Here is a 72,089-nt window from a genome sequence, read left to right as displayed (position 1 = left end):
TGACTCAAGAAACTCGAATCAATCAGAAACATTGTTCTGTCTAGAATATTGTCATATTGATAACATGGAAATAGTAGTACCATAGGGACACACTACATTAGAGCAATACTCACTATATCAGCCATAATTGTTCCTATCACGCTGTGCTGTCACTTACTCACACATTAACTTTACCGAAGTGTCTTGAGAGAGAATAGACATCACCTCCAGCCAGGATGCGATGTCTATTCACACTCCCGACACTTCGGCAAAGTTTCTGTGGGACTTAACTCACAGCTCAGTGTGATCTCGCTGTGAATGACAGCACAGAGTGATCTTGCAAGATCACGCTGTGTGTGCACTGAAAGAAGCTGGGCTGGAACGATGAGAAGTGTATGACTCTGTTGTTATCTACATTACAGCGCCGATCAGATTATGTAGGATATAGGGCACTTATAATCTGGTGACAGAGCCTCTTTAATGTACAGAAGTGTCAATAAAATAAAGCAGTCAGGAAGAAATGAAGTACAGCCACTCCCTCCGAGACCAGTAAGTGGCAGGGGAGATACAGAACATTATCTGTATGTATAGTTTATAGTTAATATTCTGCTAATTTGGGCCCCCAGCAGTACAAAAGAGATGCAGTAAATTCACCGCCATCTAATGACAATGAGATGACTCTGCTAACAATGTGCAAGTCTACACAGCAAACTTCAAAAGTGAGCTGCAAAAAGCAGTATATGTAAGCTTATTGTGTTTGCTCCATTAGCCAGTGTAAAACATGGAATATTGCAGAATTTTACTTATGGATTAACACAACTACAAAGAAAAAAGGTTTACAATACAATATTTAGTTTTCATTCTGTCAGGTTGCTTACAGCCATTTCTGTTATACCTGTTTGTTTTTCTTTTTTAACAAATGATTTCCAAGAAGGCTTCCATTATATTGCTACTGCACTCCCGGCCCCTGTATTACTGTGTAAATAGACAGATTTTCCTAAAAAATAGTGATAACCAGGAGACAGATATAACTAACAAACATCTACATAGAACTATTAACAGACCACTCAAGGACTTATATCTATTGGACCGACGTGCCCATATGTTAGGAAACGTCCGTCCCTTTAAGATTGCCATGACTAATAGTCTAGATTCTGGGCGGTTCTGGTTTTGGTTGCAGAGCCTATCTCACTTCTCTGTCTTTCTTCCTATCAGATTGACGGGTGTAGTATTTAAATATGGGTTAGTTCTGTCTTTTTGCTTGTGATTCTCCTTGTTTGCATGTGTTTGATCAAGCTTCTGATTATACCCTGTACCTTTGACTATTTGCACTTTTGGAACTGGACCTCGGCATGTCTCTGGATTTACCCTTTACTTACTGATTTGGACATTCTGCTCCCGGCTGGTTTTGACCTTGGCAATTCCTGATATCCTCTAGCTTTGTGATTTGGGCTTTCTGTTTTCCCTCTGGCTGTATTGTTATCTGTTATGGTATTGCCTGCATTGCACCTCTTGTCCAACACCCAACTCTGTTAAAGCAACCTGGATTCTATGCAGCCAATTCCAACCTGCCTTGTGGTGGGCTCTGGCGAAGACCAAAGTGTAGCTTTAAACTCTGCTGATTGGACTTTTGACAGATTTGAGGTAGCAGATTTACTTGCATGCTTGTTCCAGACAGTATCCAGCTGCCTTTGGGGAATCACTCACATAACAATTCCATCAACTTTCACTCTGGGAATTGCTCAACTAGTGATTCCATAACACCATATGTGACAAAAATCACACCATCTAATTGCTAAAGAGGGGTGTATCTGCCAAAGAGCAAGACTATACCATAGTAATGGAGTCTATGTAGGCGGAGGCACCTATGCTACCAAGTGAAGAATGGTTTATTGAAGGTCCCCCATCCTGTATTTGTCCCAGGATTTCAGCACTGCAGGTTAAAGCATCACTACGGGGAACTTTATTATGGTGGCACCCATTAGGACCGAACAAACCACTAAAAGGTAGGGCAGGTCATCCTCTTACCAGGCACTTTGTTGCCGAACTATCTCCTTCGATCCCGGCCATCGTTATGTCACGGGACCGCCCAATTTTTACAGCGTCTGCTGCATGGACTGGAAGTCCCTTTCACTATTCATTCCTATGAAATTCTCAATGTGAGAATCATAAGAATTCGTAGTGAAAGTGACTTTTGGTCCACACAGCAAACGCTGTAGGAATCAAGCAGTCATATTGCGGTTACGTGACATAACAGCGGCTGGGATCAGAGGAGATTGGCAACAAAGCGTCCGGTAAGAGTTTGACCTGCCCTACCTTTTACTGGGTGTACTTTCCAAATCGGGGCCACGATAAAAAAATCACCGGAGTGTTTCTTTAACATTGCATGACCCCTACAACATTGATAAGTTCAGGGGACAGGGCCAAGTTGTGAACCAGAACCGATAAGAAAACCCGTTTCTAATTTCACTACAAGGCACCTTTCATGTATGTATACCTCCGAAAGGCACTATCTGTCTGTGTTCCCCACCTGACTGTATACCACACGCTACACTTCTTTTATGTATTGTGTACTTACTTATTGAAAAGCTGCCTTTTCTGTGTGTTAGAAAAAGTCTCCATCTTGATTCTTAGATTTCCCCAGCTTTCTCTTCCTCTCTGCTTTGCCATCAATCCCATAATGCTTCAAACCAGCATCACATTACCAGCTAAAGACCATACCGTTTCTGCATGCTGAGGGACACTGTGATTATCTTTCTCTCTATATTCTCCTAAATATGCTGAGAAACAGTAAGTATACAGTCAGGGAGGCTGTACTATATTCTTCTATATTATACCCATGTGACAGGAACCGGTCTAAATATCAGTGGTAGCAGATGATAGTAGTTTCAGTCCTCCCTGTGGAAAACTAGCGTGGTACAGTAACTGCTGAAGCCTGTGATGGGTGACACATAGATCTCCATAGAATCAAGTAGAGAAAGCGCGTCACCGAGCCTAATTCACACTGATGCTAAGCAACCATCCCAGTCTGATATATGGAGATAGAAGTAGCAAGAAAAATAAGTTTAGTTTAGTTTTGGCCGGAGTGTCCCTTTAATAAACCCAGAATTATTATGATTTTATTCAGCATTTTGGAACTGATCCATAAAAGAAGAATCTCACAAACTTTTATACAATCTTCTCCCACACAAAATCTAACCAATAAAAATGCATAACTGGATATATTCTCAAAATATTATTTAGCAATTTTGGATGTGACCCTTAACTCTGTCACAGTCAGATATCTTCCCTCCTTTTTCTCTTATCATTGTAGTAGGTAGTAAAAAAAAAACAAAAAAACATAAAGGAATTTACACTTGGACATGCACCAACCTTCCCTTCAGCCCTTCCCAATTTATGAGTCTAGGGATATCTTTAGGATAAGGACACAGAGGCAAATAAATCCAGCACCATATCTGTGTGAGACATGAGGATTCAGGAGGAATTTGAGGCTGAAAGACAGAACTCCAGAGAATGCGAAAAGCCAGACAGCAAGGCGAGGAGGCAAAAATATTAACCTCTTATCTGACACAAGTTATGGCTCAGCAAAGCTTTACAACCCTCTCTGAAAGGGGTATATTTTCTCCTGCACAAACGTTCCTAAAGACGTTCCTAAAGAGTGCCATTTATCATACAACATCTGGACCAGCCATATAAATTACTCAAATAAACACTAAATGAGATTTAAATAACTGCACTAGTAAATGACTTAACTAATATTTTAGTTGTTTTTGAAAAACTTAAAATGATATATGATGGGCAATTTTACTGGGAATGGCAAATCATACAGCACTGTCTGCCCAATGAGCTTCTCGCCTACGATGTAGGTCAACAACTTAACCTGGGTGACAGTGCTATAGACTAGAAGGTGGCAACTCTTGTCTCCACTTTTAGCTGCACAGATAGGTTGTCACTTTCCTTCCCCCTAACAGAAGCGAAAGCCACCCGCATGTACATGTTTGACCTTGGCATTTTGCTAGATTCCTAAATTTCCACATCTTCCTGCATCTGAGCCTATTTTTTTAAACCTGGTAATAAGTCTTAAATTTCCCTGCAGCGCCACCACAGGGAAAATTAATTATGACACAGTACCTATTCAAATTAATTGTTTGTCTGTATAATATAGGACAAGACAGGTCCTCCAGAGTGAGTGACGCTCTTTGTAACCACTCTCCACTTTGGCCAAGAGATGAGATCCTGAACATAGGACCCCCTCTATTAACTCAGAATTCTCTAATAGGGTATATGAAAAAGGGTTAGAATGTTCTTATTGTGTCAAAACCCCCTCATCATTATGTAAAGGATAGTGCTCCTTGCACCTAAAAATGGAACCAACAAAATAGCTGAATTGTACAAATGTGTTGTGTACCATTGTATTTGGTCTTCATTATAAGCCATTCTTATTGTGAGACAGTAGAAAGCTAAAATTGAGGTTTTTAAGAATTGTGCCTCTTCCCACATGCAAAATCTCTAAATAAACTCTGAAGCCCAAATCAGTCAAGCGGTGCGACCGTCAAGAGTTAAGCAGACATTTTAGGAGTCTGATGCAAAGTTAATTATTTCAATTAGCAATATTAATGTAAGAGTCTGGGTCTAAAGACAACACAGGCTGAAGAGTAGGGGGTACGTATATGAGTGAACATCGAAAATTTTGAAAATCCGCAGCATTCTCTGCTTTCAGTGCACATTTTTAAAAACCCATCCACTTGTATTGTACTGTAGATTGCTGCAGATGTGCAATGCGGAATCGGCACTGCAAATTCGCAGTAAATTCGTCACGTCTGGAAACACCCTAAGGCCTTATTGACACAAACGTGTCTGTTTTGCGCGTGTAAAAAACGCTGCGTTTTTCCTGCATTGCAGTTCCGTGTGACATCAGTATATGGTGCGTGTCTGCGTTCAGTATGTCACACGTTTCACGTCAGCAAAATAAACTGAAGGAGGTGTTTTTCTTTTTCAAAATCATTCCTTTAGCAACTGTTGCGTGAATCACGCACAGCACACGGATGTACGTCCGTGTGCTCTCCATGATTTTCACACACCCATTGACTTCAATGGGTGCGTGATGCGCAAAAAACGCAGAAGTATAGGACATGTCGTAAGTTTCACGCAGCGGACACACGCTGCGTGAGAAAAACGGAATGTCTGAATGGCCCCATTGACTTGCACAGGCCAGTGTGACGTGCGTTATTTTCATGCGCGTAACACGGACGTGAAATACGCTCATGTGAATTAGGCCTTAGGGTATGTTCACACGCCGAGTCAAAAACGTCTGAAAATACGGAGCTGTTTTCAAGGGAATACAGCTCCTGATTTTCAGACGTTTTTTAAGCCACTTGTGATTTTCAGTGCGTTTTTTGCTGCGTTTTTTACGGCCGTTTTTGGAGCTATTTTCAAGAGTCTATGAAAAACAGCTCCAAAAAACGGCCCATCGGAACAGAATGCTGTCTTTTCCATTGCAATCAATGGGCAGATGTTTGGAGGCGTTCTGCTTCCGATTTTTCGGCCATTTTTGGGGCGTTTACAGCCTGAAAAATGGGCCGTGTGAACATACCCTTATTGTTCCAGTATAAGCAACTGCAGCTGCCTTGCATATTGAGCTAAGATAGTCGTGCCCCACTAGGACTAACAGTAATGCAGCCGTGTTACTAAATTAACTTGCAGTATTTCACTATTCATTGTAAGTCCTATTTTTGAGCACTAGTAATGCCGGCTTCAAAAGTTTCATACATCACACACTATTTCCAGCAGACATTTTAATGGTTTTGGTTGTGGCTTGGAGGTGGTTAAAGTTCAACCCCTCTAGACAGTGTAAAGAAAGAGATGGGGGAGGTGGAGAATTATTTATGGAATTCAATGCTTAATGAATCACGTTGTTGGGATCACATGTCTCCAATCTCGCTCACTGGTATTTTTTTGTGCTCTGATTTTAACTATCTAGTAGTAAAAGTTAGCTGTGCCAGTTTAGGACCAAACAGGGCATTTGTAAATACTGGACCAGCCTTATCTTGTGGCAATTCAAATTTATTGAGGAAAACATTGTACAGAATATAATAGACATGTTTATCATGTACAAAGCCTGTTTCCCTACTACAGACATTGATGGCATATTGATTAAATGTCTAATCAGTTGGGGGTCCGACCAGTGCTACCCAAGCATGCTCACTCAGCAGTCTTCATATCTCCCATTTACTGTAATAGAGAGAGACTGTGCATGCATTCCCACCACTCTGTCAAAATGGGTGAGTGGAGGGCTTGGAGTGGCAGCAGAGCCAATTCTAGCTTTTCTGCTGCCTGAGGCGAAAATGTAAATGGCGGTGCAGTGATGAGGTCTGGCAGAGTACACCTCGCTGCACGGTGCGTGCCCAAGGAGTACAAGGCAATGGCGCATCCGAGAAGATTGGAGGAGACTGGTAGTGATGTATAACAACCAGGGGCATGTCAATCTAGCATGGAAAGATGGGTTTGAAGGAAGGACTATGTGACTCTTCAGGATAGCGGCACCACCCCATGACCCTTTAATGAGTAATTAGAATATAGTGTGCGCCGTTTTAAAAGTTGATTTTATAGATTTTGCTGCATCTGAAAAAAACATAAAGGGGAATGTTTGGAAATATTGTCAGGTGATGTATTACCGCATGGTGGCGGTTCATGGGGTTAAAATTACCTGACAGGTTCTCATTAAATATACAATGAATTGAAAACAATTCCATCTGCCCTGAAATTTTATTATAAATATATCCTATATAATTACAGCTCCAGAGCTCATACATACTGTATATACAGCACCGGAACAAAGCTCAATACATAAATTCAGCACCAGAACAAAGCTCAGTACTAAAATACAACACCAGAATCAAGCTCTGACATATATAAAGCACCAAAACCAAGCTAAGCACATATATACAGCACCAGAACAAAGCTCAGTACATAAATACACCACCAGAATAAAGCTCAGTACATAAATACAGCACCAGAACCAAGCTCAGTACATAAATACAGTACTAGAAAAATTGTGCAAATTTAGTGCAACTCCTGCCGTATAGGTTTGTACGGCGTAAAACTATAGCTCTCAGCATGGCCCGAACAATGGTAAGGTTATGCTGGGAGTTGCTGTTTCACAAAAAAAAATCATACCACCCATCATCTCATTGCAGATCATACAGTAACTACAGTACTGATTAGAGGCAGAATAAACATTTCCTTTGGGTCACTCACAGGGGATGTCATTTTCTCTTTTCTTCTCCATCCTGTCCAGAACTCATGACACCTTCTTCTGGCCATGTTCGATTTCTGCAGAGTTTGCCGCTCAGATGACTTCAGCTTCTCAATTTTCAAACATTTCTGCACCTATAAACGAAGATAAAATTCTCATGGTGCCACACACTATGCCCCTAAATATAATAGCACCATATACTGCACCTCTAATTTTAATAGCACCATACACTGAGTCCCTGATTATAATAGCACCATACACTTTGTGCCTAATTATAATAGCACCATACAATGTGTCTTCCCCCACACACACACAGTGCCCCCTGTAGATAGTGCCCTCCATAGAGCCCCTGTAGATAGTGCCCTCCCATAGAGCCCCCTGTAGACAGTGCCCCTCATAGAACCCCCTGTAGACAGTGTCCCACATACATAGTGCCCTCTATGGAGCCTCCTGTAGATAGTGCCTCCCACAGCACCCCCTGTAGATACTGCCCCCATTGAGCCCCCTCCAGATAGTGCCCCTGTAGATAGTTCCCCCATAGAAACCCATGTAGATAGTGCCCTACATAAATCCCCCTTTAGATAGTGGCCCCAATAGATCCCCCTATAGATAGTGCCCCACATACAGCCCACTGTATATAGTGCCCACATATAGCCTCGCTGTATATAGTGCCCCACTTATAGCCCCCACTGAAGATAATTCCCCACATATAGCCCCCTGTAGATAGTGGCCCACATACAGCCACCTATAGATAGTGCCCCGCGTATAGCCCCTTGTAGAAAGTGCCCCTCATAGAACCCCCTGTAGACAGTGCCCCACATAGAGCCCCCTGTAGACAGTGTCCCACATACATAGTGCCCTCTATGGAGCCTCCTGTAGATTGTGCCTCCCACAGAGCCCCCTGTAGATAGTGCCCCCCATAAAGCCCCCTGTAGATAGTACCCCCATAGAGCCCCTGTAGATAGTGCCCCCCATAGAGCCCCATGTAGATAGTGCCCTACATAGATCCTCCTGTAGATAGTGGCCCCACGTATAGCCCCCTGTAGATAGTGCCCCACATAGAGCCCCCTGTAGATAGGGCCCCACCTATAGCACCCCCTGTAGATAGAGCCCTACATATAACACCCCCTGTAGATAGAGCCACTCACACTTATAACAGAAAAAAAACCTTTACATACTTACCCGATCCCGTTCCCACGCCATCCTCTTGTAATGCATGGCTGCCATCTTCTGAGCAGGTCTGCTGGGGCTGAATGACGCAAGCGGTGCGATGAAATCATCGCGCCGCTTGCATTATGAAAAGGCGCTGAATGGTAAGGAAAGGCATTCTACCCTGCCTTTCAATTATGCAAGCAGTGCCCTGCCAGCGCTTATACATGTAATTGTATCTCCGTCCTACAGACGAGGGTAAAATTGTAGTGCAGGAGAGGGTGGCGGGGACTGGTTTCAGTGGCGCCGCCCCCCTTCAGAGAGGCAGCAGGCTGCTGCTTGAGGGGAGAAGCTCATCTAAAGGACGGTACTGCCCTGGGTGGCAGGCAACCCTTTTCTCGAGTTCATTAGTGGCACTTTGGTGGGGGTCACAGAAGTTGGACAATTACCGATAAGTCATACATGGCATATTCAATCCATAGGCTGAAAATTTCTACAAAGGAAACAAAAAGTTTAGTATAAATGTGACAATGTTTATCTAGTACCCAGCAGGGGCATTGCTAGGGTCTTAAATGATTAGGGATACAAGCTCCAAGACATATGTTTACCCCCCGAAAAAATTAATATATATATACAGTGAAGGAAATAAGTATTTGATCCCTTGCTGATTTTGTAAGTTTGCCCACTGTCAAAGTCATGAGCAGTCTAGAATTTTTAGGCTAGGTTAATTTTACCAGTGAGAGATAGATTATATAAAAAAAAATAAAAAAAATAACATAGTCAAAATTCGATATATTTATTTGCATTGTGCACAGAGAAATAAGTATTTGATCCCCTACCAACCATTAAGAGTTCAGCCTCCTCCAGACCAGTTACACGCTCCAAATCAACTTGGTGCCTGCTTTAAAGACAGCTGTCCTAAATGGTCACCTGTATAAAAGACTCCTGTCCACAGACTCAATTAATCAGTCTGACTCTAACCTCTACAACATGGGCAAGACCAAAGAGCTTTCTAAGGATGTCAGGGACAATATCATAGACCTGCACAAGGCTGGAATGGGCTACAAAACCATAAGTAAGACGCTGGGTGAGAAGGAGACAATTGTTGGTGCAATAGTAAGAAAATGGAAGACATATAAAATGACTGTCAATCGACATCGATCTGGGGCTCCATGCAAAATCTCACCTCGTGGGGTATCCTTGATCCTGAGGAAGGTGAGAGCTCAGCCGAAAACTACATGGGGGAACTTGTTAATGATCTCAAGGGAGCTGGGACCACAGTCACCAAGAAAACCATTGGTAACACATTACGCCGTAATGGATTAAAATCCTGCAGTGCCCGCAAGGTCCCCCTGCTCAAGAAGGCACATGTACAGGCCCGTCTGAAGTTTGCAAATGAACATCTGGATGATTCTGAGAGTGATTGGGAGAAGGTGCTGTGGTCAGATGAGACTAAAATTGAGCTCTTTGGCATTAACTCAACTCGCCGTGTTTGGAGGAAGAGAAATGCTGCCTATGACCCAAAGAACACCGTCCCCACTGTCAAGCATGGAGGTGGAAACATTATGTTTTGGGGGTGTTTCTCTGCTAAGGGCACTGGACTACTTCACCGCGTCAATGGGAGAATGGATGGAGCCATGTACCGTCAAATCCTGAGTGACAACCTCCTTCCCTCCACCAGGACATTAAAAATGGCTCGTGGCTGGGTCTTCCAGCACGACAATGACCCGAAACATACAGCCAAGGCAACAAAGGAGTGGCTCAAAAAGAAGCACATTAAGGTCATGGAGACCCTAGCCAGTCTCCAGACCTTAATCCCATCGAAAACTTATGGAGGGAGCTGAAGTTCCGAGTTGCCAAGCGACAGCCTCGAAATCTTAATGATTTCCAGATGATCTGCAAAGAGGAGTGGTCCAAAATTCCATCTAACATGTGTGCAAACCTCATCATCAACTACAAAAAAATGTCTGACTGTTGTGCTTGCCAACAAGGGTTTTGCCACCAAGTATTAAGTCTTGTTTGCCAAAGGGATCAAATACTTATTTCTCTGTGCACAATGAAAATAAATATATATAATTTTGACAATGTGATTTTCTGTTTTTTTTTTTTTTTTTAATATATAATCTATCTCTCACTGGTAAAATTAACCTAGCCTAAAAATTCTAGACTGTTCATGTCTTTGACAGTGGGCAAACTTACAAAATCAGCAAGGGATCAAATACTTATTTCCTTCACTGTATATACACAGCATATCTATACGACTACGTCACCTATAGCTACACCACTGGAAAGAATTAGATACATTGTCTCAGCAGACAGTTTCACACATGATAGACTTAGACACAGGACCCAGCAGACAGCATCACATGTGATAAGCTTAGATACAGGGACCCAGCAGTAAGTAGCCTTGTACTTACCCTCAGGATCAAATTTGCAATTTTTTGCGGGCCCCTAGAAAAGTTATGTCTGGAGGCTCCAATAGTGATAGTGCCACACACAGTGCCCCCTGTAGATAGTGCCACACATAGTGCCCCCTGTAGATAGTGCCACACACAGTGACCCCTGTAGATAGTGCCACATACCCCTTGTAGACAGCCCCACACAGCCCCATGTAGATAGTGCCACATACCCCCCTGTAGATGGTGCCACGCATACTCCTGTAAATAGTGCCACACACCCTGTAGATATAGTGCAACCCACCCCTGTACATAGTGCCACACACCATTTCTGTAGTGCCACAGCGCCCCTGTAGACAGAGCCACACAGCTCACAGCTCCCCTGTAGATAGTGTCACATGCCCCCTCTGTAGATTGTGCCACACAGCTCCCCATGTAGATAGTGCCACACATCCCTGTGTAGAAAGTGCCATAAACACCCATATAGATAGTGCCACATCCCCCGTGTATATAGTGCAACACACCTCCCTGTAGATAGTGCCACACCCCCCCCCCGGTATAGATAGTGCCGCACCCCCTGTTCATAGTGCCACACAACCTTCCTGTGGTGACACAGACACAGACCCCCTGTAGTTAGAGCCACACAACCCCCCTGAAGATAGTGTCAACACGCTCCCTCTGTAGATAGTCCTACACAGTTCTCTGTATGTTTAGTATGTGTGTGTATATGTGTCTGCATGTGTATATATGTCTTTGTAAGTGTGTGTTCAGTATTAAAGTAAACAAATAAAATTAAGATAACTGTGCTGCCCCAATATAATGTGGGTTAAAGGGGTTTTCCACTTTCCACATACTATTTACATACACATAACAATTGCCTTTTAAACAAGCTTTCTAATAAACTAACCTTTTTAAAGGACCTGATTTCTCCTGATCGCAACTTTGGTCACGTGACGCGGCTCCATTGGAATTTAGGACTTCCGATGATGTTCCATCTGTTCAGTGGTCTTCTCTTCTTCCGGACGAATGCCTCTTCCGGTGGCTCATTGAACGGCGCATCCTCAATGGCGCTTGTTCAGTGTGTTCTCCCAGACGACCAGGCATCATCTGCGCGCATGCGCAGGTGAAAGAATGTCTCTTTGAACCCCGCATGCTCAGTACAGTGGGTTTGATACGGCCTGCGACACGTGACGCGGCCCCATTGGAATTTAGGACTTCCGATGACGTCCCATCTATTCAGTGCTCTTCTCTTCTTTCGGACGAATGCCTCTTCCGGCCGGCTCATTGAACGGCGCGTCATCAATGACGCCTGTGTCACGTTGGGTGTGAGGACCCACTGGGCCGTACCGCCTTGACAGTATGGCGGCTGGCCAACAGGACACAGGTCACAGTCTATAGTTCGTATATTGTACCTGTGGCAGCTCGGACAGTAGCAATGACAGACTCGGCTTGGACTTAGGCAGCAGGCAGACGTCAGGCGTGGCATAGCAGGACAGGCATGGAATACAGCACAGCATGACTACAGCGCAGCACGGCACTTGACCAGGTAGCACAGGATACAGGATACAGGTACAGGAACGGGGATCACTGGGAACTGGAAAACACTAGGAGACTATTTGCTAGACAAACTTAGGGTATGACAACAATGCTCAGGCATGGAAGGAAGGGGCTGGGCCCTTCTTATAGTCCAGGGTACTCATGGGCGAATTTTGACATTAAACGCCGTTGCGCGCGCTGGCCCTTTAAGAGCGGGACCCGGCCAAGGTAAGCGGAAGTGAGCGCTGGCGTCTCCTGAGGCGGAGACTGGGGCCAGCGCTTGCAGACCCATGGCTGCGGCCATCAGGAGGTGAGTGAGCCTGACGGCCCGCAGCCATGGACATGGCAGCCTGTTCAATGTGTTCTCCCAGACAACCAGGCATCATGGGTGCATGCGCGGTTGAAAGAATATCTCTTTGAACTACGCATGCTCAGTACAGTGGATTTGATACGGCGTGCGATCCCTGCGCAAAGCATGCTGGAAGAGATCCAGTGCATGCTGGGAGCAGAGCCTGAAGGATGAGTGCTGCAGTACAACAGGAGCAGTTTTTAGAACAGAAAGGACTTATAAGGAATAAAAAACAGGTATTTGGGGGGTTTATGTTGGGAAAATTAAAAAATTATCAAATCTCGGAAAACCCCTGTAAGGGAAACACCACATTTTCCTATATGGTAATCTATAAAACTTCATGGCATTTAATTCATGGAAATAATATTTTTAAAGTGTATCCCTAGTTTGGAGGTACACTGCATGAAATTTTCATTATCAGAGTGTGTTATCTGTGGTGTTACATAGGACTGCAGATAACATCCACTACATTATCTGTACTTAGAGAGTTATCAGTGTATTATCTGCAATGTTACATAGGACTGCACATAACATCCACTACTTTATCTGTACTTAGAGAGTTATTACTGTGTTCAAGGGCGTAACTAGGAAAGACTGGGCCACATAGCAAACTTTTGACTGGGGCCCCCCCTCCCCTGGGTATTACTCAACCCCCCTTGTAGATAGTGCCTCCCTATAGATTCCGCCACACAGCGCCCCCTATAGATAGCACCATACAGCCCCCTGTAGATAACATCATACAGCCCCCCTGTAGATAATGGCATACAGCTCCCCCTGTAGATAACGCCATACACCCCCTGAAGAAAACGCCAGACAGCCCCCTGTAGATAATGCTAGACAGCCCCCTGTAGATAACGCCATACAGCCCCCTGTAGATAACGCCATACAGCCCCCCTGTAGATAACGCCATACAGCCCCCCTGTAGATAACGCCATACGGCCCCCTGTAAATAAGGCCATACAGCCCCCTGTAGATAACGCCATACAGCCCCTGTAGATAACGCCATACAGCCCTTCACCTGTAGATAACGCCATACAGCCCCCCTGTAGATAACGCCATACAGCTCCGCCTGTAGATAACGCCATACAGCCCCCCTGTAGATAACCCCATACATAATGACCTAGAAGTGTTTATTCCCACATTTAAGAAGCCATCATTGGAAGCTGCACCCCTACAAAGTCCTATACTGCATGGTCACCAAAAAAAAGGGTAGTTTTGTAAAGCAACACACTTCCCAACTGCCAGCGGCGGCCCGGCCCTGGTGATGAGTTTCCTGTGATTTTCCTGTGTTTGACCCAGCTTTCATCTTGACTCAGCTTGAGCTGACTTATCCTTGTACTGACCTTTGGCCTGACCCTGACCTTGCCTCCTGATATTGATTACTGGACATGATGTTGCCCACCTGTTACCAATCCAGATCTGTTTGATCACAAAATGTTTCCCATTTGCCATCTGCAGTTGGACTGTCCATTGGGGACTATCCAGAGGATCACGACCTGGGAATCTTACCAACAGAGTCCATACCTCCTTGTGCGGGTTAAGTGTAAAGGACGGGGGATTTCTTAACACCCCATGTTAGCGTGCGCCAACTCAACAATGGTCCTGCGTTGTGTGCAGCTCCTCCTCCAACAAGTCTGCATGGTGCCACTAAACTCTGTTCCCAGTGCACTGTACTACTCTACTTCACCATCCCTGAGACATTCCGCTACATTGTGCTTCTCTGCTTTACAGTCTTCGAGTCATGATACAAGTTCTGACTAAGATAGCCAGGGCCCGGCATCCAGGTACGTTACACCAACTAACCTACAAATAAGAGGACAATAAAAACCTAAAGACCCAAACATAGGACAAGAACCTTGTGAGAAATACAATTTATGCTGAAACTAAGGCTGACCGACTTTATAGTAGCAATAGTGATAATAAATATATTCAAGGCCAATTAAATGATCAATCTAACAATACAATGAAATATAAGACTACATGCACACAACCGTATTACGACTTTGTTCAAGCTTAAAGTTGTACAGAGCTATAACACAACTTCCATAGAAATCTATGGGCCCAAGCTGTACCTCCGTATGACTCCAATTTCATACTGAGGCATAAGGAGGTACAGTAGAGACATGTTCCCTTGGATGTGCAATTACATAGTCTCCCCAAGAACACCATCATAATATTGTGCCATATGGATGCACTGTATGGCAGCACACAGTGTGACTACGACTCTGTAGTACGGAATAGTAGGCACTCTGTGTGCTGCCATACAGGAACTGTGTAAACAGCTCTGCCTTGCGCATGACACCTAAAAAGTATATCTTATAAAAAGAAGAATTTCGCATTAGCACAAAACGGAGTTTTCTATCCTAGGGCACTCAAAATACACTTTACTCCCTATGGTTGTTGTCAGGATCATTTCTTTAAAAGACGTTTTGATGATATTCTTTTCTATGAGCAAATACAGTAGATTCACCTTGATGGACTTTTTTCTGCCTTATTATATAACTACTTTCTGTTTTGCAGAAATGCTCCATGTGCCAAGCCCAGTCTACTGCACATGATTACTTGGCACTCTTCTGTACTGTCAAGTAAATTTTTAGTTGAAGCTATAATGGAATAGGGTAGGGGTTATCCTACCTGTGGCTCGCAGCTTATAGACGACCACAATTCCCATTATGACCTGACAGCCTTATTCATCTAGGGAATGCTGTTTTTTCTAGTTTCGCTACAGCTAGAGAGCCACAGGTGGGAGATCACTGGAATAGGGTATACAAATATCTCCCCTTAATAATGCACAAATGAGAAAAGTTGTTTTAGACTTGAGACTATGTGCTCCAAAAATCTCCAACCCTGCACTATGGCATTCATAGCCAGGCAGATGACAGTTGGTAACATCAGTTCATCCTCCTCGGAAGAATAATGTTCCTCACAAATACATTTTCCAAAATGCCTGATCTCTGGAAGAACTCTGCCTTAATCTAGTCTATCTTTACCCAACCTGCAAGGCCATGACATAGGACCATGCTTGGCCAGCATAAGGCCTCATTTAGGCCAAAATAAATCCTTATGATGTTGTTAGTTGGTTGGGTCGGGACTTGCTGCTGTAATACAGATGCGAAAATACGGTTGCATTACAGCCATCTAAATGAGACATAAGAAAGATGTTTGTGCTAAAATACTAATAACGGCTTTGCATGACAAATGACGACACATTGATCACATACATTCTTAAAAAGAGGAGGTAGAACATACCTTTTGGCTAATTTTTGTCAGCCATGTTCTAAAAACCATTGTTCTCCCGCTCTAGCGAGCCTCTTTCCCTCCTATGAATTTATTCTATTCATTACCTAGTGAAGGAATGTTCATGTGTTACTGTGTTATGGCTTGCGGCCTCCGCTATGTTACTGCTAACAATTCTGTCAAATTACCTTCAAGGAGTTCTAAAGAAATATCTATTGTTATGACAGAATTTGACCTCCACAAACAAAAGTAACCAGCAAACTAAAATTAAACGGCAAATAGTAACATTTGTCTTGCATATTTGTTGATGTTGTGAACATGAATGGGGGATGGATAATAGCGCAATACTGCAATTAAACATATATTGTATAAACCAGCTAATTTTTCAGTTTCTTTCCTGGTGTCAACTAGAAAACCAATGTTGAGTCAGGAAACTGCCTGTTCTCAAACCCCCCTTATTAGAAGCCCTAAAGAGGTTGTTTTCTTCAGAAACCCCCTTTTTGTTAGAAGTGTACCCCATGATAATCAGCTGTAATCTGAAGGATACCCAGCACCAGGTGTTCAGGTACTCTGCAGCACAACCATAGGGGAAATATAGTATTGCATGGTGTCTATTGAAATCAATGGTCCGTCTGTGTATCGCACGGACATCCCGGGTCCTCCAGAGTAGAGACACTCTTTAAAGACAGGCTACTGTCTGGCTAATAGATGAGGATCCTAAATTGGGGACTACCTTCTATTAAATCAGAATAAATTATAAAATGTGTTTTCTAAAATAGACACTCTCACTAATACTTCCCCATACACGACTTAATTGGCTGCCCATTCTGGGTGGTAGTGTGTAACATCCACAGCCGCAGACCGTCGTGGTTACTCACCCCTCGACGGCCGCAGCCATGGACTTGGGATTTCTGGCTCACATCTCCTCCCCAGGAGATGCCAGCACTCACTTCTGCTCTGCTCTGCAGTGTCCCATGAAATTATGGTTCTAATAAGCTCTAATCACCCCTGCCCTTTCACTCCTTGCCCGAGTGTTGTTTATATTCCTCTGTTAGTCTTCCAAATGGTCCCTTAGTCTTATCCTGTTCCCAGTGTTCCTGCGCCCTGCTACCTGTACCCTGTATCCCATGCTGTATTTGTTCCTGTGTCCTCTATAGCGTTGGAGTCGAGTTCTGCCATCTACCACGTCATGTCTCGTGTAACAGATCCCATCTGTGCCTAAGCCGCTGCCACTGTCTGGACTATTACAAGTACCCTGGTGCTTGGACTTTATATTGACTTGGTACACTGTTGTTTGGCCAGCTGCTGCCCCACCATGGCGGTGTGGCCTAGTGGGTCCACATACACACAGACCGTGACGGTACACTCAGGCCAAGGAACCCGCTGGTCAACCCAAGACCATAACGATGTCACAAGCCATGCAGGCAGACCTGTGAGATCTGTGGTCACGACAGGACCAACTCCTCCTGGCGGTGAACGCCATTGCACATCACCTGGATACGCAAGCTGCAGTATTCAGAGCACCTGTTGCTCCGGCTGTTTCTCCTGCTACACCTCCTGTCAGTTCCAGTGCCGACACCCGATTCTCGCTGCCACTATCTCCTCGCTACGACGGAGATGCGAGGACCTGCAGGGGATTTCTGAACCAGTCCCAGATCAACTTCAGTCTACATGCCAGAGCATTTCCTTCCGATGGCGCAAGGATCACATTCATAGTCTCTCTCCTTGCCAGAGACTCAGTCCATGTCAGCCTATATTAAGGAGAATGTGGAGAGGGGTTTCATATGAAAATCCTCCTCCCCGGCCGGTGCCAGTTTCTTCTTCGTAAAGAAAAGACGGATCTCTTCGACCCTGCATTGACTACCGTGGTCTCAACCAGATCACGCTAAAAAACAAATACCCTTTGCCACTGATCTCGGAATTATTTGATCGCATACAAAGAGCCAAGATCTTCTCTAAACTAGACTTGGGTGGAGCCTACGACCTAATCCGAATATGTCAAAGTGACGAGTGGAAGACGGGATTTAACACTCAAGACGGGCACTATGAATACCTGGTGATGCCCTTCAATCTGTGTAATGCTCCCACGGTCTTCCAAGAATTTGTCAATGATATTTTCTGACATCTCCTCTCTGACTGTGTTGTAGTCTATCTTGATGACATTTTGATCTTCTCCCCAGATCCGACGACACATCGGAGGCATGTCCGTCAAGTCCTGCTGCGATTAAGGGAGAATCGCCAGTATGCCAAATTGGAGAAATGTACTTTTGAAAAAAATTCTTTGCCATTCCTGGGTTACATCATCTCGGATAAGGGTCTCAAGATGGATCCTGAGAAAGTAAAGCCGTCCTGGAGTGGCCACGTCCTCAGGCCCTGCGGGCCATACAGTGTTTTTTGGGATTCGCTAACTTCTACCGGTAATTTCTCCCAAATTTCTCTTCACTCACGGCCCCCATCTCTACCCTTACTAAGAAAGGTATGAACGCCAAGGTGAGGACTCCAGAGGCAGAATCAGCATTTAATAGCCTCAAGAATGCCTTCCCTTCAGCCTCGATCCTCCATCATCCTGACGTGTCTCGGTAGTTTCTGGGCGCTTCTTCTGTTGGTGCAGGTGCACTTCTGTTCCAGAGAACCTTCAAAGGAAAGGCAGTAGTATGGGGTTATTACTCAAGACTTTTTTCCTCCGCATAGCGCAATTACTCTATTGGGGACCGAGAGTTGCTGGCCATCAAATTGGCACTGGAGGAGTGGAGACATCTGCTACAGGGCGCAGGTCACCCCATCCAGATATACACCAACCACAAGAACCTCACCTATCTCCAGTCGGCTAAATGGCTAAACCCCCGTCAAGCTAGGTGGTCGCTATTCTTCACCCGTTTCCAATTTGTGCTCTACTACTGTCCCGCTGACAAAACTGTGAGGGCTGATGCTCTGTCCACGTCGTTTGAAACCGAGGACACTTTGGAGTCTCCTCAAAGTATCATAGACCCGTTCTGCATTCTCACTGCCAATCCTTTGCGAGTGAGGGTATGTTCACACGGCCAAATTTCAGACGTATACGAGGCGTATTATGCCTCGTTTTACGTCTGAAAATATGGCTACAATACGTCGGCAAACATCTGCCCATTCATTTGAATGGGTTTGCCGACGTACTGTGCAGACGACCTGTTATTTACGAGTCGTCGTTTGACAGCTGTCAAACGACGACCCGTAAATTTACTGCCTCGGCAAAGAAGTGCAGGGCACTTCTTTGCCACGTAATTTGAGCCGTTCTTCATTGAAATCAATGAAGCACGGCTCAAGGTTTACGAGCGTCTCAGACGCCTCGTAAATTACGAGGAGGAGCTTTTACGTGTGAAACGAGGCAGCTGTTAACAGTCTGTCTTTTCACACGTAACTGCCTCTCAGCGTGTGAATATACCCTTAGAGACAACCCTCTGGCAAGGACTTTTGTTCGGTTGGCAGACAGGAGAAAAATTCTCCGTTGGGGACACAGCTCTAAACTGGCTGGGCATGCTGGTGTTCGTGAAACTTGAGACCTGATAACTCGCCATTTTTGGTGGCCCACGCTACCCAAAGATATTGTGGACTTTGTCTATTCCTGCACTGTGTGTGCTTCTAGCAAGGTTGCTCACTGCAAGCCTGACAGTCTGCTCCAACCTCTGCCTGTACCCAATGCACCTCGGCAGCAAATTGCGATGGACTTTGTCACAGACCTTCCTCCCTCAGCAGGATGCAACACTGTCTGGGTGGTGGTGTATCGGTTTTTGAAGATGGCGCATTTTATTCTGCTGACCGGCCTCCCTTCTGCTCCTCGACTGGCAAATCTCTTTATTCAGCACATCTTCCGCTTGCTTGGCTTGCCCCTTCACATCATGTCTGATCGGGGGGTCCTGTTCACCTCGAAATTCTGGAGAGCCCTCTGTACACTCCTGGATGTAAAATTTGACTTTTCCTCAGCCTATCACCCCCATGGTCAAGTCGAGAGGATTAACCAGATCATGGAGAATTATCTCCGCCACTTCATCTCTATGCAGCATGATGACTGAGTACAGCTTCTTCTGATACAACAATCACACATGTGAGTCCACCACTTCCACATCATTCTACATTGTGTACGGTCAGCATCCTAGAATCCCTCTTCCTGTGTTGGCTACATCTCAGGTACCCGCAGCTGACCAAGCTGGCGTTTGGGGACTTTCTGTAAATCTGGCAACAGACCCGGTCCTTTATTCTGCTGGCAGTCGATTGTATGAAGCGAAAGGCGGATATAAGAAGAAGAGTGCCGCCTCAGTATCTTCCGGTTACCAAAGTCTGGCTGTCCTCTAGAAATATCCGTCTGAAGGCGCCTTCATACAAATTTGCTCCCAGGTTCCTCGACCTTTCGAAATCCTGCAACAAAATAACCACGTCTCCTATAAGCTTCGGCTGCCTCCTACCCTGAAAATCCCCAACTCCTTTCATGTGTCCCTCCTGAAGCCTTTGGTTCTGAACCGCTTCACTGAGACTCCTAGTCCTGCAGTTGCTCCCAGCGGTTCTTCTGATGTGTTCGAAGTAAAGGAGATCCTGGACTTCAAGAGAGTAGGAGGGACTTTTTATTTGGTGGATTGGAGGGGGTTTGTTCTAGAGGAGAGGTCCTGGGAGCCAGAAAAGAATCTTCTGATGGGGGCTAAGATGGGGGCTACTGTAACATTCACGGCCACGGACCATCGTGGTTACTCACCCATCGACGGCCGCAGCCATGGACGTGTGAGTGCTGGCTCGAATCTCCTCCCCAGGGCAAGCCAGCACTCACTTCCGCCCGTCCCGTAGGGTGCTCGCACACGCTCATGCCTGGCCTTAAAGGGCCAGCGAGCGAACATTAAATTATGGTTCTAATTAGCCTTAATCACCCTGGACTATAAAAGGGCCCCTGCCCTTTCACTCCTTGTCTGAGCAGTTTGTATTCCTCTGTTATTCTTGCAAATGGTCCTTTTGTCGTATCCTGTTCCCAGTGTTCCCGTGACTTGCTACCTGTACCCTGTATCCCATGCTGTGATTGTTACTGTCACAGACACAGGGTATGTGGACCCACTAGGCCGCTCCGCCGTAGCGGGGATACAGCTGACCAGGTCACAGTCTATGCGAAAGTCAATGGCAGACAGTAATGCTTGGGTACCTGAAATAGTCCGGACGGTGGCTGTGGCTACAGCACGGATGGAGGCTGGTGCGGCAGGTGGCGCCAGACGTGGCGGGCAGTATGCGATGAAGCAGAAGACACTGGACGTGGCAGACGACACTGGATGTGGCAGAAGACACTGGACATGGCAGAAGACACGACTCCAACGCTGGTAGGCACAGGAACTGGAACAATACGGAATACAGGAACGGATAACAGGGCATGGGTATCAGCTGGAACGGGAAATACTAAGGGACCATTTGCGAGACAGACTGGGATAGACTAACAACGCTCAGGCAAGGATTAGAAGGCCTGGGGCCTTCTTATAGACCAGGAAATCGTGGCAGTTGATGATGATGACGACTTCCTATTTGCGCACGCTGGCCTTTTAAGGCCGGGCGCGAGCGTGCATGCGCACCCTACGGGACACAGCCGAATGGAGCGAAGTGAGGGAGACGGGGACCAGCGCTCACGGATCCATGACTGCGGGCGTCGGGAGGTGAGTAAACCAGACGGCCCGCGGCCATGGACGCTACAGTTACTGTGTCCTCTATAGTGTTGGAGTCAAGTTCTGCCGTCCACTACGCCTGCTGTGTTACACCACGTCTGGTGTCATCTGCCATGTTTTGCATCGCCTGCCATCAAGATCCCATCTGTGCCTAAGCCGCTGCCACTGTCTGGACTTTTACAGGTACTCTGGTGCTTGGACTTTACACCGTGTTCCAAATTATTATGCACATTGGATTTAAGTGTCATAAACATTTAATTATTAGTTTTTCAATTAAACTCATGGATGGTATTGTGTCTTAGGGCTCTTTGGATCATTGTAATCAATCTCAGACACCTGTGATAATTAGTTTGCCAGGTGTGCCCAATCAAAGGAAAACTACTTAAGAAGGACGTTCCACATTATTAAGCAGGCCACAGGTTTCAAGCAATATGGGAAAGAAAAAGGATCTCTCTGCTACCGAAAAGCGCGAAATAGTGCAATACCTTGGACAAGGTATGAAAACATAGGATATTACAAGAAAACTTAAGCGTGATCATCGTACTGTGAAAAGATTTGTGGCTGATTTAGAGCACAGACGGTTTCGTTCAGATAAAGGCATAATAAGGAAGGTTTCTGCCAGACAAATTAATAGGATTAGGAGAGCAGCTGCTAAAATGCCATTGCAAAGCAGCAAACAGGTATTTGAAGCCGCTGGTGCCTCTGGAGTCCCACGAACCTCAAGGTGTAGGATCCTCCAGAGGTTTGCAAGTGTGCATAAAGCTATTATTCGGCCACCCCTAAACAATGCTCACAAGCAGAAACGGTTGCAGTGGGCTCAGAAATACATGAAGACTAATTTTCAAACAGTGTTGTTTACTGATGAGTGCCGTGCAACCCTGGATGGTCCAGATGGATGGAGTAGTGGAGGGTTGGTGAATGGCCACCATGTCCCAACAAGGCTGCGACGTCAGTAAGGAGGTGGCAGAGTCATGTTTTGGGCTGGAATCATGGGGAGAGAGCTGGTAGGCCCCTTTAGGGTCCCTGACGGTATGAAAATGACCTCTGCAAAGTACGTAGTGTTTATGACTGACCACTTTCTTCCGTGGCACAAAAAGAAGAATCGTGCCTTCCGTAGCAAAATTATCTTCATGCATGACAATGCACCATCTCATGCTGCAAAGAATACCTCTGTGTCATTGGCTGCTATGGGCATAAAAGGAGAGAAACTCATGGTGTGGCCCCCATGTTCCCCTGACCTCAACCCTATTGAGAACCTTTGGAGCATCCTCAAGCAAAATATCTATGAGGGTGGGAGGCAGTTCACATCAAAACAGAAGCTCTGGGAGGCTAATCTGACATCCTGAAAAGATATTCAAGCAGAAACTGTCCAAATACTCACAAATTCAATGGATGAAAGAATTGTGAGGCTGGGTTCACACGACCTATTTTCAGACGTAAACGAGGCGTATTATGCCTCGTTTTACGTCTGAAAATAGGGCTGCAATACGTCGGCAAACATTTGCCCATTCATTTGAATGGGTTTGCCGACGTACTGTGCAGACAACCTGTAATTTACGCGTCGTCGTTTGACAGCTGTCAAACGACGACGCGTAAATGGACTGCCTCGGCAAAGAAGTGCAGGGCACTTCTTTGCCACGTAATTTGAGCTGTTCTTCATTGAACTCAATGAAGCACAGCTCAAGATTTACGAGCGTCTCAGACGCCTCGTAAATTATGAGGAGGAGCATTTACGTGTGAAACGAGGCAGCTGTAAACAGTCTGTCTTTTCACACGTAAATGCCTCTCATCGTGTGAACATACCCTGAAGGTGATATCAAAGAAGGGGTCCTATGTTAACATGTAACTTGGCCTGTTAAGTTTTTTTTTATTGAAAGAGCTTTCGATTTCTGTAAATATGACCTCCTGATGCTGCAAATTCAACAAATTACCATTTTAGTTCTCTTTACAACCTTTAAAATGTTTTGATCTCTGTTGTGCATAATAATTTGAAACAGTGCATTTTGAGTTTTTTTACTCCTAAGAAAAAATCTGTTATCATTAGGAGATTTGTTCAATAAAATTTGCATTATACTCCAACGGTTGATGGCTTGAAGATTATACTGACTGTCATTTGCATCGACTATTTAGGAAAATCAGCGAAAAATAACATTTGCATAATAATTTGGAATGCGGTGTATATTGACTTGGTACACTGTTGTCTGGCCAGCTGCTACCCCGCTACGGTGGTGCGGCCTAGTGGGTCCACATACCCACCGTTCGTGACACAGTGTATTGTCAGATTACCACCAAGAGTTATCTGCACAATGCATGACAATGCAGACACCTAATAGTTCAATCTTATGCAAGTGCACCTAACATATAGGGGGGTATAATTTTAGAATTAATAAGGTGAAACAAACAATATCAATGTTGTTCCCTATAGAACTTAATTTTACATGGCAGATATCCTTTACCAGTTTCCTACACACATCATGACACTGCCATAAGCAGCTCTGTACTCTTTAATATTTGCACCAGTGAACACAAGTGCAGTCCCCAGGGCCGCCATCAGGAATTTCAGGGCCCCCTACAGCTACATTTTCTGGGCCCCCCTACCGTGGAACCGCCTGTTAACGGTACTCCGTCCAGTACTATATCATGGTACCCAGGGCCGCCATCAGGGGGGTATTAGGGGTACTGATGTGAGAGGCCCGGCCAAACCTAATTGAAAGGGGGGCCCGGCAAACTGCCGCGACTTGCCTTTGGTAGAAAAAAAACAGGCCCCTGCAATGGGGCCCGTTTTTTTCACCAAAAGAATGTCATGAGCTGCGGGCCCCCCTTTCAATTAGGTTTGGCCGGGCCTCTCACATCAGTACCCCTAATACCCCCCTGATGGCGGCCCTGGGTAGCATGGGGGCCGTCAAACACCGCCGCCCGTGCGACCAATCACGCGCACCCGCAAACTCCCAAGCATGCGCACCGGCGACCGCCTGGAACCGCGCACCGAATTTTGAGGCAGATTTTGACCTGCCCACACTATCTTGCCGCGTTTTTTGCCTGCGGCGATTGAGGACAGAAGACAGAAAACGCAGCGAAAAATGCATTTTCTGCCTCCCATTGATTTCGATGGGAGGTCAGAGGCGGAACCGCGGCAAGAAAGGACGTGCTGCTTTTTCTTTTTTCCGCGACTGGCTCCCATTGATTTCAGATTAAATCAATGGGAGGCGGTTTTGGAAGTTTTTTGGTGCTGATTCTGACGCAGTGTCCGAGTCAATATCAAGGCACAAAAACTCTGAACTGGGCCTTATTGTTAGGGCTTATTCAGACGAACGTGTAATACGTCCGTGAAACGTGTGTGATTTTCACGCGCCTTGCACGGACCTATGTTACTCTATGGTGCCGTGCGGACTGTCAGTGATTTTCACGCAGCGTGTGTCCGCTGCGTAAAACTCACGACATGTCCGATATTTGTGCATTGTTCGCGCATCACGCACCCATTGAAGTCAATGGGTGCGTGAAAATCACGCCCAGCGCTTCCGCAGCCGTATAAACTATGAATGAAAACAGAAAAGCACCACATGCTACAAACATACAAACAGAGTGTCATAATGATGGCGGCTGCGCGAAAATCACGCAACCGCGCATCATACGCTGCTGACACACGGAGCTGTTATGGACCTTTTGCAAGCGCAAAACGCCACGTTTTTGCGCGCGCAAAAAGCACACGCTTGTGTAAATCCGGCCTTAGGGTAGGAACACACTAGGCATGAACACTGCGGATTTTATGCAACACATTTTATTGTGGAAAAGCCGCAGCGTATTACAGTCGCAGCAGAGTGGATGAGATTAGAACAAATCTCATCCACACGCTGCAAAAATAATGGACCTGCAGTGTGGCTTTTTGGCTTTTTAAGTCGCATGTCAATGTATTCTGTGGAATCGCTGCTCCTCTGTTGCAGAAATGCTGCGGTTCTGCCGCAAAAATCACAAATGAGAAAAAAAAAAAAAGGCACTTTTTTAAATTTATAAAAAAGTTTAGACTTACCCCGGCCGTAGTCCTGGTGACGCGATCCTCTATTCTTAGCGTAGCCCCGCCTCCTGTCATGACGTTTCATCCCATGTGACTGCTGCAGCGGTCACATGGTCTACAGCGTCATCCCAGGAGGCGGGGCTACGTTCAGAAGAGAGAGATGCGTCACTTAAACTACGGCCGGGGTAAGTCTAAACTTTTTTTTCCCTGCAGGATTCCCGCAGCGGACACGCCTCACGAAACCTGCGCCACTATTTGGTGCGGTTTTGCTGGCGGAATTCCCTGCGGCTCCCGGGATAAGCTGTGTAGTTTTACTCAGCATAGCCGCCTAGTGTGTCCCTTATGATGTCGCTCCTGGAGCTGCTGCCGCTCTCTAAATAGGCAGTTGGTCCAGTAGAATTTGGAATTATTTTTTTTTGTGAACCAGCTTAAAAAAATACAAAACTTTTGTGTTAGGGCCTGTTCACATCACTGTTCGCTTCCGCTCCGGGGTTCCTTCTGAGGTTTCTGTCGGGTGAACCCCGCAACGTAAAGTGAAAGTGATAGCACAGCTTCCGTTTCCATCACCATTAGCGCAGTCGACTGCGCTATTAATTCCGTCCGAAAACCAGCCGGAATGGTGACGAACGGAAACCATTAGCGATGTTTCCGTCACCATTGAGATCAATGGTGACTGAAACGGAAGCTGTGCTGTCACTTTCACTTTCCGTTGCGGGGTTCACCCGACAGAAACCTCAGACGGAACCCCGGAGCGGAAGCGAACAGTGATGTGAACAGGCCCTAACACAAAAGTTTTGTATTTTTTTAAGCTGCTTCGCAAAAAAAAATAATTCCAAATTCTACTGGACCAACTGCCTATTTAGAGAGCGGCAGCAGCTCCAGGAGCGACATCATAAGGGACACACTAGGCGGATATGCTGAGTAAAACTACACAGCTTATCCCGGGAGCCGCAGGGAATTCTGCCAGCAAAACCGCATCAAATAGTGGCGCAGGTTTGGTGAGGCATGTCCGCTGCGGGAATCCTGCAGGGAAAAAAAAGTTTAGACTTGCCAGGGCCGTAGTCCTGGTGACGCATCTCTCTCTTCTGAACGTAGCCCCGCCTCCTGGGATGACGCTGTAGACCATGTGACCGCTGCATCAGTCACATGGGATGAAAAGTCATGACAGGAGGCCGGGCTGCGCTAAGAATAGAGGATCGCGTCACCAGGACTACGGCCCTGGCAAGTCTAAACTTTATCAATTTAAAAAAGTACCTTTTTTTTCTTCTCTTGTGTGATTTTTGCGGCAGAACCGCAGCATTTCCGCAACAGAGGAGCGGCGATTCCACAGAATAAATTGACATGCGACTTAAAAAGCCAAAGCCACTCGGCTGCGACTGTGATACGCTGCGGATTTTCCACAATAAAATGTGTTGCATAAAATCCGCAGCGTTCATGCCTAGTGTGTTCCTACCCTAAGGCCGGATTTACACGAGCGTGTGCTTTTTGCACGCGCAAAAAACGTGGCGTTTTGCGCATGCAAAAGGTCCATAACAGCTCCGTGTGTCAGCAGCGTATGATGCGCGGTTGCGTGATTTTCGCGCAGCCGCCATCATAATGACACTCTGTTTGTATGTTTGTAGCATGTGGTGCTTTTCTAATTTCATTCATAGTTTATACTGCTGCGGAAGTGCTGGGCGTGATTTTCACGCACCCATTGACTTCAATGGGTGCGTGATGCGCGAACAATGCACAAATATCGGACATGTCGTGAGTTTTACGCAGCGGACACACGCTGCGTGAAAAGCACTGACAGTCCGCACGGCACCATAGAGTAACATAGGTCCGTGCGAGGCGCGTGAAAATCACGCGCGTTGCACGGACGTATTACACGTTCGTCTGAATAAGCCCTAACAATAAGGCCCAGTTCACAGAGTTTTTGGGCCTTGATATTGACTCGGACGCTGCGTCAGAATCAGCACCAAACAACTTCCAAAACCGCCTCCCATTGATTTAATCTGAAATCAATAGGAGCCAGTCGCGGAAAAAAGAAAAAGCAGCGCGTCCTTTCTTGCCGCGGTTCCGCCTCTGACCTCCCATCGAAATCAATGGGAGGCAGAAAATGCATTTTTCGCTGCGTTTTTTGTCTGCTGTCCTCAATCGCCGCGAGCAAAAAACGCAGCAAAAAAACGCGGCAAGATAGTGTGGGCAGGTCAAAATCTGCCTCAAAATTCTTTAAGGAATTTTGAGGCAGATTTTTTTTTGCCTGCAAAATACTGTGTGAACAGGGCCATACATAAACAACACTTTGAGATAATTTACTCACTGTCAGAAGAGCTGCTCCCACTCCAGTCCTCTTCCGGCGATGTCTTCCAGGGGAGGTCTTCGGTCCAGACGTCCAGTCCTTCACCTCCAGCCAGGTTCCAGGTAAGTTTTGTCCATGTGGGTCCGCGGCTGCGCGCGCTTCGTTCGCGGGTGCGCGGGCGGCCGGTCGCGGGTGCGCGCGCGGTCGATCGCGGGTGCGCGCGCGGGCGGTCTCCAGTGCGGGCGTTCGTGGATGCGCGCTCGCGAGTGCGCACGCGCGGGAGTTTCATTGTGCGCGCGATCGGGTGCGCGCGCGCGCGCGGGCGGACGGTTTCACGGCCCCCCATGACGAGGGGAGGGGGCCCGCAGCAGCAGCTCACGACATTCTTTTGGTGAAAAAAACGGGCCCCATTGCAGGGGCCCGTTTTTTCCTACCAAAAGAATGTCGAGGCAGTTGCCGGGCCCCCCTTTCAATTAGGTTTGGCCGGGCCCCTCACACCACTACCCCTAATACCCCCCTGATGGCGGCCCTGGCAGTCCCCATACCAAACCAGAGCACTTGTTTTAAGGGCATTTCTACACAAAACATAAAAATGTCCATATATTAATAAATCAGACAGTAAAGAAACTTGCGCCACTTGTCAATTGGTAAAATCAATTGTTTAATTCTTTCTCTTAAAATATCAGCCTGGCAGACAAGGATAGGCAACAGCCGCTTAATACTATACACGCTACAATCAGTGGCGGATTATCATATGGGTTGTTCGGGCGGCCCCAGGGGGAGCACATAGTCTTATAAAACTATTCAGCGCGCCAGCGCTGCTAACTGCCGCTGCGGAGATGGGGAGAAGGAGCAGAGAATTGACCGGGATAGTGGTAGGTAGCAGGCGTTAAGCATGTCTGCTAGTGTTTAGGACACGCCTCTCTGACACTGCGGGCGCCGCCATTGAGTAACAGAACAGTAACCCCGTCACAAAGCTGGAAGAGAAGAACAGGGCGGTTACCGTCGGTGAGGTTAGTACTACTGGCTGATGGTTTATCCTGCCCAACTAACATTAAAGTCATTGGCCGACGCTAGGTGGGGGATTATGCAGTAAGGGAGGGGTCTAACCATCTAACTGACAGCAGCTGGCCCTATGGGGGGGATAATAGTTTCCTCACATAGAGCTCTCTTCAGTTAGTTAGACGCTCAAACCCCCCCCCCCCCTTGCAGTATAGTAACTACTGAGGACCCTATGGGGGATGGGGGGATTATTCCTAGAGCCCTCTGCCTGCAGTCAGATGGTTGGACCCCCTTGCAGTATAACTCGCCCCCCCCATAGTGCTCTCAGTAGTTATTGTATTTTTTTATTTTTTTTTATTAAAAAAGTGTGTTTGGTTCAACTTTGTAATTACATTTTATTAAAAAATATTTTTACTTTTTGAGATACAGCTGCTTTGTATCCTGTATCAGCGGAACGGACGGGATCAGTGACACGGGTCATGCGCTAAGTTATAATCTTAGATGTGAGAGATTACAGGTGGATCCTGCGTGTCACTGATCCCGTCAGTCTGCTGACCTGACGGATACAGGATACAAAGCAGCTGTATCTCAAAAAGTTAAAACATTTTTTAACAAAATCAATCATTCACACTGATACACACACAAACATTATATGTATATATATATGTACATATATATATATATATATATATGTATATATATATATATATATATATATATATATATATATATATATATATATATATATATATATATATATGTCTTTAAATGTGTACACAGCCTTTAAGTTATGGGCCTATTTTTTCTAATTATTTTAATATGATCCCTAATTTAACTGCATTTATTCATGTTTTTACTTTTGTGGGGGCAGCCATCTTTATTAGCATCTGTTTATGTGTCTCTGCTCGACACACACACAGGTGCTATATGCAGTGGCGGATCATCATTAGGGCGGTTCGCCCGGACTGCACGGGCCCACTCATGTCCGGTGGTGTCACTAGCACCGGAGGGGGCCCTGGTGCTAGCGACAGCCACATTCACTTGTATCTGTGTCCTCAGGACACAGATACAAATGAATACCATAGGCTGCAGGCCACGTTAGGCCTGCAGCCTATAAGGCGCTGGGAAGAATCCCTGCGCAGGCCGCCTTGTTGACGTCACTGCATCACGCTGGTCTGCACATGCGTCCCGCCTGGAGGATGTGTAGCGCTCTGTCCGTCGCAGGAACAGGGCAATGTAAGTACAATATTTTTTTTTATTATATATATATATTTTTTTTGGGGGAGGGGTCCGTTGTAGCAGAGGGGGAGCGATGTGTGGCAGTATATACAAGAGGGGGGGGGGGAAAAGTGCTGTGTGACACTTTTTGCAAGGGGGGAGCGCTGTGTGACACTGTATACAAGGGGGAGCGCTGAATTACACTATACAAGGGGGGAAGCTCTGTGTGGCACTATATACAAGGGGGGAGCGCTGTGTGACACTACAAAAAAAGGGGGAGAAGCGCTGTGGGGAACTATACACAAGGGAGAAGTGCTGTGGGGAACTATATACTAGGGGGAGCGCTGTATGGCACTATATACAAGAGGGGAATCCTGTGTGGCACTATATACAAGGGGGAGCGCTGTGTGGCTAAAAGGGGGAGCGCTGTGTGGCACTATATACAAGGGGGAGAGCTGTGTGGCACTATATACAAGGGGGAGCGTTGTGTGGCACTAGATACAACGTGGAGCGCTGTGTTGCACTATATACAAGGGGGAGCGCTGTGTGGCACTATATACAAGGGGGAGAGCTGTGTAGCACTAAATACAAGGGGGAGAGCCGTGTGGCACTATATACAAGGGGGAGCGCTGTGTGACACCATATACAAGGGGGAGCACTGTGTGGCACTATATACAAGGGTGGGTGGCACTATATACAAGGGGGTGACTGTGGCGCTATCTACAGGGGATGTGTCTGGCGCTATCACAGGGGGCTGTGTATGAAGCTATCTACAGGGGGCTGTGTGTATGTGGTGCTTTACTTTACAGTGTTTGGTACAATTTTATTCAGGAGCACAGTGTGTGGTTATTATTATATTTAGGGGCACAGTATGTGGCACCATGATAATTTTATATTAGTTTATAGGTGTGGAAATGTTGGAAAAGTGAGGAGCCGAAGACTTCTGAGTGGCAAATTGCAGAAATGGGTCGTGGCCGGGAGAAGTCGTCATGAAGTCTGGACTGGATGGAGAAGAAAAGAGGAAAAAAACTGCTAGAATCTGAGAAGTCGTCACCTGTGAGTCACTAGATTTATGGAGAATCTGTTACCTCTCCTGACATGTTTGTTATAGGAAATTCTTGTATTTCACATAAAGACTTTGTGCCGTCCAGGACTGATAGACAAATGCACGTTACCATTCCCCTTGTCAGGAGGATGTGTCCCTGCACAGTGTGATACTGTCAGCGATGGTTGGAGACTGTCAGTATGTAGGGACACAGCCCTGTGACAAGGGAATCATAACACCCATTTGTTAATGCTCGCACAAAATGGTGGTGTTAACAATAGATACGGTGCGGCGGTGGAGAAGGGGGGCCCAAGTTTGGGTAACAGCCCAGGGCCTATGGTCTACTTAATCCGCCACTGGCTACAATGCAAGGACTTCGAGCTTCAGCAATCCAAAATGCTGCACCATTAGAAAACTATGGGCTCATACGGCACTTCCTTATGCCTCCAATTTCATACGGGGGCCTAAAAAGGTTTTTATTTATGCAAATCTATGAGAAAAAAATGGTGGCAGATTTAATTTGAAGCTGTATTACAGAGAACACGTCTGTAATAAAGTTCTGTATGAAGGCACGCAGTGAGGAGGAGCTTGAATGGAGCGGCAGACGTGCAAGCGCTTGCGGCCTCATTCACTGTCTATGAGAAAGGCAGAAACAGTGAAGCGCTGTGCTTGGCTGTTTTCATCAATTCCATAGACTTTGAATGGAGAGGCTGCACGCATACTCTACCGCCGCTCCATTCAAGCTACTTTTCACTGTAGGGTGTACAGTGAGGAGGATTTGGGGGTTCAGGACCACCGTTCTCATGATCGGTGGGGGTCTTAGCGATGGGACACCCAGTGATCAGAAAATGAATAGATAATTTATGATTTTGGGAGTACCCCTTTAAAAAAGGCCTAAATGTGAGTGAGTGTATTGCTAGGCCTTCTGATGATATTACATATTATGCCACATTATCGTCCTCAGGTTTATTAGTAAAGTCTTGTTTGTTTATTGTACCTTCTACCTGATGGTGTGATTGTGGATAAAATCCCAGGAATGTTTCGCTAGTTTGGGGTTTGGTATTATAATTGTATTAGCCATGGAATGTCGACAAACAAGAGGAATAAATACCTGCATGGTTATAAAGATAAGGCCTTCCTTTTTCCACCACCTGCTTTGCCTCTGTTCTCTGTCTACAGTTTACTACTGTGACAAAATCCCCGGTCATCTTTTATTATTATATGAAGGTGTGAGCAGTGCGGCGAGAATGCAGCGTACATTGTTACCTATTCATTGTGCAGTAGCAGTACACAAAACAATCCACCGCTAAAATGTCAGCATGACCTCAGATAAAAATATTATTTAATAAGAATCATGTTCTAGTTCCATACAAAGAAGTGTAGGGTTTAGATAACAGAGCACATGGACTGCACAACTTATTATGCACTGTTGAAAATTTGGTAGCTGATAGATACTCTTTAGCTGCATCTCCGGGCAGGGGGGCTGTATACTTAGATGCACTCATCAGTACAGGCAGCAACATGGATAAGATATGTCCATTAGAGCTCATGCACATGGCTATACAAGTCTATAGAGCCTTACTCTGTATGTCTCGGTTTTCCTACATAGGTTTTTTTATTTGGAGTCTGTATAAAAAAAAATTGTGCCGTTCTCCATCAGATGCTGTATTACGTTGATGTTCTCTTCTAGAAGCATTGGATCTGGTGAAGAATACCTCCATATGGTGCTTTATGGAGTCACCATATGGCGGCACACATCGTTCCTGCAGCTCTCTCCATAAAGATCTGGTGCTGAACAAATGCAGTGTTAGGCCTATTGGATAAAGTGGCCTGGGCTACACCAAGGGGGAAAATAAAAAAGCAATAAGGGCCTGTTCACATCACTGTTCGCTTTCCGTTCCGGGGTTCCGTCGGGTGAACCCCGCAACGGAAAGTGAAAGTGAGGGCCTGTTCACATCACCGTTCGCTTTCCGTTCCGGGGTTCTGTCGGAGGTTTCCGTCGGGTGAACCCCGCAACGGAAAGTTAAAGTGAAACCACAGCTTCCGTTTCAGTCACCATTGATATCAATGGTGACGGAAACATTGCTAATGGTTTCCGTTCGTCACCATTCCGGCAGGTTTCCGGTTTTCCGACGGAATCAATAGCGGAGTCAACTGCACTATTGATTCAGTCAGAAAACCGGAAACCTGCCGGAATGGTGACGAACGGAAACCATTAGCGATGTTTCCGTCACCATTGATATCAATGGTGACTGAAACGGAAGCTGTGGTTTCACTTTAACTTTCCGTTGCGGGCTTCACCCGATGGAAACCTCTGATGGAACCCCGGAACGGAAAGCGAACGGTGATGTGAACAGGCCCTAATTGTTATACAAATAAATTAGAGAGGTAATTTATTTATATTATTATGGCCTGGCCAATAATAAAAATGATATAAGCCAAAACAATTCTTTTACACCAATGTATGGCAATAACATAAGCCTCAGGACTGACCTAGACCATTACAAAAATATTTTTATCTATCTATTATATATATTTCTTTCATAACATTTGTTGGACTGACCTATTACATAGCCCTGTACCACTGGCGTAGCTATAGGGGTCGCAGCGGTCGCAATTGCGACCGGGCCCCGAAGCCAGGGGGGCCCACGCCCCCCGCACCACATCAATAAAAAGTTACTATAGTAACTCGGGCCGCGGGCCCCTGTTACTATAGTAACATACTTTACTTACCTTCCTGGTTCCGGATCGCAGCGGAGGTCCTGACGTCAAGCGCTGTGCGCAGCGCATGACGTCACAGCGCTATGCCGCCGCGCACAGCATGTAGACTACAGAACTCCCGCCGCGGCCGAAGAGGAAGGTAAGGTTAGCCCTGACTGGCGGGGTCTGACTCCCGGGACCCGCCAATCAGCAGTTTTGAAGGGGCCGCAGCACTCGTACGAGAGCTGCTCCCCTTCATTCCGGTCACACTGTGAATCCGTGTCGGCGATTCACAGTGTGAGCGAGTAGTGAAATGAAGGGGAAGCAGCTCTCGTACGAGTGCTGCGGCCCCTTCAAAACAGCTGATTTGCGGGTCCCGAGAGACACATCAGCTATTGATGGCCTATCCTGAGGATAGGCCATCAATGTTTAGGGACTGTGCAACCCCTAAGCCTACGATGTAGCAGGCTTAGGGGGCCCATGAGACAGGATCACAGAATGTGTGATCCTGTCTGCTGGGCCCTGTATCTAAGCCAATCACATGGTAGGCTTAGATACATGGCCCATGCGTGATCCTGTCTGCTGGGCCCTGTATCTAAGCCAATCACATGGTAGGCTTAGATACACGACCCATGCGTGATCCTGTCTGTTGGGCCTTGTATCTAAGCCAATTACATGGTAGGCTTAGATACATGGCCCATGCGTGATCCTGTCTGCTGGGCCCTGTATCTAAGCCTACCACACTGTAGGTTTAGATACAGGGCCCCAGCACACAGTAATCTTATACTGTATAAGATTACTGTCTGCTGGAATCTGTATCTAAGCCTACCTTGTGGTAGGCTTAGATACAGGGTCCCACAGACAGTATCACACATGGGCCCTGTATCTAAGCCTTAGGGTATGTGCACAGACACTAATTACGTCCGTAATTGACGGACGTATTTCGGCCGGAAGTCCCGGACCGAACACAGTGCAGGGAGCCGGGCTCCTAGCATTATAGTTATGTACGATGCTAGGAGTCCCTGGCTCGCTGCAGGACAGCTGTCCCGTACTGAAAACATGTTTTCAGTACGGGACAGTTGTCCGGCAGCGAGGCAGGGACTCCTAGCGTCGTACATAAGTATGATGCTAGGAGCCTGGCTCCCTGCACTGTGTTCGGTCCGGTACTTGAGGCCGAAATACGTCCGTCAATTACGGACGTAATTAGTGTGTGTGCACATACCCTAACACATGTGTTACTAATAATTTTTTGTGTGTTTTCTTACAGGTTCGGTCGTTGGACTACGGCGGATTCCAGGACTACTTCGATGACACCTTTTTTTTTATTAATAAAATGGTTAATGAGGGCTGTGTGTTTTTTTTTTTATTTCAATAAAATATTTTTTCTATGTCTTTGTGTTTTTTTTTTAAACTATATTACTACCGCCTTAGTAATGGCCGCCGGCTGATTGACAGCATCCATTGCTAAGGCGGGGCTTAGTGTTAGCCGATGCAGAGGCTAACACTAACCCCCTTTATTACCCCGGTACCCACCGCCACCAGGGGTGCTGGGAAGAGCCAGGTACGATCCAGTACCTGACCATCTGTAGTGATGGTCGGCCACTGGGGTGGCCGCAGGCTGGTATTATCAGGAGGGGAAAGGCCAAAAACAGTGGCCCTTCCCATCCTGGTAATGCTGCCTGCTGCTGCTTTATTGTATCTGGCTGGTTATGAAAATGGGGGGGACCCCACGTCATTTAAAAAAAATAAAATAATAATAATTGGAAAGAACGATGTTGGGTCCCTCCCAATTTTCATAACCAGCCAGATACAACACAGCAGCAGCAGGCAGCATTACAAGGGTGGGAAGGGCCACTGTTTTTGGCCTTCCACAGCCTAATACTACCAGCCTGCGGCCACCCCGGTGCCTGCCCGTCACTACAGATGGTCGGGTACTGGTTTGCACCCGGCTCTTCCCAGTATCCCTGGTGGCGGTGGGTACCGGGGTAATAATGGGGGTTAGTGTAGCCTCTGCACCGGCTAACATTAAGCCCCGCTTTAGTAATGGAGGTTGTCAATCAGCCGGCGGCCATTACTAAGGCGGTGATAATAAAGTTTAAAAAGATACAAGCGCATAGAAAAAATATTTTATTGAAATAAAAAAACAACCCTCATTAACCATTTTATTGAGAATAAAAAAAACGCTGTCATTGAAGTCCTCGTATCCGAAGTCCAACAACCGAACCTGTAAAAAAAACACAAACACACAAAAATAATCAGTAACACATAAAGAAGCAAAATTATTATTCTTACCTATCCTGGGTCCAGCGCTGGAGCCGCAATGTCAGCGAGCTGGGCCCTGTATCTAATCCTATCATGTGTGATACAGTCTGCTGAGCTGTGTATCTAATCCAATCATGTATGATACTGTCTGCTGGGCCCTATATCTAATCCGATCATGTGTGATACTGTCTGCTGAGCCACTGTATCTAATCCTATCATGTGTGATACTGTCTGCTGAGCCACTGTATCTAATCCTATCATGTGTGGTACTGTCTGCTGAGCCACTGTATCTAATCCTATCATGTGTGATACTGTCTGCTGAGCCACTGTATCTAATCCTATCATGTGTGGTACTGTCTGCTGAGCCACTGTATCTAATCCTATCATGTGTGGTACTGTCTGCTGAGCCACTGTATCTAATCCTATCATGTGTGATACTGTCTGCTGGGCCACTGTATCTAATCCTATCATGTGTGATACTGTCTGCTGAGCTGTGTATCTAATCCTATCATGTGTGATACTGCCTTCTGAGCCACTGTATCTAATCCTATCATGTGTGATACTGTATGCTGAGCCACTGTATCTAATCCTATCCATAGTTTATAGGGTCGTAGTGCTATAGATATGCTATGCTGTCTCATATACACACTTTTTTTGGGGGCGGACACATATGTATTGGGGCTATTTCCCGGACATTTTAAGCCCTGAGGATATGTTCACACGGCAGCGTCTGTTACGGCTGAAATTACTGTGCTGTTTTCAGGAGAAAAGAGCACCGTAATTTCAGCCGTAACGGCATGTGCAGGCGTCTTTTGCTGCGTCCATTACGGAAGTAATTGAAGCTTGTTTTCCATGGAGTCCATGGAAAACGGCTCCATTTACGTCTGAAGAAGTGACAGGCACTTTTTTACGTGCCGCCTTTTGACAGCGGCGCGTAAAAAAAAATGACCGTCGGCACAGAACATCGTAAGACCCATTCAAATGAATGGGCAGATGTGTGCCGACGCTTTTGAGCCGCATTTTCGGACGTAATTCAATGCTAAAACGCCTGAATTACGTCCGAAAATAGTGTGTGTGAACCCAGCCTTAGTGACGCCCCGGCTGCTAGTGCTGCATTGTTGGGTCACTTAGGAGACTCAGCGATGCAGCTGAAAGCGGACCGTCGGCCATGAGAAGTTTGCGGGGGGGGGGGGGGGCCCAGTAAGAATTTTTGCATCGGGGCCCATGAGCCTCGCTACGCCCCTGCCCTGTACAGAGAATGTATCCACACCCAGTACCTGTATCAGCGGGGTTCACAATCTAATTTCTGTATACACCTGCAGTAGCTGTCATCTATTTCCCGCGATCTCCCCATACACATGCACGCTTTGTTCAGCTGAGCGTGCTTGTGCCCTCAATGGGAAAAGGGGAATAATCTGCTTATCTCCCTTGAGAAAAGGGGTTGAAATTCAACATGTCCAATCCTTTTTAACCCTGGCATCTGGCAAATTAACCCAAATTAAGAGGATTTGGACGACATTAGTCTAATGTGTATGTTTTTGCGATATGCGAGTAAACCAGAATACCCAGAATAAACTCATGCAAACAATGGGAGAACATACTGTACATACTCACTTTTTTAGAATGACACTTTTTAAATAGTTAAAGGGTTTTTCACCATTTCATAAAGCAATTGTATATTGCTAAGCTATGCCACTACTTTCCGATCGTGGGGTCCGACTGCTGGGACCTTACCTATATGGAGAATCAAGGAGGTATAGCTCTGCTTTGCACTTCTTTTATTGCTGCATGTCCTTTAAAGTTTTCCCTGCACAGCGTCACTTCCAGCAACCGGTTGTGCAGGTGACTTTTCAAATGACCGATCGTTCGCTTGGGGATTGAAAAATTGTTCTTTATAAATAGGGTTTTAAACTAGTGAGAAAGCTGCCATGTGAGACTACAAGTCCCAACAGTGCTGACTTCATAGTTAACTACAAGTCCCAATGTGCCGATGGAGATGGAATAGAAGAGCAGCCCTGATATTAATAGTGTTTCCCCAGAGGCGTAGCTAGGTTCTCCAGTACCCGGGGCAAAGATTCAGTTTGGCGCCCCCGACATCTCCTTCCCCCTCGCCAGGTTTGCTTTCTCTACCAATCAATGAGATGTAATTTTTTTTTTCACCTTTTTTTTATGTAACTCGATCATAAAACCATTTGTACATTTTACAAGCATTAAAGTTATATAAGGAAGTTACCATAACAATAAATTAAAAGCAAATAATGTAGATAGTGGCACACCCCCCTTGTAGATACTGCCACACACACCCCCTGTAGATAGTGCCACCCTCCACCCCTTGTAGATAGTGCCACACACCCCTCCCCTGTAGATAGTGCCACACACACTCCTGTAGATAGCACTACACCCCACTCTATGTACATAGCGCCATTGGGGCTCCCTAGAAGAGCTCCTGATGTCACTGTCCATATAGTACACAAGAAAATGGTGACCGCAATCAGTGAACACCAACGGCACCTAAGCACTATCAATAAATAAATATGCATTAGGCCTGATTCAGACGAACGTGGCGTTTTTGCGCATGCAAAACACCCGGCGTTTTGCCTGCACAAAAGCCACTTGACAGCTCCGTGTGGCAGCAGCATATGATACGCGGCTGCGTGGTTTTCGCACAGCTGCCATCATTATGACACGCCATTTGGAAGTTTGTAAACAGAAAAGCACGTGGTGCTTTTCTGTTTACATTCATCCTTTTAACAGCTGTTGCGCAAAACAGCCAGTTTGCACGGAAGTGCTTCCGTGCGGCATGCGTGGTTTTCACACACCCATTGACTTCAGTGCGTGATGCGCGAAAAAGCCGAGATATTGAACATATTGCGCTTTTTAAAAATTCACGGACTGTCTGTACTGCCCCATATACTTCTATTGGTCCATGCGAGCCGCGTGAAAACCACGCGGCCTGCACGGACGCAATTCACGTTCGTGTGAATCCGCCCTTACTGCTGAATCTACTTACAATAGGGCCCGCTTCATTGACGATATCTTCTTGATCTGGCAGGGGACTCTTGAACAATTGCAGCAATTTATGGCAGAATTAAATCTGAATGATCAGAATATCAAACTCACATACAAATGTGACAAAAAACAAGTAGATTTTTTGGACATCAAAATCCAATGTGATGAAAATGGTGATGTCCAAACCGATCTATTCAGGAAAGAGACATCTGTAAATTCTCTTTTACACGCTACCTGTAATGACCAGGGGGTAGGGAAACGGACAAGTGAGCCCTAATCTACCCGCCACTCTGTCCCTGCCACTTGCAACGACCCGCCCTAGGCGACGGGGTACAACTGGGCGGCGGTCCCTGCACTCAGTAAGTGCACGACAAACATACAAGGGAATACAAGCAAGGGAAAGGGGCAGTTGCCCACGGCAACACCGTGAGCAACCAGAGTGGTGAACGAGCCGAGTCAAGCCAGGAGTGTGCGAGGTACCAAACGAAGAGCAGAAGAGTAGTCAGTAAGCCAGGGTCTGATAGAGCAGGAACAAAATAGAAGGAGCTGTAGCTGGGCCAGGAAACCACACGAAAAAGAATAACAAGCAAGGAGGAACAGGAAATGCAGGTATAAATAGACAGAGGGCGGGAGCTAGCTGAGTCTGGCCAGGCTGCGATAGGCTCTCCCACTCCTAAGCCTGCCAGCCTGAGTGGTGGAAGCTGGAGTCAGTCTCCGGGATGTAGATTCAGGTGCTGACTGATTAATTAAGGGAGTTAACCCCGAAGCTGTGCCTGGCAGATCCTTTACAGTACCCCCCCTTTTATGAGGGGCCACCGGACCCTTTCTAAGTGGACCTGGCTTACTGGGGAAACGCAGGTGGAACCTCCTGACCAATACCCCAGCGTAAACATCCCGGGCCGGTACCCAAGTCCTCTCCTCGGGCCCGTAACCTCTCCAATGGACCAGGTACTGGTGGGAGCCTTGGACCATCTTGCTGTCCACAATCCTGGCCACCTCGAATTCCACCCCCTCAGGGGTGAGGACGGGAACAGGAGGTCTCCTCGAGGGAGCCAAGGACGGGGAGCAGCGTTTAAGGAGGGAGGCATGAAACACGTCGTGTATACGAAAAGACGGGGGTAACTCCAGCCGGAAGGAGACAGGATTGAGGACCTCAATGACCTTATACGGACCAATAAACCGGGGAGCAAACTTCTTGGACGGAACCTTGAGACGCAAGTTCCTAGACGACAACCACACCAGATCCCCGACCATAAACAGGGGGTTAGCAGAACGTTTTCTATCAGCCTGAGTTTTTTGTACGCTCTGGGACGCCTCTAGGTTCTTCTGAACCTGGGCCCAGACTGTGCACAGTTCCCGATGAACGACCTCTACCTCGTGATTGTTGGAACTACCAGGTGAAACGGAGGAGAACCGTGGATTAAACCCAAAATTACAGAAAAAGGGAGAGACCCCTGACGAGTTACTGACCCGGTTATTAAGGGAAAATTCGGCGAGGGGAATGAATGAGACCCAATCATATTGACAGTCAGAGACAAAACATCTTAAGTATTGTTCTAGAGATTGATTAGTCCTCTCCGTTTGACCATTGGTTTCAGGATGGAAGGCAGAGGAGAAGGACAGATCAATCCCCAACTTCATACAGAAGGCTCTCCAAAACAATGAAACAAATTGTACCCCTCTGTCCGAAACAATATTGACAGGGACCCCATGGAGACGCAGGATGTGTTTGACAAACAAGGTAGCCAACGTCTTGGCGTTGGGTAGTTTCTTGAGGGGCACAAAGTGGCACATCTTACTGAAGCGGTCTACCACCACCCACACCACCGACTTGCCTTGGGATGGAGGCAAATCGGTGATAAAATCCATGGAGATATGTGTCCAAGGTCTCTGGGGAATGGGCAACGAACGCAGTAAGCCCGCTGGTCGGGACCTGGGAGTCTTGGACCTAGCACAAACCTCACAAGCGGCGACGTAGGCCTTAACGTCTTTAGGCAACCCAGGCCACCAATAATTTCTGGTAATGAGGTGTTTGGTACCCAGGATGCCTGGATGACCAGATAGTGCGGAGTCATGATTTTCCCTAAGTACCCTTAGCCGGAATTGCAGGGGAACAAACAGCTTGTTCTCAGGAAGGTTCCCGGGAGCTGAACCTTGATCAGCAGCAATTTCAGAGACTAAATCAGAATCGATCGAGGAAATGATTATATCTGGAGGCAAAATACAAGCAGGATCTTCCTCCGAAGGAGGGCTGGCCATGAAGCTACGCGACAGTGCATCAGCCTTAATATTTTTAGACCCAGCACTATAGGTAACCCAAAAATTGAATCTGGTAAAAAATAACGCCCATCGAGCTTGTCTCGGGTTTAGCCTCCGGGCAGATTCTAGGAAAACCAGATTCTTGTGGTCGGTAAGGACCGTTACCTGGTGTCTAGCCCCCTCCAGGAAGTGGCGCCACTCTTCAAATGCCCATTTAATGGCTAAGAGTTTGCGGTTGCCAATATCATAGTTACTCTCAGTTGGCGAAAACTTCCTGGAGAAGTAGGCACAGGGGTGGAGATGGGTGAGGGACCTGGTACCCTGGGACAAGACAGCCCCCACTCCCACCTCAGATGCATCAACTTCCACGATAAATGGCTCCATTTGGTTGGGCTGAACCAGCACAGGGGCCGAGATAAAACACTTCTTAAGGACCTCAAAAGCCTGCAAAGGAGGTCCATGATACTGATAAAATAGAAAAATTGAAAACGATTCCACGCCATTTTAAACAGTATCACAATTGTAATTCCAGATTACTAAAAGTACGAGGAATAGACCATGTGGAATTAAATATAAGAGGTGGAGATTTGATGAAGAAATTATTGAGATTGGAAAGTAAATGGATCTGGACTTTGAAGACCATGCAGCCGAGAGGCTTAAATGAATCGCATGGGTATGCCGCGTTTCTCTGATCACTGTGTATGTGTTTGTGTGGCATCATTTTTTAATTTAATTTTGTGATATAATAATACTTTTGTGATTTTAACATATGTTCCTCTTCTCTCCTAGTTTCTCTTCCCTAGTTTACCAGACGTAGACGTGTATGAAATACTATCGATATACAGTGATGCATTATTTCTGCAATGAAAGACAACAAACTATGCCGAAGCATTGTGTTACATTGATTTATATATATAGAACAACGTGCTTTTCAGATGTTGTCTAATTCCTATAGTAATCTATATATGGCAGCGTAGAATAATAATAAAATAATGAAATGTATAATTTTTAACAATTTTGTAGATTTTATGAATTCTTGCACTATTGCACTTTAGTATTGAAATGTATATTTTTATACCCTTATGTATTTATTATATTAGCACTTATTTACTTTGTACACAAAGAATTTTTATATATATATATATATATATATATATATTTTTTTTTTTTTTTCACCTGTCTATATGTGCATATGATTTATGTACATACATATACATGAGTATGACAATAATCGTTCATCACTATACAATATATATTTATTTCTATATTCACTTTATGTAATATATTGTCATGCGTTTGAGATATATATTTATTCATTTCCTTTCTTCTCTTTTTTTCACCACAAAAGATATATGTATATACACTAATTTGTATTGTTTAAACACAGTATATTCTGTGTCAATATGGTTTAATCCATGTTCACTTATTATTTAATATTCTTCTCTATGCCTTAACATAAAGTCACGTATTTTAATATAATCTATTATGCAATTTCTTGAAGATTTTGTGCTATATATCACAAAGGTATTTTCCTTGTGTTAAAAACCATATATTTTCATAGATTGCTATGGGTTTTGGTATATTTATAAACATTTATAAACATTGAATATCTAAATTCCATTGCACGGTGTGTAATCTTTCCCTATACGTACACATCACACCTGGTAGATTTATCATCAACATGCCTCAATCTAGTGCGCATGCGCTGGCGTCCTTAGCAACTCACTAGGAGTCGGCATCTTGATGTGCGCGGGATGAAGGGCGCCGCTGTGACGTCATCACGCGGCGCACTCATCGCGTATCACATGATGCCCACACCATGTGATGTTTGTCTACTGACATGACGCCACAGCTGATTGAGGTAATTGTATTATACAATATTTTCACCTGGCCAATCATTTCCTGATTGGTCCCTAGGCTAGATAAATAGGAGGGATATACTTGTAGATGCCACCCCCAGACGAAGGCGGAAGCCGAAACGCGTTGGGGCCGGCCGCCATTCTTGGAGTCTCAGCTACATGGGTTAGTACTTTGCTAGTACTCCTTAGTTCATTGTTCGCTGCTTCTTGGTATTTGGGCTCTTACATATATATGGTTAACTCCTCAGTATCTATACATACATGAGCTCTCCTCTCTGGACATTATAACACATTGTTCATTTAGACATTTCATGCATGGGAGTAACATCCCTCTCACCGTCTTTTGAAGCAGTTTAACATATCATCTGTAGCCTGTATACCTCACCTTATCTACATCATGTTACCTATACTGTTGTTTTGAGGTATACTGTAATATGTCTTTACCTACATGACTATATTTGATTAATATTGACCCATGTGGCGGCCATGCTTTTATTTGTGATTCATTTTTAGAAACTCGTTTTGTGTAAACAGTGTAATATTGTTAAATAAAAAGATAATGTATTTTTTGACTTAGAGACTCCTCGGTTCTTTTCTTGTTTGGTGCATTACAATAGGGAGGTTCGAGGCGCACATTTTGATCATATTGTGTGAGCCCACCTGCCATGACAAGGCGTCCTCTATAAGGTGAGTCCCTACGCTGCACATACACCCAGAACTGGGACTAAGCCTACAGATACTTGGGGATGGTAGGAACCAGCTTTAAACTAATTAAAATCATCCAATATATGGATGGTGATGTCAGGGGCTTCTCCAGGAACGTAATCGCCGGGAACAGCTTTGGCAACTATCTGGCCGGGGATTTAATTTCCTCTTCTGGTGGAGCCCCTGACGTCACTGTCTATATATGTATAGTGACGTCAGGGGGGATTCCGCTCCAGGAGGAGTATTCTGTGCCCGGCCCGGTGCCCCACCTACCTTCACTCCTAGTGGAGCGTGGGGCCCCGCCTGCCCCTCCCTCGCTACGCCCCTGGTTTCCCTTTTGGGCAGTTAGACATACTTTGCAGGTACCAGACTGGGTGGATGTGGAAAGTTGGGAAGTGGTGACAAGATTACGGTGCGGGGGCAAAATGAGTTGGGGGGAGATTCAGGGAATATTCCTGGCAGAATATCCAAAACAGAGCGCTGAAAAATGTGATTGACTTTTTGTAGGTGGAGTGGCAGGAACATAGAAAAAACATGACAGTAAAACAACTACAGGGCATTGGAATAAAAAATTGTATATTCTGGGGAAAGATGAGCTAGGGCTCCACAGCGACACAGGGCTCAATATTCACAATAAAATTGGCGCAATAAAACTACTCGCTCGCGACTACAATATCTCCCTATGGGAAAGAAAGATGCGAGTAACCTTGCGACAATCGCCAAAAATCTGGCAATATTGCCCCTCAAAGGAACATTAAAGTTCAGGGGCGTAGCTAGGGGGGGGGCAGGCGGGGCATGTGCCCCGGGCGCAGCTTAGAGGGGGGCGCCAGCGCCACCTGCTCCTGCACTATAATTGTACCTGTGTCGCAAGGACACAGGTATAATTAGAAGCAATAAATGACCGGGCACGTTACGTGCCCGGCCATTCAGCGCCTTTACACGAATGAAGCGACTGGTACCTTTTGTACCAGTGACGCTTCCGTCGATGAAAGGCGCTGACTGACTGACAGGGAAAGTCATCCTGCCCAGCCAATCAGCGCCTTTCATAGACGCTGTGTTCAACCCCCTGGAGACCTGCGCAGAAGAGAGCAGGTCTCCATGGCTGCCGGACAGCGTGGGAGCGGGAATAAGGTGAGTTTGAATTGTTTTTTTGTTTTTGTTTTTTTTAATTGTTATAAAAGTGTGCGGCTGTATCTACAGGGGGGACGACTTTGTCTACGGGGGGACTTCATCTACAAGGGGGACTTTATCTATGGGGGGGGCTTTATCTACACGCGGGGGGCTTTATCTATGGGGGGGTGTCTATCTACAGGGGGGCTATATACTGGGGTGGGCTATCTATGGAGCACCATATACAGGGGTGGGCTATAGCTACAGGGGGGGGCTATATAGTATATAGCCCCCCTATAGATATAGCCCACCCCTATATATATAGCCCACCCCTGTATATAGCCCACCCCTGTATATAGCCCACCCCTGTAGATATAGCCCACCCCTATATATAGTCCCCCTGTAGATATAGTCCCCCTGTAGATATAGTCCCCCTGTAGATATAGCCCCCCTGTAGATATAGTCCCCATGTAGATATAGTCCCCCTGTAGATATAGTCCCCCTGTAGATATAGTCCCCCTGTAGATATAGCCCACCCCTGTATATAGTATCCCACAAATATCTCCCCCTATAGTGCTCCACAGAAAGCCCACCCCTGTATATAGCCCCCATTGTACATATAGTCAACCCTGTATATAGTGCTCCACAGATAGCCCACCCCTGTATATAGTATATACAGGGGTGGGCTATCTGTGGAGCACTATATACAGGGGTGGACTATCTAGTGGAGCACTATATACAGGGGTGGACTATATGTACAGGGGGGCTATATACAGGGGTGGGCTATATGTGGAGCACTATATACAGGGGTGGGCTATATGTGGAGCACTATATACACGGGTGGGCTATATGTGGAGCACTATATACAGGGGTGGACTATATGTGGAGCACTATATGCAGGGGTGGGCTATATGTGGAGCATTATATAAAGGGGTGGGCTATATCTACAGGTGGGCTACATACATGGTTGGGCTATCTGTGGAGCACTATATACAGGGGTGGGCTATATCTACAGGGGGCTATATACAGGGGTGGGCTATATCTACAGGGGGCTATATGTAGAGCACTATATACAGGGGTGGGCTATATCTACAGGGGGCTATATACAGGGTTGGGCTATACGTGGAGCACTATATACAGGGCTGGGCTATATCTACAGGGGGCTATATACAGGGGTGGGCTATCTGTAGAGCACTATAGGGGGAGTTATTTGTGGGAAACTATATACATCGATGGGCTATATGGGGGCACTATCTTCAGGGGGCTCTACGGCAGGCACTATCTACAGGGGGCTCTATGGCAGGCACTATCTACAGGGGGCACAGTGTGTGTGTGGGACACGGTGTATGGTGCTATTATAATTAGAGGTGCAGTGTATGGTGCTATTATATTTAGGGGCGTAGTGTGTGGTATAATGATAACGTTATATTTATTTATAGGTGCAGAAATGTTGGTAAAGTGAGAAGCTGAAGACATGTGAGCGGCAAACTGCAGAAATGGGCTGTGACCGGGAGAAGTCATCATAGAGGTCTGGACCGGATGGAGAAAAAGAACTAGAATCTGAGACGTCACCGGTGAGTCACTTAATGTAAATGTTTATTCTACATCTAATCAGTAATGTAGTCACTGTATGGTCTGCAGCGAGATGATGGGTGGAATGATTATGATAGGATTTATTTTTGTGAAACAGCAACTCCCAGCATATCCTTACCATTGTTCGGGCCATGCTGGGAGCTGTATTTTTACGCCGTACACACCTATACAGCAGGGGTTGCACAAAATTGAGCTGTATTTGTGCTGGTGTTGTATTTATGTACTGAGCTTGGTTCTGGTGTTGTGTATAGAACCATATTGCTTGTAAGATGTACAAATGTGTTACATAAAAAGCAATGACAGGTCGATTGTTAGAGAAAACAAACATGGCGAGGGGGAGGGAGATGTCGGGAAAGAGGTTGGGGGGGGGCGCCAGCCAGAATCTTTGCCTCGGGTGCTGGAGAACCTAGCTACGCCTCTGCATTAAAGTGCTACGCAATTTGCAGTAGTGCAGCAAATTTAGTATGATTCTAAGGTGACCAAATATTTTGAAAAGATTAAGAGTGTATCTTTTGACACCCCATTACTGTGGCAGTAGCACATTTTTGGGAAGTTACCTGATAATAGTTTTTTTTTCTGGTGGTGTAGTGGATGGTAGATTATAATCATTCTATCCCTGAAGTAATGGAAGTCAGCTCTCTAAGCACTGACTTCCTGACAGGCTTGTAGTGGTCTTGTGCTAATACATTGTATCCAATCAGAACAGGCTAAGCTGCAGTGTAAAGTATGGAGGAGGGATGATAGAACTGTAGGCAGATAGCCTCAGGCTCCCATTAGACAATGCAGGTTAGCTGCTGTCACTGATCGTATCTGTGATCTAATGATGCAGAGCAAAATAGCAGCCAAGACTACAGAAAATCATAAGCAGGCAAGAATTTACTAGAATTAGATACAGTCTTTTAAGTCAGCAAATTGCCAATCCAGATTTGAGTTTTCATTTCAGACAGACTGGTTGCTATAGATACGGTGCTTAACACCTATTAAATTAGGTTGTCAGGTAGTCTGTCCCTAGCGACCAGCTTGTCAGATTGCTCAAATCCAAAGAAGGAGAAAGAAGAGTTTACTTCTTCTTATACCTTTCTTGTCTGCCATATTAGTCAGATTTTTGTAAAAATAAATTTAGGTGGAAAACCTCAGATAACCTAAGGCTTTGTTCACACCTATAAGGATGGGATCCGTTTCCTAACACTTGTAAAAAAAGACTGGCTGTATGAGGACAAAAAAATGGTTTCAAACAAATCATGTTGTAAACACAGTTTTTTTGGGGAGCCTTGAGTGTCACACTGTTATTTTGGGGTCCTTGAGAGTTGCACTACTATTATTTTTTTGGGTTCCACTATATGAGTGAGAATATAACTTTTCATGACGCTGTGTGTGACAATATTATTTTTGGGTGCTATCTGAGGGGCACTATAATTTTCTGTCACACTGTGTGTAACTGCTATTTTGGGGGGCATTATGTGTGTGTCACTATTATTTTTAGGGATACTAATATAATATTATTATTTTGGGGGGTCACTATACTTCATGCACTATTCTTTGGCAGTATAGTATTCATTGAGCAGCACTGTAGGTACAGTAATGGGGAAACCTCGGACAGCATCAGAATGGCAGTGTTAAAGGGGGCAGCAGGGTGAGGAGTTTGTGTTGCTACAGAGGGAGGGCTGCTGAAGAGAGGTGCCAAAGATGTCTGGATAGCAAACTCTACACTCATCAGGAGAAAGTGCAAGGAGATCTGGGCATGATGGTGAAGAAAAGGAAAGAGAATATCTCCAATCAGACATTACCTGTGAGTCACTGGATTTAAGTGTTATGATTTTTCTGCCTGTATTTGTGTCTGATCATTACTGTATTGGCTTGTACGGTCTGGAGCATGGAAATATACTTCTTTTGATTTCTATGGATGTTTGTCGTATTCCAGAACCGTGTCGAACCTCAGCTTTAGGTACCAGATGTGGGTCCTGACTGTGGGGCTTCACAATATTTACTTAATTTAAAGGTTTTGTCTCATTACGACTACACCTATCCATATGCCATATTATGGCATATGAACATCAGAGGGACCCCTCTCTACTAGGCATAGTGGAGAACTGCTAACAAACAGCCTCTCTTGCTCTGACATACTTGAGCCGTCCATCTATTACACAAATGGTCATTCATCTGAATAGCCACCATATAATACTCGCATACTAAATGTAAGGCTGATTGAAACTTCCCCTGGCAAAATCAGCTGTTTGCTGGGTTTGATAAGCCAAATGCGTGTTGATCAGATGATCGCTGCGGTGGCTTCTATCAGGAAAGGAATTGTAGTCATGAGACTACCCCTTTAATACGACATTTGGAAAGGATTTGCTTGAGACAGACATCTCCTTTAATTTGTATAACAATATTTTATGATCATTCAATAAATTATAGAATGCCACAGCTTTCTTTGGTGTATACTAAGTTTATCAAGGAGTCAGCTGAGCATGACTTCATTTGGAAACCATAGGTTAATTTGTGGTAAATGCACTGATTCACAGCAGAGAAGGTAAGACAAAAATAGTAGGAGCTGTAGTAGGGAGGAAAAGAGACAGACAAGAGGGTGAATAAAGACCTAGCAGACAGGGAAGGGCACTAGTACAGGAATGTGTAAACACATCTCGGCATATTTGTTCACGAATAGCTCCTCTGATTATGAAAGGTTGGAATTTTTGCTTCGTTTCTTCCATTCAGCTGTTAAAACTAGGAGTGGAGATGTCGCGTCACATCTTTTTCTCCCCAAATAGCGTGTTAGGAATCTTCTCAAGTCGCTAACTTTCAAAACATAAAAGTTGAGACGTCCTATTTTTGAAGTACTATGTCACATATAGGAAATATTTGTTATTTTTGGAAGAATATTTTCGTTAGAGCATCTATTGCCTATACATGGTGCATGGGCCATTTTGAGAATGAAGACAGTCAATATCTTTGAACGCAACAACATGATGTAATCATTTGTGAGCTGAACCACTTTTACAGAGTCAAACAAATTAAAAAAACCTGAACATTCACCCAGAAACAGCGCAACTCTTGTTCAACAGGCTGTGATTAGTACTGCAACCTAGCCCCAGTCACTTGACAAGAGTGGTGCTGTGTGCGGGGGAAAAAACAACTTTTTTTTTTAATCTCCAAACTTTTTCTTTAACCTCTAACCCCTTCAACTTTTTTTTTTTAATCTCCATCATGGCTGCAGAATTCTCTCCTGTCCTATCTCCAGATTGAGAGTTTTTACCTACACTGTTACGTTGTAAAAAGCTGCACATGTAAGAAGCACGTTACGGCACATGTTTTGTACTCCATACTTTCTGATGCAATTTCCCCATTGCCAGATTATGAAGGCTGATATTTTAGCCCCTTCATATTCTAAAACATCAACATTGGGATTCTAACTGGAGTCTCCAATAGTATTTGTAACAATCCAGCTTCAATATTCCTTCTCCGATTGTGCTACAATTGTGTAAATGAAGCTTCATAACGTATATAAACCTCTGTATGGGAAGAGACACTTTAAAGGAACACGCCATGCAAAACTGATGCAAAGTGTTATTGATAGTACATGGCCTAAGGGGAAGGTTCACGAGTCTTTCTTTGGTGTTCTTTGAATCCAAGTCATGCTCTGCCCCTCCAGTTTTGCCTGGAGAATTCCATTAAGGATATTGCCCGATCAGGTTCCAACCTCCGTTGTGAAGTAATAAATGATATGTTTTCACACAGATTTCATTTTACTTTTAAAATTTATTTAATTTCATATTTAAAATAACAAAATTCTGGTCTGCAACAGCAGAACCAGACGGCATTCAGGCAGCATACATTAAGCGAATAATATTAAGAAACATCAGCCACGCTTACATCTTTAAATACTTTCGATAACTTAAGTAAACTCACAAAAAATATATATCAGATTCATACATCTTTGGAATAAAACAGACTTTCACAGCGCAGATAGGCAGAAATACCAATACAAAAAATATATTACATTTGTAACCCATTCTGATGTCAGAAGGGTAGAGGAAGGGGTGACAATTTCTAGAAAAATCTTTACTACATTGCGTAATACAATTTTCTTTTAATCTAATTTTGTAAACAATGTACATATGTAGAAATGAAAAATGGCCACTGTTGACCAGCAACATTAGCCAGACAATAAAGAGGGGTAAAAGTGTGGGAAAGGATTTTAAAATATAAAATAAATACAATATATGATCTAGTGGAGACGTACAAGGAATAGTATTTGGCTTGCACTTGTGTGAGCTTTTTCTAAGCATCAACCTATGAGCCTCAGCTCATGTATTGACCCTTGTATCTTGGTAGAACATTAAAGTAGACCATGGAAGGTCTTGGAACAAGACAGAAACATAGCTGTATAAATACAAATAAGGACCAACAGAAGGACTTATAAAAATATACACATAGGTATTTACATGACAAATGTTCGGGACGAGAGTCCGACAACTTTAAACCACTTCAAACCCCTACATTTTTGTAGGTATTTCTAGCAGCAACAGGGATTGGCACTTGGTTTTCGAAAGCCAAAAGTAGACTTTATTCATCTCCTCCTCCCAAAGTCTGTTTCCATGTGAATCAAAGCCTTGTGGTTGAGTTGCAGTTCCAAAGGATTAGACACTGTATCACATTAATTGAAGTTGTTAAGTGTCATCAACTTCTGATGGGTGAAAATCTAAGGAGATCTTTCTCGAATCTTCTTAAGCCACTGCTCAGACAACTCTAAAGTCCTTCTACATTTTAGGTTGGAGATTCCAAGCTGAACACACCTTATTCTGGTGGTAAGACTGCCTCGTAGTTACAGACTGAACATGACATTCATTCCCTGTAGACTACAGTTGATCGACCAGCTATGGTTCCTGGTCGTATAAGACTTTCTCAACATTCGGGATGTTATCCCCAGGGAGTAGGAAGCTCAGATGAGGATTTCTACCATTTCAGAAATGTTGGAGCTTTTTGCAGTAAATACCGTTTCTAAAAAAAGAAAAAGAAACCGTTCATGAATAAATGGCGACTCTTCAGCAAAATGTAAAATAAATCAGGAAAAGAATACGAAGCGTAAACTCATTTTTGAAAATGTTACTATTTACTACACAAATGATAGACACATACTAATTCATCCATGGAGGAGCTTAACTACTCAACACTATCTAAGCACAAAAACAAACTGGTCATGATAAAATAATAATCATAATGTAAAGTATGAAGCTGGCATGATAATTACACGCAGCATTCACACATTTCATATGTATTGGACACACTACATTGTAATATCTGAAATGCCAGCACATGATAAGCAGCAGACTGACAGATATTAATATACATTCACTGGATATCCTGTCAGCATGAATGTAAATTGTCTATGCATGACTGGATTTTATCCATCTATGCACCCTAGTGATTCCATTCTCTGATTCACTCTTTACAAAGGCCATTGAATACATAGATAATGAGACAACCATGTGATCAGTCATGTTAATATGTGGCCGCATAAAAGAGGATGGAATTCCATACAATGAATTGTGACCAGGAGTGAAGCCGGGACAGTAGGCCTTCCTTGTGGTGCTTGTCTGGGATGATGTATGCTGCGCTATTGCTCAAGATTCCACAATGAGTACTCTGGGTCACAATGGCCTATTTTCTGGCTGTATCATGAAGTGGTGATAGTGGTGGGGGAGACATTCCAGACATGTCTGTAGCCTTACGTGGTGAGCAGACAGACTGTATCATTATGGTGGGGTTACATTTCTGGTGCATTTTGAACAAAGCCGAGTAATGGGAATTTGAGAAATATGAGAAAACCTTAAGATTCTATTGACTAATTGTTCTTAAGAACATAATGACTAACAAAGGCTTCTTAGTGCCAGTCAAACTGTGTGTGGGGTGGAGGATATTTTAAGTCATCAGACAACTTTTTTTTTAGTCAACTTTTTTTTTCTACTCTGGGAACTTGTGGGAACTAGTGACAATTTAATCTTTTCACACCCTTCTTCCCAATACACTTTTTATACCATCCTAAGCTTTGATCACATTTGATTGTGAAGTAGAAGGCACAAGATATCAATAATGTATTCTTTTGTACATTAGAGATGTTCCCTCCCACTGTCCCCCCCTTCTTCGTTCAATCTTTGGCCTCACACCTGCATTCTGTTCCCAGCTGCATAGCTGAAATTCATTGGCATTAGTCATCACCAAGGGAGGCCAAGCCTTGGCAGGGATTGTGAGAGGAGAAAGCTCTCAGCTATGCAAGGCTCGGCACAAGCTCAGCCTGGGGGAGGGGAGGTAAGCGAGTGCAGCTTCTGCCGTTGCGAAACGCCTTCTGAGTATTAGCATTGAAAGAATAGACGCTCGCTCTAGCAACAGTGTCCACACTTGCATTATATTGGTATAGTGGAGTGAAGACTCCTGACGAGCGAATAAAAGCCGTGTTGATGGGTGAACATACAACGTTTCTTGTAGTAGTGTATACAATGAGCGCCAAGAACACACCCTTTCTGTAAGTCCATACTGTTTTGTGGGAACTGACTTAACTAGTATAAAGCTTCTCCAGTTTACGAATCACCCATTATTAATCAATATCATTCCATAATCCTACATGTCACCATAAAAATGTGATTGATTATATGGCCTACAATGGACACAAGAGACCTACCTAATGAAGATGTGTTATTGTCCAGAAGGGAGTCTGCTACCATTGTTCGTTCAGTTGAACACTCTGTTTGGGTGCTGCCATCTTTGCTGCCATGTTTCGAATGTACAGGTAAGATGCTAGCATTGGCAGGTGGCAAACATTTCGATTGGCTTACTGGAAAAGAAACATAAGGCAAAGATAAGCGTAATGTTCCTATTACAGAACTTCAAATAGCTGAAACATCAAGTCTTGCTATCTTGAGATGTGTAAGTAATATGTAGAAGTAATCACCTGCTGTTCCTTGTGACATGTTGGCTTGTCGTTCTCCAGCTGCTGAATTTGGAGTTGACACAGACAGTGTAAAGATGGAAGGTACAGACTTAGCCGGTCGTAATGGGCCCTGGTGGGGTTTGCGATGCTCCAAGACCTTGATGACTGCATCTTTCTCTAGTATCTGAGCATGTAGAGCTTTAATTCTACATGGGGAGACAACATGAAAATCCTTGTTAAAAATTAAGGAAAGGATAATAAGAAAAACAAGGTGAAACTAGTCACATTCTCAAGCATGGCAATTGTAAGAACTTGTATCATACCTGTTTTCCATTTCTTGGTGCCTGTGGTTGACCATCAGGAGATCCTCATTGAAGCTATTGTTTGGTGAGTGCCGAGGCGAGTGATTGATGATAGTAGTATCTCGCTGAGCGGCAGCAGTGGCAGCGGCATCCATGGCAAACTGGCGCATAGTGCGTTCCTCCAAATACTTCTGCTCCCACTTGGTCATGTCAGCCTCGAGTGCCAATATCCGTTCCTCTTTTTCTCGCAGCACTTGAACAGAAAGCTCAGGTGATTGACCTCCACTCTGCAACAATGGTTGTCTCTGTTTGAAAAAGAAAATGGTAAGGTTGTGTTTCTCTCAGATTTGGACTTTGAAAGACAATGAAGAGAATACAGTAAATGTAAAAAAAGACTTTGAACTAAAGTCATTCCTACCTGCTGTGCCCTTAAATTTTTCAACTCCTGCTCCAGCCTTGTCCGCAGACGCAATTCCAGTTGTTCTCTCTTTTCACAAGCAGCTTGGAGTTGGCTTAAAGCTTGTTGTAGCCTCTCCACTTTTTCCACATATGCCCTCTTCTTGCGGAGCTCATCTTCTGTACGAGCTGCTGTGGACTGGGCATTACGGAGGGCTTTTTCCAATAGCTCCGCTCTCCTTCGCTGGTCCTCATTAGCACTCCGCAGGAGGGTAATCTCTCTCTCCAGCTTCTCTTTCTCTTGCTGCTGTTCACGACCTATATGCAATAAAAATATATTATTAATAACCTGAAACTCTCAGTGATCTCAACCTTAAGCAGTTTAAAGTAGCTGACCGATGCTTCACCTGGTTCTTGGAACAGAGTAAAATGTGAACTTGTGTTTGGTGGGAAGAGCAGTCCCGGAACAAATACAAGGCAGGCTTAACAAAGAAGTGGTGAATTGATTTTAATATACCAGCTGCAAGTAGCCTACAAGCCGGTAATGTTCCCTCAGAGCTGGAGATCCAAGCCAGCTTTAGAAGACTTGGCAAACAAAGAGAAGAGACCTGAGAGGTACGATAAGCTCTGTAAACAGCCAAAAGGCCTGTGAGATCCGAACATGTTTACAAGAGCTTTGTCTGTATGTGGAATGACCTAACAAGAATATTCCTAAGTATATGTTAAACTTGACTGCTACTTCACTGTTCCATGAAAAGGTTAAGCAAACATGCAAGTTCCCAGGCCTGGAGAAGCCAGACACCTAGGGACATGACAGCTCAAGGATGTATATCCTGGTACGACCAGTTCTCTCTGGTGGTGTTCCCAGCTCTCCAACATTGGGATATGCATTGCTGTCAGTTTAATGTGGCAGGATGCAGAAATTTAGGGTGAGTAAAGTGTATTATGTGCTTGCGTTAACTCGGATCAGCCACTAGGTATCATGAAGGCTTGAGATTCTTAATGCTTCTCCCTTCAAGGAGGTTTGCAATCATTGGGCTACAGTATAATGACATGTTATTTGACTTATACCAGTCAATGTAACGTATATGTAACATGACAGTATGTTGCTATATGTAACATGACAGTATTAAATGTTGCAAATTGTGTAAGAAGAGTTATGGTAATTTTTTTAAGGAATGGCACAGGGCACCATCATATTATCTTCTATACAGGAGGACACTAAACTTGTGCTACATCTACTTCCTCATGGAATTATTTTTTTCTACAGTATTTAAAACGTTGTGCTCTTATAAGAATTTACTACTAGACAGACTACAGTCCTTATCCTGGTAACCCATGCAGTGCTGGTCTCTCATGTGATCTACAGTGTTTTTCCCCTTTCCCTCCACTTCTTCAAACTAAGAAAGGGGGATGGGGAAGCTCAGCTACTGGAATGCAAAGAATTCAGGTCACATTGAACTCTGTTTGTTTGTTAAAGCAGCATAGCCTTTTCTTCAGGAAGCAGAGAATGGAGATGCCTCCCCTGTATCCTTAGAAGTGCGTCAGGCCAGATCCCACGTACGCAGCGTAATAGAAGTTAAGACTCATTTGTTTATGAACGCCAATAAACCCAATGGTAATATTTGCACAGTGTGTAATAGAGGTTGAAAAGGAATACATTTATGAATTCTTAACACATAAAGTTCATAACAGAGAGTGAAATAAGATATGGATTCCTATTTTCCATAGAGTGGGGGTTGTAGTTTTCACGAGTTGCCGAACACTGTTCTACAGTAAAATTATACAACTTACACTGAGCAAGCAGCTTGGATACAGTCCCTTGGTTGTCTTCTCGGTTCTCCAGACTCCTGGCTGCCAGCTGTTTGTTTGCAGATTCCAACCGTTCTATAGAATAACCACAAAAATAAGTTTTAGACTTCAAAAATAAAAACTTCCGCATTGATGAATCATATCGCTACTCTACTGTTTCCTCAACTATTCCCTCTTTCAACTTATTTCTGTGTCTGTCTCTCTAGTGGCGTGGTCTTCTTCTTCAAAATATCTGCCTTATACATATATATAGGGATTTAGTGCTCCAGAATCTTGCCATTTACAATCAAAGACTCCAATTAATACAACGTTGATAGGCTATGTAGGCTAATGAGCTTTGTCAGGAGACCTCATTGCTTTTCCTATGACTCTGTTGTCTGAGTTCATCTTCGTACATGGCTTTTCAAGGGCTTGATGGTCTTAATCGAATGAGCCCATTCAGTGAACGCTAATATCCATTGTGAGAAGACAATGATGATTGATAGCACATAAAATAAGCATGTCAACGTGGACAAAAAAAGGCCTTTCTTTATTCCCCCTCTTCCCTCACCTCTCAGGTCTCGGTTAAAGTCTTGCATGCGTCTCATCTCTCCTTCCATCTTGGTCCTCATGGCAGTCTCAAGTGACTCCCTCTTAGAAGATGCTTTCATGAGGCTATCATAGGCTTCAGAGATTCGCTGAATTTCTGTCTCCAGCTGCAAAATAGAAAAGGGATTAATAGGCTGTAATGTTTATCAGAGCATTGAAGATATATTACACACACACACACACACACACACACACACACACACACACACACACATGATCTATTATAACATGATAACATGATATATTATAACAGCCAATCAGCTTTCCCCATTTCAGGTTTAAATTATGTCTGAGGACTCTATATATGTTTAGTACTATCTCTTTTGGGACTATTGCATTATATTTAATCTAAACAATAATTCGGAAATGAATAGAACTCTGGTGTTTTAGCTTAGCGAAAATCTAAACAGGATTCCCGCAATCTTATAGTGATCCCATTACACTTGGTTTCTATATTAAATAGTTTTAAAGGGCCCAGACAGCCTCATAGCGCTCCTTAGTTAAACACTGATTATGTCTGTAGACTTTATGCCACCTGCCTGTCTGGATTACACATTTGCTAAGGGGATGGCACCCCCTCCCTATTCCTTACAGCTGAGGCCTTCCTAACACAGGCACCTTTTCATCCGCACACAATGGCTCATTTATGCCACATCAGGTCAGCTCAAGCAGAACACAAAACCCAAGCAACTGTCAGCGGCCTTCAGCTCTACGTGTGCCTTTAACAAATGGCTCATAGCTGCCTCATTGTGCAAAGAGTCCTCGCAGCTGTTAAAGTCTATGTGGAGGGGGGATGGGGCAGAGAAAGTGAAAGGGTTGACAAAATGAAACTGAGAGGGGTAGACACCCCACCCTCCATTACCAGCTGGAGAACATTTACAATAACCTGTTTGCCGATGGGAACCTTATATGGACACTAATGGCTTTTCCAAAATGTACTAGACAGGAAAGACAGCTGCTGGGTAGCAGTTCATAGATATACATTGCACTTGTAACGTGTGCCTACAACAATAACACCCGTTACAAGAGGATACTTTAATATTGTTTTTACCTTTTGGATTCTGACAGCTTTTTCGCTGTAAGTCTCAAGTTCCCTGCGCAACTTTTCATTCTCTCGCAGTAGAGCGTCCATTCGAGCCATGTGACTACCCGCAGCATTAAAAGATGCCATTTGGCTGTATTGTACGTTAGGATCCGGCATTGTCCTACAAGGAATAAATGAAAACATTACGTCAGAATTACCTGTATATATTAATTTAGCAACAACTCTTTACTTGTTTTATGATGTCAATCAGTTCTAAATGCTAATGCTGATTGATTGTGCTTCCTTCCTGTCCCAAAATAACAAAATGACTTCACTTTTGGAAAGAGTTTTTATAACACTGTGGAGAGATTCGCATTAACTTGTATATAGGGCCTGTACGGTCTTGTACAACCTACACAAAGCATCATCTTTCATAGAGAATCATTTTCCAAAAGCATTCTGGGTGCATCCGCAATGATGGACGGACTCCGAAAAACAACCAATCAGCCAGCCATACTAACATTTTTAAGATAGAACTGGTCTTCTGAATGCACAGAGATCCTGCTCCCGCTTAGGTCTGGAGTATGTATGCAATTTTCTATGAATATAATTACCTATATACATTATTGATGTTCCTTATCCTACATCTACAACCTATGATCAAAATGCCATTCCAGAGCTAGCCCGGATACCAATGTCTAGAAGGAAGGCAGCAGATGTAGGTGCACTGCCTAAAGCCAGAATAATATATCTTCCTTTTTACTGTTCGTTGACTGGAACTTTAGGAATTCATAATAGCTATCACAAAGGGGGATGGTATTTCCGTTAATGAGACTAATCGCTGCTGCTGCCAAAGGGGTTACAAGAACTAGCAAGGAAGAAAATTCTTTAACTCTGAGACTGAAAATATTCCTTTACTATTTTCTTCGTCTCTCGTATACGGAGCCACTTCCTGTCCCTGCTTATCTCTTCCTGTGTGAACAATGCAGAATTGTGGCAGCCCACCAGCTCAGGGTTTATTGTCAGGGATCTCTTTTAAATGCCAGAGTTTAAAGAGATTTTTATATCCTCCTTTGAAGTAGCTTTTAATACAGTGTTGGTCTGTCTGTGCGGGGGGAATACAAAATTCAGATTGTCAACTCTTTGAAGTCTAGTTTATGGGTTCTCATTTAGAAGAAACTATTATTATGGACCATGTTAGACTGTAAAGGAAATAGTACAATAGTTAACTATATATGTGCTTACCTGACATCAGGCTGACGGTATAATGGGAGATCTCCGGAATATCGCCTTTGTTCGGGAGCATACCCACTGATCTGGTCAGGTTGGGTATAAGTTGGATACTCAGGTGGAGCATTTCTGTAGTGTACTACTCCTTCTTGTTGTTCACGAGCTACTGAGAGCTGATACTGTTTAGGAAGTTGTGGGAAGCTGTGTGAAGAGCTCATGAGATTTTGGGACTTGGCTCCATTACGTTCAAGAGACATCTGCAGTAACCTCTCACTCAGAGACCTTACATGGCCATGTTTCAGCTCCATAAGGGACTGGTCGTGCCTTTGAGGACCATGTTCAACCCTCTGGACATTTTGGGCTGCGTAATATTGAGAAAGGGCAGCTTTGGCTTCTTCATAGGTTGGAAGCTCCTCACCTTTGTGTTGGAACTCATAAGCTTTATACATAGGGTTCTCCAAGTAGAAATGGTCACAATGGTGCTCCTGCCCTTGAGGTTCCTGCCTTTGGAAAGGGCTCCCCTGAAACTCCTCTTGTTCTAGGCTTTCAAGGGATGACCTGGGGCTTCCATTGCCCCCACCTCCCCTCAAAGCTTGTTGTTGGATGGCCAACAATGTGCGATTCTCACTCAGATTCCCATATCTCAGCTGCTCCTGAATAAGACGGTGCAGGACCGTTCCAGACGAATCCTCAGCTGTTCTCATTCTTGCTTAAAAGATAAATATAAATCCCACAAGAGAATAATAAAATAAGAATACTGGGTAATCCTTTCCCCGAATCTTCCACTGATCTAAGGTACTGGTGATAGCAGCCTGTGAATAGAAAAACAACATATTACAATAGATTCTTGTTCTACACTCATCTGGCATTCTTCTACTATATCACCTATCATCTCTTCATGTGTCTATGTTTACTATCCCTCCTTTTTTTTTTTCTGTGAAAACTCTTTTTAACAAAATATGTGCATGTCAATAGATAGTGACTCCGAGGACAACGCTGGAGGCTGAGGAACCCTAATTATTACTGTGCATTTAGCAGCAAAGGATTGACCTTGATGGTACCTGTTGTGGTTAATTGCAAATACCTTTCTGCTGCTCTAGTCCCTAACACCCGCTGTTTCACAGTAACCTGGAGAGGTAAGACTTTTGACCTTTGTTTTAGGCAGGAGGGCTGTATAAATGATTGGAATTTCTCCCTCCCTTTTTTTCTAAAGAGATAAGGTCCAGTCTTTCTCTGGTATGCCCCCCTGCAGCTTCTGTTTTGTAGTCTTCCCTTGAATACCAGATATCCTAGTTGAAGTTGAACAACAAACCAAACAATATAACATCTGTAGAAGATTCCTAGAGCGGCGTAGAAAAAATTAATTCTTATGCCAGGTTAAAAACTCTAAAGGACACATTTTCTAAATTAACTCCATGCTCTATTGTTACCAGATAGATAGATACATAGCTAGAATAGTTTTAATACATTAATAGCTCATTTGGTGACAATGGGTTAAATAAATTGACTATATTCAACATTCTACACATTGCCGTCCGCAACATCCTTAGATGATGAGTTTAAGGACCACAAACCTGTGGATTTCCTGCTATCTTAATGCCCAAAGCTGTTTTCCACAGCGTAAGAGATACCACCACCTCGCCAATATCTACAACGTGACATCACCGGGCCCTTTGTGTTGCAATTGACATTCTTTGTGCATTGCAGCCCTGCCACAACTATACAAAAGCTTGTACTCAAAATAAGAACAATAACAAACAAAAAATACCCCATGAATTCCTCAGCCATTGCTAAGGGTGACCAAACACCTGCATTTCTTTCCTTCTCTCCCCATGAAAGAATGCAACATTGTTAACCCATAACAGACACATTGTAAACAAAGCAAACCAAACCGCGATTGTATTATCACAATACTATAAATAGGTAACAAGATCGAATAGAAACATATTTCTAGAGTTCAACTGAAGTAAATATGTCAACCACTGAAGTAAACAGGTCAACCTGACCAACAAGAGACCCGTCCTAAGAGTACATAGTCTATGGGACACACATTTACAAGAATACCGTATGCAATATTTATACATAATGTAAGCATGGGTGTTATATATATATATAATATATAATAAATATACAAACATATGTTAATACATATACAATAATAAAGGAATTATATCCACATTATTACATATACACGTTAACAGATGTTCAATGAAACCATGTCTACCCTATTGTTTCCTTATATCTCAGAAGAGCAAGAAGAATAATACCCGTCTGTATGTATATATATATAAAACATTGACACAATGAACCGTATTGAATAAAATATTGTAATAAAAAAAGTAAAATAAACAAACTGTCTAAAATGATAGTCTTGCAGAGAAAAAGTTAAAACAACAAAACAAAACTGTCCAAGTGATGGTCCCAATACCCAAAAGAGCAGTGGGTTCTTACCAGATCATCGCCAATGTTTGCAGCGGTGTGGGTGCCAGCATGTGCCAATGTCCTTGGTGTAAGTGTCTATCCGTCAGTGTTGGGAGCAGACTGTACACAGCCTGAGAGCTCAGAGCAGACTGACTCTCTTACTAACACACTGGCTGTACTGCCTCAATAGCTCTGCTATGTCAGGAATGTGAGAGTTTCAGGCTCCCCCTGGGATAACAGCTCTAACCACACATAACCTTTCTCCTGCCCCTCCTCACTCCCTCCCTCTCCTGGGACTATGCTCTCCGCCCTCAATCTCTCCAAGAGTTGCACATACCCCCATACGCCACTAGGGGCAGCATCATTCCCCCCGCCCATCCCGCTGTATCGTGTATAGAGCTGTACTGGAAGGAGAGAGAGGAACAAAGAGGAAAATAATGTCCTGAATTGATGCAAAATCTCAATTTACGTCCAAAAATACATTGTGTCAGTATATTACATTAACAATGTGTGAAAATGCATGCAAATAGTGTCATACTACCACTTGATAATAATAATAATAATAATTAATAATAAAAAAATATAAAATGTGGTTGTTTTGTATTCATTTTAACCAAGTGGCTATAAATGCTTGAAATAACTTCCAAGATTTTAAATAAAAACTGTGTGAGAAGGAAACTAAATGTAACCACCACAACTACTACCACCACCATCAATATACTACTACTACCATCACCACCACCATCACTAAACTACCACTACCACCACCACCACCACACTACTACTACTACCATCCATCACATCACCATCTCTATACTACTACTACTACTACTACTACTACTACAATCCATCACCATCACTATACCACTACTACCATCCATCACCACCACCATCACTATACTACTACCATCCATCACCATCACTATACTACTACTACTACCATCCATCACCACCACCATCACTATACTACTACTACCATCCATCACCACCACCATCACTATACTACTACTACTACTACCATCCATCACATCACCATCTCTATACTACTACTACTACTACTACTACAATCCATCACCATCACTATACAACTACTACTACCATCCATCACCACCACCATCATCACTATACTACTACTACTACCATCCATCACCATCACTATACTACTACTACTACCATCCATCACCGCCACCATCACTATACTACTACTACCATCCATCACCACCACTATACTACTACTACTACTACTACTACTACCATCCATCACCGCCACCATCACTATACTACTACTACCATCCATCACCACCACTATACTACTACTACTACTACTACTACTACCATCCATCACCACCACCATCACTATACTACCACTACCACCGCCACCACCACCACCACTAAACTACTACTACTACCATCCATCATCACCACCATCACTATACTACCACTACCACCGCCACAACCATCGCTATACTACTACTACTACTACTACTACTACCATCCATCACATCACAATCTCTATACTACTACTACTACTACCATCCATCACCATCACTATACTACTACTACTACTACTACTACTACTACTACTACCATCACCACCACCATCACTAAACTACCACTACCACCGCCACCACCATCACTACACTACTACTACTACCATCCATCACATCACCATCTCTATACTACTACTACTACCATCCATCACCATCACTATACTACTACTACTACCATCCATCACCACCACCATCACTATACTACTACCATCCATCACCATCACTATACTACTACTACTACTACCATCCATCACCATCACTACACTACTACTACTACTACTACCATCCATCCATCACATCACCATCTCTATACTACTACTACTACTACAATCCATCACCATCACTATACCACTACTACTACCACCATCCATCACCACCACCATCACTATACTACTACTACTACCATCCATCACCATCACTATACTACTACTACTACTACTACTACTACTACTACTACTACTACCATCCATCACCACCACCATCACTATACTACTACTACCATCCATCACCATCACTATACTACTACTACTACTACTACTACTACCATCCATCACCACCGCCACCACCACCACTAAACTACTACTACTACCATCCATCATCACCACCATCACTATACTACCACTACCACCGCCACCACCATCGCTATACTACTACTACTACTACTACTACTACTACTACTACCATACATCACATCACCATCTCTATACTACTACTACTACTACTACTACTACCATCCATCACCATCACCATCACTATACTACTACTACTACTACTACTACTACTACTACTACTACTACCATCCATCACCACCACCATCACTATACTACTACTACCATCCATCACCATCACTATACTACTACTACTACTACTACTACTACCATCCATCACCACCGCCACCACCACCACTAAACTACTACTACTACCATCCATCATCACCACCATCACTATACTACCACTACCACCGCCACCACCATCGCTATACTACTACTACTACTACTACTACTACTACTACCATACATCACATCACCATCTCTATACTACTACTACTACTACTACTACTACCATCCATCACCATCACCATCACTATACTACTACTACTACTACTACTACCATCACCACCACCATCACTAAACTACCACTACCACTGCCACCACCATCACTACACTACTACTACTACTACCATCCATCACATCACCATCTCTATACTACTACTACCATCCATCACCATCACCATCACTATACTACTACTACTACCATCCATCACCACCACCATCACTATACTACTACCATCCATCACCATCACTATACTACTACTACCATCACCACCACCATCACTAAACTACCACTACCACCGCCACCACCATCACTACACTACTACTACCTCCATCCATCACATCACCATCTCTATACTACTACTACTACCATCCATCACCATCACTATACTACTACTACTACTACTACCATCCATCACCACCACCATCACTATACTACTACCATCCATCACCATCACTATACTACTACTACCATCACCACCACCATCACTAAATTACCACTACCACCGCCACCACCATCACTACACTACTACTACTACTACCATCCATCACATCACCATCTCTATACTACTACTACTACCATCCATCACCATCACTATACTACTACTACTACCATCCATCACCACCACCATCACTATACTACTACTACTACTACCATCCATCACCATCACTATACTACTACTACTACCATCCATCACTACCACCATCACTATACTACCACTACCACCGCCACCACCATCACTAAATTACTACTACTACTACCATCCATCATCCCCACCATCACTATACTACCACTACCACCACCACCACCATCACTATACTACTACCACTACCATCCATCACATCACCATCTCTATACTACTACTACTACTACCATCCATCACCATCACTATACTACTACTACTACTACTACTACTACTACTACTACTACTACAATGTGTGAAAATGCATGCAAATAGCGGCATACTACTACTTGATAATAGTAATAATAATAATTAATAATAATAATAAAAAAAATATAAAATGTGGTTGTTTTGTATTCATTTTATCCAAGTGGCTATAAATGCTTGAAATGACTTCCAAGATTTTAAATAAAAACTGTGTGAGAATGAAACTAAATTTAACCACCACAACTACTACCACCACCATCACTATACTACTACTACCATCACCACCACCATCACTAAACTACCACTACCACCGCCACCACCATCACTACACTACTACTACCATCCATCACATCACCATCTCTATACTACTACTACTACTACTACCATCCATCACCATCACTATACCACTACTACTACCATCCATCACCACCACCATCACTATACTACTACTACTACTATCCATCACCATCAATATACTACTACTACCATCCATCACCACCACCATCACTATACTACTACTACCATCCATCACCATCACTATACTACTACTACTACTACTACTACTACTACCATCCATCACCATCACTATACCACTACTACTACTACTACTACTACTACCATCCATCACCATCACTATACCACTACTACTACTACTACTACTACCATCCATCACCATCACTATACTACTACTACCATCCATCACCACCACCATCACTATACTACTACTACCATCCATCACCATCACTATACTACTACTACTACTACTACTACTACTACTACTACTACTACTACTACCATCCATCACCACCACCATCACTATACTACCACTATCACCGCCACCACCACCACTAAACTACTACTACCATCCGTCATCACCACCATCACTATACTACCACTACCACCGCCACACCACCATCACTATACTACTACTACTACTACTACTACCATCCATCACATCACCATCTCTATACTACTACTACTACTACTACTACTACTACTACTACTACTACTACCATTCATCACCATCACTATACTACTACTACTACTACTACTACTACTACTACTACCATCACCACCACCATTACTAAACTACCACTACCACCGCCACCACCACCACCACCATCACTACACTACTACTACTACCATCCATCACATCACCATCTCTATACTACTACTACTACTACTACCACCATCCATCACCATCACTATACTACTACTACCATCCATCACCACCACCATCACTATACTACTACCATCCATCACCATCACTATACTACTACTACTACCATCCATCACCATCACTATACTACTACTACTACTACCATCCATCACCTCCACCATCACTATACTACTACTACTACCATCCATCACCATCACTATACTACTACTACTACTACTACTACTACTACTACTACCATCCATCACCACCACCCTCACTATACTACCACTACCACCATCACTAAACTACTACTACTACCATCCATCATCCCCACCATCACTATACTACCACTACCACCGCCACCAACATCACTATACTACTACCACTACCATCCATCATATCACCATCTCTATACTACTACTACTACCATCCATCACCATCACCATCCCTATACTACTACTACTACTACTACTACTACTACTACCAATCATCACCACCACCATGACTATACTACTACTACCATCGATCACCATCACTATACTACTACTACTACCATCCATCACTATACTACCACTACCACCACCATCACTAAACTACTACTACTATCATCCATCATCACCACCATCTCTATACTACTACTACTACCATCCATCACCACCACCACCATCACTATACTACCACTACCACCACCACCATCACTATACTTCTACTACCATCCATCATCACTATACTACTAGTACCATCCACCACCACCATCATCACTATACTACTACTACCATACATCACCATCATCACCACTATATTACTACCACCACTACCACCATGCGCCGCTCCCACACGGACCAAAAGGAAGGTCTTTGGCAGAGCGAAATCTGGCGCCATTTTCATGTGGACCAGAAGCCGGGGCCGGACAGTAAGATGACGACTTCCGGCTGCGGCTTCCGGCCATATGTTCAAGGAAGTGAAGGCGCAAGGAATAGAAGCGAAGGCGGCAGCGGCGGCAGGAGCAGGTAAGTTATGTTCGCATATGTGATGTCTTTTACATTCGTGTATGTTCGTGTTATACTGTCTGCTGAGCACTGTCTAATCCTCCTACACTGTGCAGTCGCTCAGAAAATGGTGGCACACAGTGTAGGAGGTTTGATTCAAACCCCCTCCTTCTCCTGGCACTAGCCAGAATAAGGAAGGGGGGATTGTGTGAGGACACTAGAGCGAGTGTGTCTACCCCAAATTTGCAGCATAAAGTAACGAGGTTGCTTTACCACATTGACCATGCTGCAATTTTGGGAAGTGCTCCCTCTAGTGCCCTTCACATGGAAATGTTATAAATTAGAATCTAATTTATAATATTTCCTGACTTGTGAGAAAATGTAAAAAATTAAAACAATGTGTAATCACTTAAATAATAATTGTTTAACTAAAAAAAAAAAAATTTCCAGCGACACACTCCCTTTAAGCTGCTTCTTTTGTGCACTGGGATGTTGGTTAAATGAAGTAGGTTTACCTGCAGTCCTATGTAAAACCACAATTGTGATATCACAATCAATTGTGCCAAATTACAAAACACACAAACACACTCACACATACACAAAAAAAAAACAACAAAAAAAAAACAGGTCATATTGGTGACTTTTCAAGAAATATTTAATATACAAGATAAAATTCCCTACAGCTCATAATACATTTTGAGAATTCCTCCTATTGTTACTTATGGAATGCCTAGAAGACGGCAGGAGTACTGCAAGAGCAGATTACATATATATCACAATCTGTGTAAGACATACCGTACCCTGCGGACCAGACATAACACATAATACATCTAGATAATATAAATTACATATATATATATACCACAAGCATTCTACAAATATTTCACAGAAAATATGTCTACCAGCTGTTCTAGCAGGATCCTTATATATTCTAAAACAAGGAGGCAGCTCATGTCAGCAGAGATATCCTGGAATAAGGTGCCGCATGTATTGTCAGTGCCGTGAAGGATAATACACTGTGTGAGATGGGCTGTAAATATAGCAGAATAAGGAGCAGCATGTTATTAGGGGGATGGGAAGAGGGGGCAAATTAGCAGTCTGCCATCCCATGTCTATGGCGAGCTATAGAATACTATATCTGCTCCATTACATGGACATTATATAAAAATACCAAACTTCTTTAATTAGAGCTGCACTCAATAACACCTTAAATGGCAATACACCTAAATCATGTAACTCTCAATTTGGTTTGCTTGAGACCCTCCTCTACGAGAAAGAATAAGAGCTACTAGAAAGTGTGGCTTCCACTAAGACTTGAGGTACAAGGAATGGCCATATGCGGCTTGACCCGGTGATATCAGCTGATCGCCAAGGTGCCTTGATTCTTGGAACAGGTTGTCCATTTGGGACAATGTCTTTAATTTGTTCAAGTGCCACCAGTTAATTTGCTCCAATATATAATATGAGCAAACAGGCACATGATCAAATGATGACCCATTCAATGCTTTTCTGAGCTTATGGGAAAGGCACTTATTTTATGCTCTATTCTGCACTACAGAGATGGCAGCTAATATGCCTTAAAGTACCATGTGTAAAATGTCTCTGGCTATTCTCTCTACGCGCTTCGATTATGAATCCTACAGTGCCAACCACTCTACTACTACTACTACTACTACTTCCACCATTTACTGTAGAGCCGGGATAACAATGAGCATTTGTTACAGCTAACACGTTGACAGCTCACTTTGCAATGGTCAAGTAAATTCCCCTGGTGTCTAGCGCCACCACTGGCCAGGGACAGATTACGTCTTTAAAGGGGCGCCATCAGTTGATCCGCGCAGGAAGCCTCTTGGCTGCTCAGTAGTGGAAGACCGTGTCTTCTGCTCGACTATCAGTTTTATTGTGGGCCTTGTTGTGACTAAGAGAGTGTAGAAGAAGAGGAGTTGGTGTAGAAAGTCCACTTTTGGATAGGGATCAGAAGAAGGATTCCTCAACTGCAGACCCCATTTAGTAATGAACTGGCTCTGAATATCCACCAGGCTCCATGAACAATCCACATGACATATCCCGACCACTGACAGTTATATTGCCTATAGCCTTTTCTGTGACTGTTCTCACATTTATTGCGTATTGTTCATTCATTGACAGCAGTGGTTATAGCAAGTGCTCCTAACACTTCCACCTGTCAGTAGTTAATGCACTTGGGCAACTGTCGCTTCCTAAGGTCTTTAGCAGGTGCCCACGTTATTTTGGTGGGAATATATGACTTCTACTAAGTGAGTACACAGTTGCTGGATTTTAATAAACTGCTTGAAAAAGAATGGGTTAATTTCCTCTTCCTTAATAAAGTCGCAAACGTCCATAAAATTGTCTAGATGTCCTGTGCTTTTTCGTACAATGGAGAATGTTTTAATCTGTTATAAAATGGCACAATTACGTTGGAAAACAAGGTGATAAAACAAGTTAATTTTTTGTATTTTCATTGCACTGAAGTAGGGGCGCAGGTTTGGCCTTAGGGGTATGTGATCTGTGCAGTCGCATAAAGCACATCATCTGCCAATACTAAAGGGGGAACCACTCGCCCTGATTGCTTGGACACCTCAGGTCATGTCCAATGCTATGGCTAAGCTTGGGTTCACACGAGCGTGTACTTTTTGCGCACGCAAAAAAGTGGTGTTTTGCCTGCGCAAAAGGCACTTAACAGCTCCGTGTGGCCTCAGCATATGATGCGCGGCTGTGTGCTTTTCGCGCAGCCGCCATCATTATGACACTCCGTTTGGATGTTTGTAAACAGAAAAGCACCACGTGCTTTTCTGTTTTCATTCATCCTTTTCACAGCTGTTGCGCGAATCACGCTTGTCCCACGGAAATGCTTCCGTGTGGCATGCGTGGTTTTCACGCACCCATTTGACTTCAATGGGCCAAAGAACGGACATGTCGTGACTTTTTTTCAGCGGACTCACGCTGAGTAAAAATCCTGCACATGTCTGCACGGCCCCATAGACTAATATAGGTCCGTGCGACGCGCGTGAAAATAACGCGCGTTGCACGGACGTATATCCCGTTCGTCTGAATAAGGCCTAAGGCTGCAGCCACAATCCCTACTGCAAAGTGTTATTAAGGCTGGATTGACACACAGCGTTTTGCTGCATTTTTTTCATATAGTTTTTGTTGGCGTTTTGCTTCAAAGAAAGTTTAGTAGGTTGGAAAATCTGCGGCCGTATGTTATTTAAACCTTATGGATTGTGGCCTTTTTGTAGCATTTTTTTGTACTTACTATGCTCTGGGTATGGTGTTTTTCCTGGCGCTTTTCTCACAGGCTTCTCTATAGAACTTCACAATTGCCAGAAAAAACACATGGACAAAATAACACTAAATAAAACAAGTCACCAAAAACTAATGTAAATACACCATATAAAAAGTTGCAGTTTTTAACAAATATTACAATCTTGGTAATATTTACACTGTACTATCGGGCCATCATGTAGTTTGGCTCTTGCAGCGTGACTTTAGCAATCTGTGGGATTTGCCCTTTATTGGCTACATGTAGAGTTGATTAAATGATTCCATCTTCACCACTTATTTGTTGGAAACCCATGTGATGGGCTCATGAAGATCATACCCACTGACCAATCCTACTCAGCAAAAGACCCATAATAATAATAATTTTATAATAATAATTTTATAATTTGAATTAAAGGGGTGGTTCACATTTTTACATCTTGCAACATGTCACTGAGATATGTCCGAAGTATAATCAATGAAGGTCTGTCCCTATGAGCCTCACCAATCTCTAGAACAAAGGGTTGAGGCGTTGGTCTGTGATGTGCCCTTTCTTCTGCTTTCATTGAGATCTTCTCTGATGAGAGACTCTGAGAACCCTTTGTTCTAGTGATGTGAGGGAAAGGGGTCACAGGACAGAGATGCCAACAATGACATCTTCTGACATGTCTCAGTGACATGTCAGATGTGTAAAGGTGAACCTTCCCTTTAATGGCAACATTTTTTACAGGCCCTATCAGTGACCATTGCTTAAAACAAGTATCTCTTTCAGCCAGCGCCATAGGACTGAGTGGCCTCCCAATGTCAGGCTGCAGTCAGGAATCGATCACGTCCTGCATCTATTTATATAGTCACATGCAATCATCCTAAATAATAATCGTATCACATTGTACCAAGCCTTAGGTACATCGTATTATATACATTACAATAGTGATTTATACACATTGGCATTAAAACCCTCCTGTGGGCATGAATCCCTTCAGAAGCCTGATACCCAATTTATGTCCGTGTTCAGTTTTAACTGGTCTGAGATAGTATCAGTAATGTATTTGTTTCCAGTAATGGGTTTAGCAGTCTGGCACTGTCCTTACAGATGCTCCTCAACTGGGATAACAGATGTCAGCCTGAACAGTGTCCCATTCATTCTGCTGCGGACCTTCTGTGTCTCTTCCCATTCATAGTGAGGTGGGTGCTAGAATCTGTCATTATTTGTGACATAATACCAAGGATTCAGTTTAAGGAGGGATCTAATTAAAGCAAGAACTGTCACCTGTTTTTCAGAAACAAGAGAGACTTTCTACCAATCTGAGATTAAAGTGCATTTGAAGAACATTTCGATTACAGTACAGGATAGGAACTAATAGAATTACTTAACGTTGACTTGGTGAGTTTGATTTGCGTATATGTTCAGTTCCCCGGATCTCTTCTTTACCTAGCGTACCCAGCTGACCTTATAAAATCTGAGCTGGTAGGTCCATTTAAAGTGTAGGTTGCACATATTTATTACATCTGTCATCAGTGGTGGATTAAGTAGACCATAGGCCCTGGGCTGTTCCATAAACTTGGAAATGGTAACACGCATTGGTCTATTAGTCCTGAGTACACAAAGACTTTATGTGGAATACACGGATTTCCTATAACAAATATGTCAGGAGAGGGGACAGATCCTCTATATATCCAGTAACTGACAAGTGACGTCTTCTCTGATGGGAGTCGTTCTCTTGTCTTCTCCATTTGACACAGACCAGTATGGCAACTTCTCCTGAGACATCTTTGCTCCTCTTTTCTGCAGCCATTTCCAGCCTCTACAAAAACACAAAAATTCAGACACCAAGGCCCAGAAC

General features: G+C 44.1%; 1 protein-coding gene across 1 annotated transcript; it reads right to left on the bottom strand.

The window, feature by feature from the left end:
• Positions 1-50,361: 50,361 nt before the first annotated feature.
• Positions 50,362-61,539, bottom strand: AMOTL2 (angiomotin like 2). The gene is made up of 10 exons (XM_075861197.1): positions 61,354-61,539; positions 58,918-59,714; positions 57,700-57,853; positions 56,611-56,755; positions 56,043-56,135; positions 54,271-54,566; positions 53,874-54,157; positions 53,572-53,756; positions 53,302-53,454; positions 50,362-51,623 (listed from the first exon to the last, which is right to left on the bottom strand). Exons 2-10 carry the CDS (start codon positions 59,604-59,606, stop codon positions 51,565-51,567), a joined length of 2,058 nt encoding a protein of 685 aa, XP_075717312.1. The 5' UTR covers positions 59,607-59,714; positions 61,354-61,539; the 3' UTR covers positions 50,362-51,564.
• Between the last annotated feature and the right edge of the window lie 10,550 nt (positions 61,540-72,089).

This window comes from Rhinoderma darwinii, chromosome 4 (genome assembly GCF_050947455.1).
Source record: "Rhinoderma darwinii isolate aRhiDar2 chromosome 4, aRhiDar2.hap1, whole genome shotgun sequence".
Lineage (NCBI taxonomy): Eukaryota > Metazoa > Chordata > Amphibia > Anura > Rhinodermatidae > Rhinoderma > Rhinoderma darwinii.
The sequence above is the reverse complement of the archived record's forward strand: the minus strand, read 5'-3'. Positions and strand labels throughout refer to the sequence as shown.

Bases quoted from the DNA above. Each gene is read 5' to 3' on its own strand.
- AMOTL2 (XM_075861197.1), bottom strand. From the start codon at position 59,606: ATGAGAACAGCTGAGGATTCGTCTGGAACGGTCCTGCACCGTCTTATT. The intron at 54,158-54,270 runs GTAGGAATGACT...TTTTTCAAACAG, and splicing joins AAAATTTAAGGGCACAGCAG to AGACAACCATTGTTGCAGAG. The intron at 53,757-53,873 runs GTATGATACAAG...CTCCCCATGTAG, and splicing joins CACCAAGAAATGGAAAACAG to AATTAAAGCTCTACATGCTC.